Genomic DNA, 70,657 nt, shown 5'->3' on the forward strand with positions numbered 1-70,657 from the left:
ATGGAGGAATCAATTCCAAGTCCATCTCTCCTTCTGGTCCCAACTACTCTACAGATTGTAATCACCTCCTTCCTCTGACCCTAGGGTGCCCTGCAGACCCTCTCCTTCCCAGATGCTGATGGCCCCCTAAGATTTGCTAAGGCTACCATAACACATTATTTCAGACTGGGTGGCTTAAACAACAGAAGTGTATTTTCTCACAAATTTGGAGGCTAGATATGAGAGATCAGGGTGTCAGAAGCACTGAATTCTCCTGACACCTCTCCTTGGCTTGTGGGTGGGTATTTTCTTCTTGTCTTCACATGATCTTCCCTCCGTCTGTCTCCGTACCAATTTCCTCTCAATGACACTAGTCACAGTGGATTAGTGTCCACAGTATTGCCTTGATTTTACCTTTTTAAAAACCCTATTTCCAAACTCAGTGATATTCTGAGGTACTGGAGATTAGGACTTCAACATTTCATTTTGGGAACATACATTTCAGCCCATAACTAACACATCTTTTCAAAGGGAGCTATCAGTGAAGAGTTCTCATGAGAATGACCTCATTTAAACAGTCCCAAAATTGCAGCCCTGTAACTCAAGCATTTGCTCTGAGGTATTAACACAAGAGAAATGAAACATATCCATATAAAGAATCGTAAATTTAAGAATCAAATGTCTATAATAACTGTTTGATAAAGCCCCAAACCAGAAACAACTCAAATATCTGAAAAAGACAAGTAAATAAAAAAATAGTGGTTAATCCACAGAACATTACATTTCTTGACAATATCAAAAGAATGAACTAATTACACAGGTCCATTGACAACTCTCAAAATAAATAATATACCACATAAGGACACATGGGGGGAAAAAACACAAAACGTTTTATTTTCAATCACGTAAAATTGCAGAAAATACATATTAATCTATTGCAGAAGAAAGTGAATCAATGTTTGTCTGGAGGACAGAGAGAAAGACATAATAATTAAAGGGCATGAATGAATACAGGGTGATGTATACGCACACTGCTATGATTGTGATGATGGTTTCATGGGTTTATATGAATGTCAAAAATCATCAAATGGAACAGTGTAAACATGGACAATTTATTATTTATTAACTATTCTGAAAAGGCATTACAATATAAAAAAAGTTTTCAAAAATAGTTTGGCAAACCCCACCATATCCCTTGTAATGTCCTGGGATCGGCACCTTGCCTCAGTGGCAGCAAATACAGGAAAGCAACGAAAGCCATGTCCATCTGAGTCATTGGGCAAGCAAGCTGCGTAAAGCCTGCACTCCTGGACTGAGATCCTCCTTCCTTCTATCTTTGTTTTCCTTCCTTTGTTGCAATGACCTTTAGGTGCACATTGCAGAAAAGCTACAGGAATCCATAAAACTGTTAGACTTCTTTCTAGAGAGAGGGCGTGCAAGTGAGAGAATGTGGATATGTGGGGACGCACAGGGAGAAGGGAGAGGATCCCAAGCAGGCTCCGCACTAAGGCTTGATCTGTACGCAGGGCCTAATCTTACAACCCTGAGATCCTCACCTGAGTCAAAAACCAAAAATCGGACACTTAACCAACTGAGCCACCCAGGAGCCCCCCATTAGATGATTCTTCTAAGGCCCTCAGCTACACAAGATTTATAGTTCAGAAGGATCTGAGAATTTCTGTATTGGCTCATCCTTCACAGCCATACTGTCCGAACAATAGCAGGCAGCCTTTAAAAGAGGAACATTCTAACCAGTTTGTCGTGTTCTTTTGGCCTCTCTGTTAATCCACCATTTGTGTACAGTTATGATCCTCCTATCATCTTTCAGCCAGTGACACTACCACATAGAATTCTGGGCATCAGAGTACATCACTCCTTTGCAGGGCCTAGGAACATTCCCTGCACCAGTGCTGGGCACAATGCAATACCCCTGCAAACAAGAGAACAATTCTATGTTGTCACCAGAAGTATCAGAGGTTATTACAACTGCCCTCTTTTCAGGACAAGTGCCGACACCACAAAACATCCTGAATCCAGGCTATAATCTAACCACAAAACTTTATAGAATCTTATGAGAAGCCTTGGGCAATAATGCAAACAAGAGCCAAATTAGAGAGAAAACTACCATCCTTCTATCCCCTTGATGCACACAAAGATTGGGGCTCCCATAGCACCTGTTTCTCCTGTCATTCTGAAACCACCCCATGAAGTGAATCTAATCCTTAAGATAAAGGTGACTTACACAACAAGGCCTTTGTTATAACATAAACCAGAATACAGAGGAAGGCTGTTCCTTGGTTGGTGAGTTGGAGGCTGCAAATTTCATCACAAGAGTCATTAGACCAATAATATCCCTAAAAAAGCTGACTTTTCAGGCCACCAGCAGAACTAAGATGGAGTCCTCTGGAACACAATGGAGTCATCCATGCCCTAACTAATCAGAGAGAAAAGAATGAGTCCCCTGGCTTTTCACATTTACCCAGGGAATGGGAAAACACTAAGGCTTACTTTGCTGAACACGTCACTGTGGCTAAGTGACACAAATGCGGGCACCTGCAGGGGAGAGGTGAACGGCTGCTGCTACAGAATCAACGTAATAAAAACTCACATGGGCCTGAGCTGAAACATGCAACACGGTTCTACATACCTGGAATTTATTTTGATGTCTGGATGTATGAGGCTCAATTCAGGCAGATGGTACCCTCAAAAGAGAGCTCCTCGATGTTGTTATACTGAACAAGGAAATACATTTGCTACATATCTAAGTTGTACTTCCCATGTGAACTGTGTGGTAATCAATGAGGTAAGGGCTTCGGCTAATGGCTTTCTCACTCATATTTATAATGCCCAATCCACTATGAACTCTCTGGTGTCGAGTGAGGCCAGAGCTCTTACTGAAGGATTTCCCACATTGGTTACACTTATACGGCCTTTCTCCAGTGTGAACTCTCCGATGGTCACTGAAGTTGGAGCTTCGCCTAAAGGACTTCCCACACTCACTGCACTCATATGGCCTTTCTCCAGTGTGAACTCTCTGGTGCTTAAGGAGTGCAGAGCTTTGGCTAAAAGATTTTCCACATTTGCTGCACTCATAAGGCCTTTCTCCAGTGTGAACTCTCAGATGGAGAACAAGACTGCAATTCTGGCTAAAAGATTTCCTACATTCACTGCACTCATAAGGCTTTGATCCCGTGTGGACTTTCTGGTGTTTTAAAAGACTGGAATTGTAGGTAAAGGATTTCCCACATTCACTGCATTCATAGGGCCGTTCTCCAGTATGAACGGTATGGTGCTGCAGGAGCGCAGAGCTTTGATTAAAGGACTTCCCACATTCACTGCATTCATAGGGCTTTTCTCCAGTGTGAATTCTCTGATGTTGAATGAGGTTCGATCTTTGACTGAAGGATTTGCCACATTCTCCACACTCAAATGGCCTTTCTCCGGTGTGAACCTTCCGATGGTTATTGAGGCTGTAGCTTTGGCTGAAAGATTTCCCACATTCACTGCACTCATAAGGCCTTTCTCCAGTATGAACTCTCCGATGCTGAAAGAGGTTGGAGCTCTGGCTAAAGGATTTCCCACATTCCCCACACTCATAAGGTCTTTCTCCTGTGTGAACTCTCTGGTGTTTAATAAGGCTAGAGTTATGGCTAAAAGATTTCCCACATTCACTGCACATGTAACATCTTTCTCGAGGGTGAATCCTCTGGTGTTGAACGAATGTATGCTTGTGGCTGAAAGCTTCTGTGCTGTCTCCCCAGTGGTGTTGAGTTTTTCCCATGTGGAAGGCCACCCCACATTCAGTTCCATTGTTTGACTTCTCTCCAGTATGTGTGGCCTGTTGCTGGAGGGTTCCTGAGGTGGCCAAGAAGTCCTTCCCAATCTCCCCGCAGATAAAGGGCTTCCCTGACACCTGCAAGCTGCAGTTCTTGACCACTAAAGCTCTGCTTATGTGGTTTCCGAAGGGTTTTTCGCTCATGTGCTGCTTGAGCTGCTGCTGAAGGTTTTCACTGAAATAAAATCTTTTCCCATGTGTCCCACCAGTGTACAGTTTCTCACTGAATTGTGTTTCCTGGTGTTCAGCTGCGTGAAAATTGTCTTTCAAGACCAGACCACACACCTCACAGGGGTTGGCCTTCTGGGGAAAAAGACCTGTCTTGGGAGTCCTGACCTGTGACTCTCTTTCTACAGAAATGCTCTGCTCAGAACGTGCCTCCTCATCCTCTGCTCCATGCCAACAACCTGAAAGTAGGAAATGCTGGTGAAGTGCACGGTGACATTTGTGGGTAGGCAGCCACTACCCAGGTATGTCTAACAAACCCAGAAACAAGTCCATGAGATTGTTTATAGGATAGGAGGTTTGAATTCAGGCTGAGGCTGAGATGCTTAGCTGTACTGCCACTAATGATCACAAAATGCGGGCTCAGGGGCACTTCTGAGGTGAAATAAACACACTGAGGAGAGACGAGGTCTACACATAACTTTCAACCGGATATAGTCTGTCACATAGAAGGGTGTGTTCAGGCTCAGGAAAATTCGACAGTGAAAGAGAAACTGTGTGTGCAAGAATCTGTGTGCACCTCATGACACAACACACAGGAGCCAATGAGGAGAGTCCCCACATGAAGCAGTGATTAAAATGGTCAAGATGTGCAGATCAGAGAGGTGTGGATTAGCCCTGGGCGGGAAGTAAGAGTACAAGTGATGACCAGCAGTTGACCAGTCACCTGAGGGTGACGACTGGGGAAGGAAAGGCAGGTATGAAGTCTGGGGGCCACGGTCATTACCAACAAAAGACCAGTCACAAACAGGAAGTTTCTGGTATGATGTGCACACAGCCCTGACATCTTGCTCTCCCCTAGGTGTCACTGTTCGGAGCTGGGCTGTGAACCACAACAGACTCTCCACCACAACCCCGAGACGAGCAGCTGTGTTGCCCCTGGATGATCCAGGTGCTAATAAGGGGAAGACGGGAGAGATAAGGGGCCAGCACTGGCCAAGAACAGCTCAGCACATGCAGCGCACAGGAAAGAAAACTATTATAAAGACAACTTCCAAGGAGGATCTTGCAAGAACAGACAGTGGTCTACATAACCGTGATGGTCAGTGACGGCAATTTCTGGCCCAAGAAGGAATAAGGAAATGTCAGCTAGAGGAAGAAAGTGGAACCTGGGATACTCGGGTGCTTTGTAACTGTTAGTTACCTGCCAGAGAGAGGGCAGCAAAGTGGGATCCACTGGGCTGACTGGAACACTCCTGACCCTGGTTCCTTCCCTGGGAGGCTTGGGAGTCTCAGGTGGTGGGGCTACTCAAGGAGTAGGCAGTGCACATACCTCAGCCCAGCCAACAACACTGCCATTCAAGGAAGTGGAGAAGGAAGCAGAGACCACAATCCTGATGGGAGGACAGACCAGCCCTTGGGGAAAAAGGGAAATGGAAAGACTAGCTCAGGGGACAGAGGCAGGTGTGAGGACCTTACCCAGGGAGGTTATAAGTGCCAAGTTCTCCAGCATCACATCCTGGTACAGGTGTCTCTGAGCCTCATCAAGAAGATCCCATTCCTCCCAGGAGAAGGACACGGCAATGTCCTCAAAGGTCACAATACCCTGGCAAGATGGAGACAGATGAAACCATAAACAGCCTCTCCCTCAAAGATGACAATCCAACCCCTCCACATCTATCCCTCACCCATCCTTTCCTAAGCATCCAACACAGAAGAGAAACCAGGCCCTAGCACCAGTGGTGCCACTGTTTCCTCACAGGCCCACTGATCATGGGCACCACCCATCAGAAAGACGAGGCAGGTGGATAACAAGGTACCAAACAAGGGTCTGGCACAGAGGCATTCACCCATTTCTGCTACACAATTCACCTAGTATGGACAAGCCACCCAGCTCTCAAGCCCAGGGCCCTGGGGCATCAGGCACACTCCCTCCACAAGTACATGTCATTCCTTAGATGGCACATCCCCACATTGCAGACACTGTCACCTGCCCGTGGCTGCCACCAGCTTATTGCCCTGCATACCTTAGGCAACTCTCTGGCCTTACAGTTATAGATGACTTTATTTCAATCACCTCCTCTTCAACCCACGGTGAAGAAGGGACTGTGTGCTAGGGTGACAGAGATGGCCAAACACAGAACACCTAACACTGGCCACATGAGATCGAGAGCACTTTTCTAACCATATATACTCACAGCGTGGGAGAGAAGGACACCACATGCCACACTGGGCCACATGGGGTGGCAGTCTGGGAAAGAGTTAACAGCTGGTGGTTGTGAGATCCAAGCTTTGTAATATCGACACAAAGAGGTACCCGTTTCCCCTGGGAAGATGCCACTGACTTATCTGAGTAACTCCATAGGCAGGTAAGGAGCTGAAACCAACTAAAGAGGGATAGGCCCCTGAGCCCCTTGATAAAAACAGTATTTAGTTAGATCTTAGTTCTGAGGGAAGAGTGGGGAGCAAAGCAGCACTCTGGCCACCTGAGCCTCTCAGGGTTTTCAGACATCAGTGCCACACATAATATTGGGTCTTGGTTTTAGACCTTGCACCAAAACCTGACAACAGCATCCACAGGAGGCTCTGCAAATTCAAGTAGGATTGAATGTGACCATTGACTTCTCAAGACTCCCACAAGCCATCACAGCCCCAAATCCTCCTATGAAGCCTTCACTGCTCGGGTCTGTTCCTTGCTTCAGATATATGGATCTCAGACACCGACAGCCCTATTGCACGAGGTGCTGCACTGCCATCCCCAAAGCAGTCACAATCTTCCTCTGCCTACCTAACCCTCACTCAAAGCCCAGCTCCACTGATAGTTCACCCCAGGCCTTAATGACTCTCACAAATGACCACATTTGCCCTTGACCTTATCTTCCTGGCTGAACGAAACAGCCCAGGCCCCAACAAAGCCCTCACAAAATCCTGGTGAGTGCAAAGAGCGGTGCAGAGACCCACTCTGGTCTGCATGACATCTCGCCTTGGTTATCCCTTGCCTCTGTGTCTACCTCATTCACGTCCACTCTTGTGTTGTAAGCCTGGCCACCTGCCAGACTACCCTGTCCCTGACACACACTCCTTTTAGTGCCATATACCTGCTTCATTTGTGTTTGTGAAGCCTCTACCCATCAGCTGGGTACCCAGACAAGAAACCCAGTCCACAGTCCCCATCCTCCCCTGCCTGGTCCCCTATTAGCTTTATAATAATAACCTGAAGATTACCCCTCCTGATCGGGAACATCCTGAATCCTCCAACCTCAACCTTCCTCAGATTCCAACACTATGTATACAACTGCCCACATCATGCATCAATTCAGTCATCTCTGAAACACCTCAAACTCTCAATATACCTAAATCAAAGCTCCTAACACCCCCTCCCCATAGTGAATATTACTACCACATTCTTCACCTTAGATGATGGACCTTCCAGTCCTACAGCTGCTAAGACCTAAAACACTGGGGTCATTCCTGAGTCCTGTATTCACTCCTCCATCATCAGAGAATCTAGTTGTCCATTTACTTATCTTTTTTTTTTTTTTTAAAGATTTTATTTATTTGACAGAGAGAGACACAGCGAAGAGAGGAAACACAAGCAGGGTGAGTAGAAGAGGGAGAGGCAGGCTTCCCTCTCAGCAGGGAGCCGGACGCAGGGCTCCATCCCAGCACCCTGGGATCATGACCTGAGCCAAGACAGATGCCCCCTAGTTGCCCATTTAAAACAAACATCCAGAATACAACCACTTTTCCTAAGCCACACCTCTAGTCCATCAACTCTCACCAGGACTTTGGCAGCAGCCTGCAGCCTGATCCTCCTTCCTCCTCCCTCTGTCTCGCTGTCTGTTCTACACTTGATGTCTGTTCTACACTCAGCAGCCAGCCGAGTCTGCTAAGACCTTAGGATCACTTTCTCCCTCTGAGTCACACCTCCCATCACCTCCAGAACACACACCAACCTCTCAGTCATTCCAGTCTTGATTCCCGCCAACCTGTTCTTTGTTCCCACCTAAAATGACACCTGTGCTTTTCTGAACACTCAGTCAACTATAAACATATGCGTATCTTGGAACAAGTTCCTAGTGCATCCGGGGATCTTTTCTATATAAAGTCTGAGATGGACTTAGGCCCCTCTGTTTGGGATTTCCCTACGGCTCCCAGACCCAGGCCTGGGGGAACGGCCCTTAAGCGCCCCAGGACATAATAATCCAGAGAATATGCGGGTGGTGGCCAGGGCCACGAGCCTGGTGGGCGGCTGAGACCCCCCACCAGCCTGTGTAAGTTCCACAGCACCTCTGCCGCAATGGGAAACCGTGTAGAGAGGCTGGCAGTGGAGGGACGGGTCCACGGCAGGGTTCGCTGGGCTCACGTAACCCGTACCTTAGGTGACCTCACGTAACCCGTACCTTAGGTGACCTCACAGCTCTCAGTGCTGTGTCCCCTCTTGCCAACTGTGCCACCTGAACTAAGATCCAACCTCCTAGGGCCTCAATGTCCTCTACATTGCCCTCGGTCTGCTCTCCCTCTAAACCACCTTCGGGAAACTTTTAAATCGCAAATGGAGATCCGGTCCCTCTTTCGGCCAAAGTCCCCTTGGCGCCCAGAGTCCTCACGAAGGTCCCGCACCTCGGCCCGCCAGCGCAGGTGTGGCTCCGCCTCACGCTCTGTCCCCGGAGTGCAGAATCCCAGCGCCTCAAGCCCCCTGCAGCCCCCGCCCTGGCGGCCCATCAGCCCGGAGCCCGCGCCCGCACGCAGCCCGCCGGCGCTCACGCACGCGCCCCCGCCCACCGGTGCCTCCCTGTCCCGGACACTCCGGCCTGGGCCGCAGGGCCGCGAGCAGGCGCCCCGCTCTCGGGCCTTCGAAGTCTGGGAGGGGGGCGGTAGGGAGGGCCGGGGGGACAAGCACTTACCTCAGCCGGGTCGCTGGGCGAGGCCGCCGCCATCCGACTCGGTGGGCGGAGCGGACACCCGGGCCGACGGTCCCCGTCCCGGTCCCCGGCGCGGAGCAGCCCGGGCGGTGTCGCCTGCCGCGGACCCAACTGTGTGCGGCGAGAACAGCGCCTCCCCTCGCGCCTTCTCGATTAGTCACCCCGAACCTGAACCTACGCTTCAGAACATTAGCGGACGAACAGGCGTGAAAGAGGTAAAAAGACCGCCAGGGGGATGAGGACGGAAGTTCCGCCCCGACGTTAGGCGCACACGCACAACGACTTTTCCTACCTTCATTGGTCAGAGGTGCAGTCCATCGAAGCGCGCTCTTCTGGGTAATGTAGTTCACAGACTCACAGGACGAGGACAAGACATTTCCATTGACCTCTAGAAGGAAAGGGCACGTCCTCTTAAGCGCTCTGGAAATTGGGGTCTAACGTACCAGGCCAGGGGGGAAGTGGTGCCTGCAACTGATCACGCAGGTGTTTGTAGGCATTATTGCAGACCCCTTGATTCTCAGCGTGGTTCCAAAGCTAAAAATATTTCATATGATCCTAAAGACTACAGATCCAAATGCACATATCATTCTATAGAGTCATTTAGATCCAAAATATGTCCCTGGAAGCAGAACCTCGTAAGCGTCATCATCCCACAAGTCAAATATACCCAGGAGCATTAGAGACAGTTTTGTTGGTCTGGACAAGGCAGAAATACTTTGTATAGGGCCATGACAGAGAAGATACAGGATGAATGTGAGGCCACCCTGAAGCAAGAGTTTAAAAAAAAAAAAAAATGCACCCATAGAAAACATTTCTCTAATCTGATCATTACTTTTTGCATCCAATTCATTGAGCAATACTTTTTCCATTTAATATCTTTATGTCCTAGCATAAACCCAGTTCCTTGTAGAAATCTAACATCCACCAAAAAAAGATCAATGTAATAAATGTTGTTTTGGAAGGCGACAATGGCTGCAGTGTTCCAAGATGGAGCATGTATACAAAGGCTGCTTTCCTTTTCCAAGGAATTGGGGTACTTAAAACCAGGATATCTCATTGTCTGGAAGTGATTATCATTTCTCTTGCAGGGACTGTTTTCCACAGGGAACCGGTATTACCTCAGAACTACAGTTGCAAAATGCAAATTACAGAAAGCTATTACCAGTGACTATGTAGTGATTCAGAAGTGGTGGAAGACAGAGCTTTGATGAAACATCAGTGGATAGGGGAAGAGTTAAGACCTCAGAGAAGATTTAGCAGTGATGTCTGAGAACAGGAATATTTAGGTTGAACACATGACCAGAATGGTCACTCTGATGAAAACATTGTGCAGTATCAGTGGAGGAAAGAAACAATGTAGACAGAGTAGACAGAATTATACAAATACACAGAGAAGCTGAGGCTTACTGTATAGTGTTATCCTTTTAGAATTGTGTCTGCACACCTGTGTGTCATTCTGTCTGGGTCCTGAATTCAAATTGGCTTCTAGAAAAGTTGTTTGTGGTAAAAACGAAGACATGCTCTGTATACAGATCTGTACTATGCTTTTCTCACTTAACTACATATCTTGGACAGCCTAAAGCCACTTCCTCATTTTATATCCACACGTATTAGACCTAAACCTGACTCTTTTCAAAGATGCTGCACATTTCACTGTCCTGCTCCATAGTTGCCCAACTGATCCAGTTAATATCTCTCCTATTTTCCCCCAAGGTCCTTCCTCCAAGCCCATGCAAAACTCTGCGGAGACTTCTAGGTTAGTCCCTTGTTTACCTGGCCATTCCTAGAGGTCTCCTGTACTGAGAACTTGGCCAGGTATTGAAGGTATGAAGGCCTGGAGACTGGTGATACTAACACAAGCCTCAGGCTCCAGATCCCTATGGTTGGGGTGCTGTTCAGTCTTGCTGCACTCCTTTCAGTCCAGAAAGCAGAAGCAAGGTCCACATCATACTCACTGTATCCTGAGTGCTCTGCCTCAATGCTGTGTCCATAAGAGAGTATAGCTCAATCAAAGGATAGTTCACCTGCCAGATGCATACCAAGCCAATAAAGGACTGACCCCCAGCTTCCAAAGTGGGGAAAAATTGGCTACTTATTGGTTGGCACCACCAAGGAGAACAGGGAGCTAATGCTCAAACTCCTGAACTCCCTGATGGGAGGAGGGATCTCTGAAGGTAGATGCTATTGACTGGAAGCCCATGAAGTCATCTTAACAGATGCTATATACTTTGGGTGCTCTTTCATCTGGTCCCATGGAGGTTTGTTCTATCTCGTAAGACTTAAAATCTGGGGACGCCTGGGTGGCTCAGTTGGTTAAGCAGCTGCCTTCGGCTCAGGTCATGATCCCAGCGTCCTGGGATCGAGTCCCACATCGGGCTCCTTGCTCCACGGGGAGCCTGCTTCTCCCTCTGACTCTGCCTTCCACTCTGTCTGCCTGTGCTTGCTTTCGCTCGTGCTCTATCTCTGACAAATAAATAAATAAATAAAATCTTTAAAAAAAAAAAAAAGACTCAAAATCTGAAAAATAGGGTCACCTGGGTGGCTCAGGGGGTTAAGCCTCTGCCTTTGGCTCAGGTCATGATCTCAGGGTCCTGGGATTGAGCCCCGCATTGGGATCTCTGCTCAGTGGGGGGGCCTGCTTCTCCCTCCCTCTCTGTCTGCCTGCTTGTGATCTCTCTCTCTCTCTGTGCCAAATAAATAAATAAAATCTTTTAAAAAATCCCTACAATTTAGACAGAATGTCTTTTAATCACAAGAAATGCAGGTACACGTTTCTGCACAACACGGCAGAATGGTGGAAATTTCTTACATATGTATCAGAATCACATGGAAGCTTATTAAAACAGATACTTGGACCTGATCCACAAAGTGCGCGACCCAGTATATCTGGGTCTGGGATTCAGAATGTGCATTTCAAAAGTCCATAGGTGACACTGTGGTCAAAGGTCCAGGGATCAAACTGTGAAAATCAGAATTCTAGGAAAGGTGAGGTTGACTGGTCCCAGGCCCCACCCAGTCCACCGTGGTGATTTGCAGGTTCTGAGAAACAGAGCCAGGATTTCTCACACACATGCCCTGAGTGTTATCTGTACTGAGCCAAGAAAAGGAAAGGCCAACTGGCCTTGAGTCCCAGGCCATCCACTGCTGAGACCCGTTATGCCTGCACTGACGGAATAACCTAAACAACTGCTTTAAACTGCCCAGAGCTTACTGCAAACATATCCATGAGGCTCACCCCTTAATTTCAACTGTTTTTTCCTCTTACTAAAGAGGCCCCCTTATTGGGCTGAGTATTATTACGTTCTATACTTATCTCTCAGGAGACTCACCTTGTCTTCCCTTCCACTTCGTCTGCCACTTCCTGACATAGGACATATTTCTTCAGTTACTCTTTTCAATTCCTGGTCTTTCTTGAAAACAACACAAGTCCCAGAATGCAAGGGTCTTTGTCTCTCTTAGGACCCCAAGTCCTCCATGCACCTAGAATAAGCGCCTAAAACCAAATTTTTGTTCACTAATCATCAGGAAGACCAAAAATAAACACATTTCTATTTCCCTACAAATTGTATACTTCTGGGTACTCTAAATGTCCCCTTTAACTCTTTTTCCATGAGGTTATTGCTCAGACTTTACAAAAATGGAGATTTGCATTTTGGAGACAAAATTTCAGATTGATCATCCTGGTCATATCTGCAGCTTGTTGGGGCGTGTTCTCAGCCATCACTGCTAAAATGTCTCTGAGGTCTTAGATTTTCTCACCTTCTACAGATGTTTCACCAAAGTTATTATTATTAGATTTTATTTTTTTATTTGACAGAGAGATAGTGAGAAAGGGAATGCAAGCAGGGAGACTGGGAAAGGGGGACGTAGGTTTCCCACCTGGTAAGGAACCCGGATCCCAGGATCCTGGGATCATGACCTGAATGGAAGGCAGATTCTTAAACACTGAACCACCCAGGTGCCCCACCAAAGTTCTTTCTGCCACCAACTTAGAAGCACTACATAAATATAGTAATTTTACAACTGTTTTCCTGAGATTATATCAATTCTTCAAGTACAATAGTCCAGGGGCACGTGGGTTGCTCAGTGGGTTAAGCCTCTGCTTTCAGTTCAGGTCATGATCTCAGGGTCCTGGGATCGAGCCCCATAACTGGCTCCCTGCTCAGCAGGAAGCTTGATTCTCCCTCTCAATCTGCCTGCATGTCTGACTACTTGTGATCACTGTCAAACAAATAAAATCTTTAAAAAAACAAAACAGTCCATGGATCATCTCAAAATGACAATCAGTTTGCAGCAGTGGAACAATAAATTTAAGATATTCCCAGTATCTCCAGGTAGAAAGACTCTTGGTGTACATGCTTCAGTTTGAAACACTGCAGCCACGGTACCACACCAAAATAGCACTTTTCTCATTGATGTCTTTTTAAGAATAATGTTATATTCCTAAAAGGAACTGAATGTAATTGGGATATCAGTAAGGCATTAAATGGATAAAGTGTTTCTCAGTGAATGGGACAGAATAGTTGACTCTAAGGCAGATGTTCTCTTCAAAATACAAAGATCTGTTAAAGAAAAATTATTGGCTCTCCTAAGTGACTGAGTCAGTTAGGCGTCTGTCTTCAGCTCAGGTAATATCTTAGGGTCTTGGGATCCAGACTGTCTGGCTTGCATCTCAGGAGGGAGTAAGCCCACACACAGACTCTCTATCTCAAATAAATAAATAAAATCATCAAAAAAATTATTAAGACACTCATTGAAAGAGTAGTGAAGACTTTATTCAGGAGCATTTCCAGAGATGCAGGGACAAAGGGAACTTACAGTAGGGGGAAGGCACACTAAACTCCTTTAGCCATTGTTCTAGCCTCATTAAGCACAGAAAAGTACACACTGGAGAAAGGCTTTAGGAGGACAGTGACTTTGAAACATTCACTGGGTCTTTCATTTCAGTGACCATTCAAATATTCATACTGAAACGGCTCTGTGAGTATCTGAATGTGGGATATTCTTTACCTAGGAGTCCAAACTCCTAAAAACACTACTGGGTTCCCCTTGACGAAGGCCCGTGAGTGTGGAGAATGTGGAAAATGGCTAACCAAAGGCTAACCTCATCACACCCCAGAGAACTCGTGAAAGCCCTTACAAAAGCCTTGAAAATGAGAAAACCTTCTACTGAAGGACTTGACGTCATAGGAGTTCACAAATTTCAAATGGGACAACTACCTTAACTGCGCAGGTATTTATTTGATGAGAGTAACAGCACTGGAGGAAATCCCTCATGAAGGTGCCATTTGCCTGCATTGACATTCATACATTCAAACATCGACATAAATCCCAGGTATGTAGCAGCTGCACTGCAGTCTTTGAACCTGCCCAGGGCCGTATCCCGGTGTCAGGACAGTTGCTGGAGGACTGATGAGCAGCCTGAGCACTTACTCCTTCCCCATTTTTCTTCTCTGAGAGGGCATGGATCTCGCCCGGTTTTGTCCTAGAGGACTGTTGGTGATTTGAAAAGGAGGATGGCATATCAGGGATGTATCATCCTTGTGAAACTCTGAAGGCATTTCCCCAGCCTCCAAATCACCAACCCAGAAACAGTCTGCCTCCCATTGCTCTTGCTGTACGACAATAAAGGTCATATTTTTTAAGCCACCATTAATCTTGGGGATTCTGTTCACTCTGTGTGTGTTGAAATTAACTGTGTTTGTGGGCATGAAGGGGTGAAGAGAGTTGTGTGCCTCAGAGGGGACTGTATGATGGCAGAAGACAGCTCCGCAGCTTTGACCGAGTTTGCATGGCTGCTTCAAGCCTTTAAGGAAAGACTGCAGGGCTCTGTGGTCCTGAGTTATAGCTGGATGCCAGAATGTTTTGTGGGGTCACCCGGAGTGGGAGCTGTTTTAGCCTGAAGTGGGGGCTGCTGTTGGTTGTTGTTTCACAGCCTTTAGTGCTTTTGAGCAAATGGTCTTGTTTTCTTATTCACAGGGGCTATTGATGGTGAAGGAGGTCTATTCTCCAGGGCCAGCAGCAGCGCCAGGGGCCTTGATCCTCTGAATTCTGTAGCATAATGTCACTGATTTTAAGATTATAAAGTCTAGGGACACCTGGGTGGCTCAGTTGGTTAAGTGGCTGCTTTTGGCTCAGGTCCTGACCCCAGCGTCCTGGGATCGAGTCCCACATCGGGCTCCTTGCTTGGCGGGGAGCCTGCTTCTCCCTCAGCCTCTGCTTGCCATGCTGTTGCCTGTGCTCGCTCATTCTCTCTCTCTCTGACAAAAAAATAAATCAAATCTTTTTAAAAAAAAAAAGATTATAAGGACCAGGGGAATGACCGTTGGTCCAGAAACACTGGATTAATAGAGAGTGCAGGAGACCAATAAACAGGTTGCAGTGTACCTGTTTGGAAAGGGCATGCACAGTGTTTAGGTGGGAGGACTGTGAAGGATGAGCGGGTAGAGAAATTCTCAGGACCCCGATATGGATGTATCTTGTGTAGGGCCTGTCAGGAGAAAGTACGCTATAGGTTTTGTGGATTCCTTGGTCCGTCTGGGTTGTCCACCAAAGGCCATGGTTGTGCATGGCAGCGAAGCAAGGACAGAGATGGGAGAGATCTCTTGGTGCAGCCATGAGGTCTTTGTGACTCAGCCAGTATCCATGTTGAATGAACTGGGAATGCCTTCACTGCTCACCTGTTTGTACAGGTGTCTTCTGATGAGGAGAAAGGTGGTGGAGTCCGTATGGTGGCCAGACCTAATCTTCTAAAGCGTAGAGAACCCAACTTAATTTGAACCGTGTTGTTAAGTTTCAGTAAGGTACAAATGACATGAAATGCCCAACATTAAATTGTGCAGTTTGACACTGACTTTCACATAAGCCCATGAGGCCATCAGTCATGATAATAAAGTTTTCCATCACCCCCACATTTCCTTTGTGTTCTTTAATAATCTCTCCTCGAGGCGGCCATTGACTTTTCATTATAATCAATGAGTTTGCACTTTCTAGAATTTGTATGATTGAAGTTGTGAAGTGTTGTGTCCTCCTTTTCCTTGGGTCCCCTCGTGAGACACATTTATTTTACAGTTCATCAGTGGTGCTTACACGAACAGTTCACTGTATCTATGAGATATCCATATAGCACTATTTATTTACTTATTCATCTGTTCACAGATATTTTACGTGTTTCCACTTTTGTGGGCTGCAAGTCAGTCTGCTGCAGAAGGGGCGCCTGGGTGTCTCAGTTGGTTCCAAGTTCCAACTGCTGGTTTGGGCTCAGGTCACGATCTCGTGGTTGAGACTGAACCCAGCGAGCCTGGTGTTGGGCTCCGCCCTGAGCGTGGAGCCTGCTTAAGATTCTCTCTCTCACTCCCCTCTGCCCCAGCCTCCCTCACCCCCACTCCCCCCCACCCTGCTTTCCCATGTGCAGTGGTGCTTTCTTGCCCCTAAATAAACAACTATTTTAACATATGACAAATGTTATTAACGCTCCATTTTCTCAATTTGACTCACAAATGTTGCTTCTTAAGCCACGTGTATTGCAGTTAAGATCCAGACTGTTTCCCTACGCCCTACAGTAGCTGTCTCACATGTCTGTTAACCCACGGGTCCCACTTGCCTTGTTACTGTTGGCTGAGGCCCTTGTTCTTTAGAGCTTGCCGCGTCCTGGGCGCTGCTTATCGAGTCTCAAAGGCTGTCCAGCTGACCACCCACGCCCACAGTCCTGCACACTAGCTAGTGAGGAGACAGGTGATGAGGTTTGTCCCCGCAGGTGTGTGTGGTGGTGACTGTCGGGATGTGGAATGGAATCTTCCTCCCCCCGTGGGTCTTCTCCACACTCCACTATTTGAGACGTGTGCTCACCAGCACCACCATGCAGTTAATTCTGCCTCTGACCACCGGGAGACAGCATCCCATCACACGGGGTAAAGGCTCAGTCCCACAGGATGACTGTCCCCTTAACATGCCAGGCACAAATCCAGGTTGTCCCCTGTGCTTCAGACTGACTGGCTATAAACCAGAGGCTCCCGACCCTTGCTCTCCCTCCATTACCTTGCGGGGGTGGTTCACGGAACTCTCGGAAGTACGTTCACAGGCCGATGAAGAAGAAGAACATGGAGTGAGGTGCAGAAGGGCCTCCAGTGCGGGAGCTTCTGTCCTCAGGGAACCTCAGTGTGCCACCCTCAGCAGACCTGGGGGCTCCTCAGCTGTCCCTGTTCGGGAGTATTTACAGAGCTTTCATCTCCAGCTCCAGCCCCTTCCTGGAGGCCAGTGGGTGGGGCTGTGAGTTCCAAGCCTCTAATCCCTGCCCTTTCTGATGGCCACGCCCCACGCTGATTCTGCTTAGGGCCCCCACCCTAACACACCTCTTTAGCCTAAATTCAGGTGGACTCCAAAGGGGGCTCCTTAGGAATGACACAAGGTACTCCTATCACTCAGGAGATAACAAGGGTTGTAGGCGCTCTGTGCCAGCAACAGGGCACCAGGGACCAAGACCAGATAGATTTCTTACACCACATTATTGAATAGATATTAAGCCGGAATGTGATGTGTACCAGGAATCAGCTAAGAAGGATGTCTGGGTGGCTCATTCGGTTATTTATCCAACTCTTTTTTTTTTTTTTTTATAATAACTACAGCTTTTAAAAAAAGATTTATTTATTTTTAAGATTTTATTTATTTATTTGACAGTGAGAAATCACAAGTAAGCAGAGAGGCAGGTAGAGAGAGAGAGAGAGAGAGGAGGAAGCAGGCTCCGCACTGAGCAGAGAGCCCGATGTGGGGCTTGATCCCAGGACCCTGAGATCATAACCTTAGCCGAAGACAGAGTCTTTAACCCATTGAGCCACCCATGCACCCCTACATCCAACTCTTGATTTCAGCTCAGGTAATGATTTCAGGTTTGGAGATTGATCCCACATGGGACTCAGCACTCACTATGGATTCTGCTTGAGATGCTTCACTTTGCCCTTCCCCTACTGGAGCGCTTTTTCTCAAATAAATTAATTAATTAAAAAAAAAGAATCATGTAAGAATTTGCAAAGACCTGTGGTGAAAAATATCACTGTTTCCCAGATAAGCAGATAGAACCCACTACGTTCATGTTTTCAGATGAACTGGTCATTAGGTAAGGTCAGTTGACATCATCATTTGTCACATATAAATTATCCTAACTTTACCTTGTTTGGGGATATCATGCATGTTAGTTTATTGAGTTTATCCAGAGATAAACTTCTTTTTTTTTTTTAAAGATTTTATTTATTTATTTGACAGATCACAAGTAGGCAGAGAGGCAGACAGAGAGAGAGGGGGAAGCAGGCTCCTCACTGACAGAGAGCCTGATGCAGGGCTCTATCCCAGGACCCTGAGATCATGACCCGAGCCAAAGGCAAAGGCTTAACCCTCTGAGCCACCCAGGCGCCCCATAAACTTCTTTTTTTAAAAGCACACTTTATTTATTCATTTGTCAGAGAGAGCACACAAGCAGGGGAGCTGCAGTCAGAGGTAGAGGAAGAAGCAGGCTTCCCACTGAGCAAGGAGCCAGATGTGGGACTAGATCCCAAGACCTTGGCATCATGACCCGACCCTGAAGGCAGAGATTAGCTGACTGAGCCGCCCACGTGTCCTAAAACAAACTTCTTTTATCTGTATGACAAGAATTAGTGGCACTCACCGAAGTTAGGTTCCTGTCCTCCCACAGGAACTGAAAGACAGACTTGCTATCTCCCTTGATGTCTGCATTTCAAAATGATGGCTCTCAAGATATTTCCATTTCTTAAAGATTTTATTTATTTATTTGACACACAATGGGAGAGAGATCACGGGAGGCAGAAAGGCAGGGGGGGGTCGCGTCGGGTGGGGAGGAGAAGCAGGCTTCCCACTGAGCAGAGATTCCCGATGCGGGGCTCCATTCCAGGACTCTTAAGATTATGACCTTAACCCATTGAGCCACTCAGGCACCACAAGATCTTTCCATTTTTTTAAAAGTAGGCTCCACACCTAACGTTGGGCAAAACCTCATGATCTCCAGATCGAGTCGCATACTCTACCACTGAGCCCAAGTTCTTGCCCTCTTAAAGAAATTATCTCCCATTTGCTGATAAAAGACAATCCTGGAAGAAAAAAAAAGAAAGAAAGAAAAAGAAAGACAATCCTGGTCATGCATCTGGAGGAAAAAGAGGCCTGATTGACAAAAGCCCTGTCTAGTCTTTAAATAGATGCTTTAAAGAGATAAGGAAGTGTTTGCATGTTCTCTAACTAAATGCTGTGACAGAAAGGAGGGGTGCGTCTCCCCATTTTCAACAAAGAGAATTAAGCCTCTTTTTTAAAAATGGATTTTTTAAAAATAAACATATAATGTGTTATTAGCCCCAGGGATACAGGTCTGTGAATCTCCAGGTTTACACACTTCACAGCACTCACCATATCACACACCCTCCCCAATGTCCATAACCCCACCACCCTCTCCTTATCCCCCTCCCCCGCCCGCCACCCTCAGTTTGTTTTGTGACGTTAAGAGTCTCTTATGGTTTGTCTCCCTCCCGATCCCATCTTGCTTCATTTATTTCTTTCCTACCCCCCAAACACCGCATTTGCCTCTCAACTTCCTCATATCAGGGAGATCATATGATAATTGTCTTTCTCTGATTGACTTATTTCGCTCAGCATAATACCTTCTAGTTCCACCCATGTTGTCGCAAACAGCAGGATTCCATTTCTTTTTATGGCTGCACAGTATTCCATTGTATATATACCACATCTTCTTTATCCATTCATCTGTTGATGGACACCTAGGTTCTTTCCATAGTTCAAGCTTTTTAATTTGTATTTCACATACTTGAAAACACAGAGTATAGCTGACATTCTAGTGACTGATGGACCTAAATAATCTTTCAGGTGGGCCACTTGGAGTCTCAGTTGCATTAGGAAGCCTGTTCGTAACAAGTGTAGTAAGAGGTGCATTGGTTAATCAGAATTTTATTTCCTTTTTGTCCTGCGTGTAAACAGTATTGGAGTTCCACTTAGGAACTCTGTCATTAGGTAATTTATGATAAGCTTAGTATTTCCTCAATGAATCCTGCTAAATCCTGTCCCTCATTCTATTTGTAGCCTTTCTTTTCCTTCCTGTTATGGTATTCTGGGTGGGCTGAGATTCCTGTGTCCCTCAGTTTATAACTTTTTGTGGGGGAGACATATTCCTGAAAAATGGGCATTCAACCCAGTTGTGTTAAAAATCTGTGGCATTAGTTACTATTAGTCATGTCTATAACTCCCAAGGGAATAAGGAGTGTCCTTGGAAGGTGTTGTAATGTAGTTATTTTTATATAAGTAAAAATATTTATATTTTGGGTGTCTGTGAGTTAAGATGGTCCCAAAGTTCTTTACGGATGTGGACAACTTTCAGGTAATGGCCCAATGGTTTACGATATATTTCAGATAGCATCATTTGTTAATTAGGGTATCCGGTCCTAAGACAACTACTTGATATTTGGCCAAGTTTGTTTTTTGTCAGTCTTGCTCTTACTCAGGAACATCCTAGCTTAGGGGTGGAATGCAGCAACATTTCACCGAGCTCCACCATATCTGATGGCTGGCAGTGCCTTCCCTACATCTACAAACTCCCATTACTCTTTTCTCACTTAATCCTAACTAAGTAGCCAACGTGTCTGGGAGAGAGGAGACCTTCTCCAGCAGCATGGCATCAGGGAAGGGACTGAGGACAGAGAACATCTCCCCTCCTGTAGGTAGACACCAGAGGGCTCAGTTCAGCTTCATGCTCTCTCTCTCTCTTTTAAAGATTTTATTTATTCACTTGACAGAGATCTCAAGTAGGCAGAGAGGCAGGCTGAAAGAGAGAGAGGAAGAAGCAGTCTCCCTGCCGAGCAGAGAGCCTGATGTGGGACTCGATCCCAGGATCCTGGGATCATGACCTGAGCCGAAGGCAGCTGCTTAACCCACTGAGCCACCCAGGCACCCCAGCTTCATGCTCTCTTGAGGAGAACTTGGTAGCTGTACCAAGCTTGTGGGGTGCGTTTCCATGACCCAAAGCATAATGGGCTCCAGGTCAGGAGGGTTGCAGGTTTGGGGTCTGTGAGGGTCTCTTTTTTAATCAAGTCATTCTTTCCTCTTATTTCCCTGAATCATGTTGAGTTGATACTAGTTTTAGGTTGTTGTGATGAGTCTCGTAGAGACATTGCTGGACAGGCTGTCTTCCCCAGGTAGTTTTAGCAGAGGAAGGCTCGTCTCTTCAGACACCTGGTAAGAGAAATTCAGGTTAACTTAGAATCCATATTGTCAGTTTCTTTTCCAACTAGATGTCCATGTTCCAGCATTCAGAATTGCACTTCATCAACCAGTGCCCTTTCACATGAGAAACATTGTGAGACTGTGTATTCAATGGTCATTGTAACTTTGTGAGTTATCGATGTAATGCTTTCATTTTCAGCAGTGGGAATCCTACAGCTCTAGACGTCAGAGTTTCTTTTAGGGCTATCATAGAATCTCTCTTTCTTATACGGGGACTTCGGCTGGGAGATAATGTCCTTGAGCTTGCCATTTTCACTTTGTAAGCCATAATGTGAATTCAAATCCTTCCCAGCCCAAACTCCTTGTAGTCACCATGACTGCCTTAATACTCATGGCAGCACCCACTCAGTCCCAGGTGAGTGCTGCAGTTGCCACTTCATCATAGTCAACCCTAGCTAATAAATTCCTTACGATGTTACTGCGTGCCCTGGGTCATAAGCATCCCCTTTCCTATTGGCTAGGCGTTCAGCACTTGATTCAAGCCCAAGGACTTGGTCAACCAATTCCCAAATCCCATCTGTAGGAGTTTATTTCCTAGGACTACTGCCAGGACGAATCTGTTATTCGTTAGAATTCAGTCAGGATAAAGAACCTCAACATTAAATTGAATAGAGAAAACTGAAAAAAAGGACCATGAACTAAAACATTGGAATATTGAAAAATTACTAGTAAAAGTAAAGATGACCCTAAAAACATTGGATAGCTCAAAAAATGCTTATTAAAGATTGCAACATAGAATGGTATAAACACATTTGTGAACATCTAACTGAAATAATATATATAAAAGAAATCATAAGGTGCCTTCAGCTCAGGTCATGATCTCCAGGTCCTAGGATTGAGCCCCACATCTGACTCCCAGCTCAGCGGGGAGTCTGCTTCTCCCTCTCCATCTGCCTTTCCTCCTGCTTGTGTGCTCTCTCTTTCTCAAATGAATAAATGAAAAATCTTTTTTAAAAAAAAATCATAGAAAAGGGAAAAAATAAAATGGCAGAGTATTTGAGCAAAATCTTCATTAAGGGACATTTTTAATGGTCATTAGGCCTAGAAAATTATAGAACACTAGTCATTATGAAATTATAAGTTAAAACTACAGTGAGAAAGACTACAAATCCACTAGGATGAAACTGATTAAAAAGAATCACAATGCCAAGATTGGACTCAGCTTAACTCACTCTCTCTCTCTCTCTCTCTCTTTTTTTTTAGTAAGCTCACAACTCAAAATCAAGAGCCTCATGTTTTACTAGCTGAGTCACCCAGGCACTCCAGCTCAACTCTTGTTTCTTCTCAGACTTAAGCCTGTCCTGATAAAAATTATCTGATGTCTTACTTTTTTCACCCTGCACTGATATTTCCCCAGAGCTATTTCTGCCACTATCTTTGAGTAATTACATAACCATCATTAATATCTCTGCAGTTTTGCATTTCACAACTTTTTTTTTTAATGATATATCATCAATTCCTCATGCACAACAGTCCTGGTAATCACTTGAAGGAACAACAAGCCCTCCTCAACACAGAGAAGAGACAGTGGTGTTTAGATGACTCTTGTCCACGCATTCTGCCCCCAAATGCTGTAGCCACTATCACATAACAAACAGAATTTAATAAGTTGTTCTCCGTTTGAGATAGATGTCAGATTTCTAAAGGATTTGAATATATCTTAAGATATGAAGAAATAATGAATAAGTAGTGTTACTTTGTGATTTGGACATGATCACTGAATATACAGGCGGGAAAGAGTTTCTCTTCGGGAACCAGATGCAGAGGTAACTCCTCCTCCCCCATTTCAAGGCGGCCTGAACATCAGTGTTTCTTCCAAGTCATGGCTCTGACCAAAGATTTACAAAATCGACTAACTCCTCTGATCACATGCATTTGATGAGCAAGAAAATATATATTAATAATAGCTAAGAGTGGATGCATTTTGAGTCTGAAAGAGACTATGTCCATTTAAATTTGTAGTATTGAGAATAACTGAAATACTTTTGGCCTAAGGGTCAAATCTGAGCTTCATGGAGTCTGAAATGTCTCTAACAAGGATCAGTTGCAGACAACACTCTCCAGATGTCTGCGAACTGTCCCTTTAAGAAAGGACAGGGCGTCTAGGTGGCTCAGTCGTCCTTTGGGCTCGGGTTCTGTCCTGGGATCCAGGACCACATCGGGCTCCCTGTTCCGCAGGAACCCTGCTTTTCCCTCTCCCACTCCCTCTGCTTGTGTTCCCTCTCTCTGTGTCTCTGTCAAATAAATAAATAATCTTAAGGCGGGGGGGGGGAGGGAATAAACAGCTTCTTTTCCCCGAAGGCTAGATGACTCTTATTTCTCAGACACCCGTGGCGCCACGAAACCTTTGTTCGCAGAGGTTAAGGACTTGGACACTCTAACCACCTGTGCGGCTGAGGAAATTACATTACCCAGGAGGCAATGTGCCTAACTGTGGCGGAGTTGACCCAGTAAAGCCCAGGACAGGAGCATTTCCGTGCGGACGCACCAGGTCAGGGCGGGACTTCCGGCGTCCTGCTTAAGGCGGGCATTTGGCTTTTTCGCAGTCTGATCGCTCTGAGGCTTCGGAGCCCCCGGCCCTTGAGTAAGACATGAAGGCGTTGTCCCCGCTACAAAGAGGCCGCTCTAAGGCTTGGCGGGGGTGACCCGCAGCAGGCTGGCATCAAGATCTCCCTGCCCCACAGCCCTGCTCCACCCGCCGAGTCCGATGGCGGCTGCCGCGCACAAGGACCTGGATCAGGTAAAACGTTTGCTCGTTCCCCGGGCCCTCCCCGCCGTCCCCAACCCCAAAGGCCTGAGCGCCGGGCGCCCGCTCACGACCCTGCGGCCCAGGCCCCATTGCCCGGGACAGGGAGGCGCCGGTAGGCGGGGCCCCGGGGTTAGCGCTAGCGGGCTCCGCGCGGGAGCGGGCTCCGGGCTGAGGGGACAGGTTCGTGCACGGGCTTAGAGGTGCGACTGACCCGGGAGCATTGGGCTGACCCAGGCTCTTGTGTCTACAGGCAGCAGAGAGTGTACGGGTAAGTTGTGCCTCAGGAGTTTTCCTTCATTCTCAGAACGCTGGAGCCAGGGAGACCTGGGAGCAAAAGAGGGACAGCGTCTGAAGTCGGGCTCTCCCACGTTTCCGAAGCTGCTCACAGGATGAGCAGGCGGGAAGAGGGGTGATAACGGTTGGCACAGGAAAGATGCCTTCTGTAAAGATCACCGCACCAGCGAGAATGCGCTGAAGCATTCTGAGGCCTGAAGCCCAGAAGGAATGCAGTCCTCGAGGTCACCAGGTGGTAGGCTGGGCTAGGTGATCCCAGGCATTGCACATAGAAGAATGTGCAAAGGCTTGGAGGACTCAGGGACCTGCAGGTGTCCTTTCTTTTCCTTGGGAACTGGGAGGAGTGAGGCAGGAATCAGGTCTGGACACCCCGGTGTTGGATGTTCTGGGAGGTTTGGAGGAGTAAAGGCATGTGACTTGACCCAGGTCTCATCGGGCTCCCTGGGGCTGCAGCATGGAGAGGAGTAGAGGTGTGAAATTGGTGGTAGGAAGAGAAGGGAGGAGGCTACTGCAGTAGTTTGGGTAACTGTGATGGTGGCCGGAGCAGGGTGGTGGCCATGGAGAAATGGCTGGTTCAGCGTTAGTGTTCTAGGTGTGGCTTTCTGGGTTTTCTAATTTTGAGGTAGAGCGAGGTGGGGGATAACTTGAGGGCTTGGCTTTGACAGATGGAAGGATTGAAGCTCCATCAGTTGAGATGGGGAAGTTCATAGAGTAATTTTCATTGGGGATTTCTGGTCCGTTAAGAGTAGATGTTCAGAGAACAGTTTGTGCGCCTCTGGAACTCAGAGGAGGAGTTTGGGATGTAGACTTCTCCAAAAGGTGAAGAATATATGGACCAGGGAGAAGCTGTAGATATTGGGCATCTTGGTCAGGATAATGGTCATAGTAGCCCTGGAAGAAGAGGGTGGGTCTGAAAACTAGGTTTCCTGCTTGGCTCCCTGGCTGTGGGGGTGGGTGTCAGAACACGGATCAAGGAGAGAAGTGATCATAGAGAAGGAGGGGAGAGTGTATGGTTTGGTATGTGGCCAGGAGCTCCAGGGAACAAGTGGACAGGAGATGGGTGTGGAGGTGTAGGAGTAATTCAAACAACATGACGCTGAGATGGGGGCTGATGCTTGTTCTCTGTTCTGCAGATTTACCAGGATTTCACTGTGTCCCTTGGTGGGGCCCAAGTATTCAGGTGAGGCTGGTGCATTAGCTTGGGGTTCAAGTGGTCATTTATGAGACTGACTGGAGGTGCGGTGCGAGGCCAGTGGAGCTGAGTGTTGGATGAGGTTAGATGGAGAGAGGACAGTGTGACTGGAGAGAGCACATCAAGTGCGTGTGTCACACAGGTGGAGGAGAGCTGTGGGTATCTGAAATCTGGTATTATTCTTGGTAGTGAGGCTAAAGCAAGAACAGGGAGGGAGGCTTTCCTAGTAGCACTCAAGGCTTCCTCTGTCAGTGGGAACCATCAGTCTGGAGTAGTATTTGATCCTACTTGAAACTGCAAGGCTTTTTCTGGACCATATATGCTGAGTAACATGTAGAAAGGCCAAGAAGCTGACTCTGGTGTAGGGAAGGAGGGGGCTGTAGCTGTGGGAGTGCAGCTGTGAGAAGTGTGGCAGAAAGAGAGTGAGTGTAAACACATGACCACAGGACCCTAGAATTGGGGTCATAAGGATGAAGGATATTGCCACATTTTTTTGCATCTTGGAGGGATGATCCAGTTTTTGGTGGTATTGCCTGGTAATACAAGAGTCAGATTGTGCACACCCTCCCTATAGCCAGCTTCTCTCCCTAACCTGTGTTTGTGACACCAACTACACTGACAAGAGGTAGCATGACTGCCATGCCATGTCCAGTTCAGATGTCTATCTGTCCGTCTGCCTGTTGTGGGAAGACTCAGTATCAGTAGGAGTGTGTGGAGTAGGTGACTCCAAGGACACACCCAGGCCTGGTATCTCCTCTGAAGTGTGGAGTAGACTGAGCTGAGGGTAGATGTGGAGGATGGGGTTATAATGAATTTGGACTCCTAGGAGGGATGTTGATCATAGAATGAACTGTCCACATTACAACAGAATATGAACTTCGAGGATGTGGCCGTGTACTTCTCCGGAGAGGAGTGGGGACTCCTTGATGAACCTCAGAGGTGCCTCTACTGCAGTGTGATGCTGGAGAACTTGGCACTTGTGGCCTCACTGGGTAAGACTGTCACTTTGCTCCTCGTGTCCTGAAGTGATGTCCTGCTTTTCCTTTTTCCCCCAGAATTCTCTTTCCCACAGCTGGACCATGGGCTCTGCTCATTTCTGTGACTTCCTTGTTATGTGTGCTGTGGGTCCCTGTGCTGAGCTGTGTAGAGTGCCCAGAGCAATCGACTCCTCAAGCATCCCTCATACCTGTTACTTCAAAAAGTGCAGGGAAGGGTCTGGAAGTCAGGAGTCTTGAAGTTAACTTAATGGATCCCACCTTGTTTGCCTTCTCCCTGGCTGGGTGACTGTGTCCACATTCCTGGCTTCCAGCTGTGCCCCTTTCCTCTAGCTGACAGTTCTTTGCAACTGTTTGTGCCAGGTCATGATCATCATTCACATGAATCATGGGCCGTTCTTGTAGGACCCTCCTTCAATTGTATTTTTATTTTCTTTCCTGAATATTACTGCATGACAAGTTGCATGGGGCCAGTGGGGGCCACTTGGGGCCACTCATTGTGTGTCTTGCATCATTCAGGTTCTGAGGAGTTACACAGTGGAGAGTGCAGGGAAAACACTGGTTTTACAGGGTGGATGTGGCAAAGATGGTCTCAGAGGAGGTCTGGCCCTCAAGAGTGTCAGCTGGGGGAGGGCATGACATCAGGGCTGTGTTCAGATCATACTGGCGACTTGCCATGTGTTCAGTAGCGTTTTGGTGCAGGTACCACCAACCACGTGTTGTTTCTACCTTTTCTTCTGCATACTTAACACTTTGCTGACTTGTCATTTCACCAGAGACTTGCAGCTCCTTACACCCTTGTGGCCTTCCTGTGCTACCAGATCCTCTGCACTGCTCCCTTTACGATGTCCTCCAACAGTGACCTACATGTGGTGTCAGGAGGTGTGCACATGTCCTTACGTCATCCTTGAACCTGCTCTTCAGGTCCAGCTGAGTTTTATTGGGACAGGCCACAGCCAGCCTTCCTCCCACACAGTGTGCCCGTGTCACTGGCAGATAAGGTCCAACTGGAGGAGGAATGAGGAGGCAGGAGCCCCTCCTCTATGTGGTGCACCCTATGCTTGTGTCTTGTCTGTTGAGGTCTTCTCTTCTGGTCTCTTCAGAGGCTTAGTACTGCCAAGCAGCCCCTACCCCAACCTGCCCCCAGCTGCCTTGTTCTCAAAGCAATCACCTGGACACAACTTGTTGTGTCAGATACACCTTTGAAATGGGGCTTCCCCCCTTCCACCGAAGTCAATGTGCATTTCTTCAGCATTTCTGCTTTCATGTTGTAGGCATGGGATGAGGAGGCCCCTTCTGAGCAGGCTGTTTGTAGGAGAGTCCCAGATCAGGGCTTCTCAGGCAGGTCTGTCCACACAGAAGATCAGCCCTGTGAGATGTGTATCCCAGTGTCGAAAGATACTTCACACCATTGCTGAGTGCCAAACAGTATACCCTTGGCAGAAACCATACTTGGGTGCCACATGTGTGAGATGCTTCTCTTTCCATGCAGACCTTCACCAGCAACATAGGCATGGCAGTCAGGAGAAGCCCTGGAAAAGAGATGTGGACAGGGCCTTGTGTGTGACAAGCTGCAACTTCTGTGTGTCAGGGCAGCCTTTCACATGTAGGAAGGTTGGAGAGAGCTCCCCAGCCACCTTGAGACATCTACAGCTCCAGACTAGTTCCAACACTGAGGAGCCACATGGTGGCAGCCAGAGTGGGGAGGCCTATTGCAGCGGGAAAAGTAAGTACAATGGGGGTCAGTGTGGAAAAGCTAACAGCCATGACTGTGCACTTGATCAACATTGGAGTGTCTGCTCCGGAGAAGGGCTTTATGAGGGGGGCAAGTGTGGGAAAGCCTTCAGCTACAACTACAGACTTGTGCAGCACCAGCGAATTCACACTGAACAAAGGCCATATGAGTGTAGTGAATGTGGGAAATTCTTTAGCCAGCTCTCTGGCCTTAGTAAAGACTGGAGAATTCACAGTGATAAAGAGCCTTACAGATGCAGAGAATGTGGACAATTTCTTACCCGTAACTTCAGTTTCATAAAACACTGGAGAATTCACACTAGAGAAAGAACTTATGAATGCAATGAATGTGGAAAAGTCTTTATCTGGAGATCTAAAGTCATTCACCACCGGAGACTACACACTAGAGGAATGCATTATGGCTGTGGTGAATGTGGGAAATCTTTTAGCTACAAATCCAACCTTATCGAACACCATAGAGTTCACACTAGAGAAAGGCCTTCTGAGTGTATCGAATGTGGGAAGTCCTTTAGACAAAGCTCTAGCCTTTTCCGATACCAGAGAGTTCACCCTGGAGAAAGGCCATATAATTGCAGCGAACATGGGAAATCCTTTGGACAGATCTTTGACCTCATTCGACATGGGAGAGTTCACAGTGGAGAAATGCCTTATGAGTGCAGTGAATGTGGGAAGTCCTTTAGACAGTTCTCTAACCTCATTCAACACCAGAGTGTTCATACTGGAAAAAGGCCTTTTTGGTGCGGTGTTTGTGGGAAATCCTTTAGCCGCAGATTTATCCTTATTCAACATCAGAGAGTTCACACTGGAGAAAGACCTTATGAATGCAATGAATGTGGAAAATTCTTTACCCGAAAATCTGACCTCATTCAACACCAGTGGATTCATACTGGCACAAGACCTTATGAGTGCAGTGAATGTGAGAAATCTTTTAGGCAACGGTCTGTCCTCATTCAACACCAGAGAGTTCATTCTGGAGAAAAGCCATATGAGTGTGGGGAATGTGGGAAATCCTTTAGCCAAAATGCTAGCCTTATTCAACACCAGAGAGTTCACACTGGAGAAAGACCTTATGAATGCAGCAAATGTGGGAAATCTTTTAGCCGCAAATCTAACCTCCTCAGACACAGGAGAGTTCACATTGGAGAAAACCCTTGAATGTGAGGTACATTAGAATTCTTTGTATTATTGCCGAGTAGGATTCTCTTCTGTGGATAATGGCTTTATCCGTGCATCTGTTCTGGACATACAGGTTATTTCCAGGTTTGGGGTGTTTACAAATAAAGCTCCTGTGAATATTTACATTCATTTCTTTATGTGGATGTTTTATTTCTCTTGTTGTAATAACTGAAACTGCCAGAGAGATCAGTTTTCCCACTTCTAAGAAGTGGGAAAACTGATCTATAATGGTTATGCTCTTTGGCCTTCCCACCAGTAGCACATGTCAATTCAAGTTCTGTGACATCCTTGAAACAAGTATGTAGTGGTAAGTCACTTTGGTTTTAATTCCATATCCCAAAGTGTTCGTGATGTTGAGCATTTGTCATTTATTTGCTCTATGTTTGTCTTTGATAAAATGTGTGCTTGTAATCTTTTGCCTGTTTTCTTTTTATGTATTTCTGTATTTCTTACAGGGAACAATTGTTTTTGAGTACTAGAAAATTTTTCTCCCTCAACTTTTTGTCCTTCTCACAACCGAAAGCCCACATGCTCCAGACTTATGAATATGTTAGTCTGCATCAGCATATTCTCCTCTGCTTTCTTAACTTAGTAACACATTAAATCAGGCCTAGGTTTTAATCTTTGGCAACCCCTGGTTGCCATGGTAACCCTCATGGTAAATGTCAGATTGCCGAGGTGATGTCACTGAACACGGAGTTGGTAAAATACTCCAGTAGCAACTCATTGTGTTTCTGTTCCCAAAGTACTGAGAGCGTGACCATAGATAACTTTAAGAACATAGGTAATAAAACTGTAAAATGACCAGTAAGTGGCAAGTTTTAAATATTTGTGGATGTTCCTGTTTTTTTTTTAAATTTTTGTTTTGTTTTTTAAATATTTATTTCAGAGAGAGAGTGTGCATGAGTGGGGGGAGGGAGAGGGGTAAAGGGAGAGAGGAAGGAAAGCCGGCTCCCTGCTAAGGATAGAGCCCAATGGGCTCAATCCCAAGACCCTGAGATCACGACCTGAGCTGAAGCCAAGAATTGGATGCTTAATGGACTGAGCCATCTAGGCGCACTAAATATTTGTTTTGTAAAAAGAGTTTCTAAGTGTGCTTGACTTAAACCACACATACTTTATTTTACTTTTTTATTTTTATTTTTTCTTTCTTTCTTTGACAGAGATCACAAGTAGGCAGAGTTGGGGGAAGCACCGTGCAGAGAGCCTGATGTGGGGTCAATTCCAGGACCCTGAGATCATGACCTGAGCTGAAGGCAGAGGCTCAACCCACTGAGCCACCTAGGCACCCCTTTATTTTATTTTTTTTTAAAGATTTTATTTATTTATTTGACAGAGACAGAGCACAAGCAGGCAGAGCTGCAGGCAGAGGGTGAGGGAGAAGCAGGCTCCCCACTGAGCAGGGAGCATGGGCTCAATCCCAGGACCCCGGGATCATGAACTGAGCTGAAGGCAGCCATTTAACCCATTGGGGCCACCCAGGAGCCCCAAACTGCACATTTTAAATACACATTTTGATGTTTTCATAAATGTATTTCTGAAGCTAAGTTCCTCCTCCCTTTTTCAATTCATCTTTTTCAACATATAAAATTATTGATACAAGGAGATACTCTAACTTTTGTAATGGCTATTTACATATATATCTGTGAATAAGACTGCTAAGAAGTCCCATTAACCCTATCACACACAGTCTTCCATCATCATCATTTTCGTGGTGGTTCTTGTATCCCCATGCATACTGGTGGGTTATTTTACATGTAAACATAGATATGTCACTGCAAAACCTCTTAAGAATTTAAAAAATATCAGGACTTCCATAACTCTGATAACTTGAATACATACCAAAAAATTTAAATATAGTGTTATGCTAAATTTTATGGACTGGATTAGCTACTGAAGGCAGATTGAATGCAACCATACCAATCATATGGCTTTTTAATACATGTGTCTTTTGAGTATTCACCTTACCTCTTTTATTTTGTTCACTGAAAAATTAAGGTGTTAATAATTTTATATAGTTCAATATTTCTTCTGTAATTTCAAATTCCGAGTTGCCCTTGAAAAGTGCAGATGTCTGTCTACAGTACAAACATATGTATCAATTGTATCTCCTGGTACTTAACACAGTTAGACTTCTCTGCTTCCATTTGTCAAATAAAACATGAATGTTTCAAAGTTACTACTTTTTTTTTTGTTAAGATTTTTAAATTTATTTATTTGGCAGAGAGAGAGAGATCACAAGTAGAGGAGCAGGCAGAGAAAGAGGGGAAAGCAGGCTCCCCGCTGAGCAGGGAGCCCCATGTGGGGCTCGATCCCAGGACCCCAAGATCATGACCTGAGTCAAAGGCAGAGGCTCAACCCACTGATCCACCGAGGGGCCCCTTTTATTTATTTATTTTTTAAAGGTTTATTTATTTGACAGAGAGATCACAAGTAGGCAGAGCAGCAGGCAGAGAGAGAGAAAGATTTTATTTATTTATGTGAGAGAGAGAACATGAGAGGGGAGAAGGTCAGAGGGAGAAATAGACTCTCTGCTGAACAGGGAGCCTAGGCGGGACTCGATCCCGGGACTCCCAGGATCATGACCTGAGCCGAAGGCAGTCAGTCAACGAACTGAGCCACCCAGGTGCCCCTCTTTTTTTTTTTTTTAAGAGCTTATTTATTTATTTGACTGAGATCACAAGTAGGCAGAGAGAGAGGAGGAAGCAGGCTCCCCACGGAGCAAAGAGCCTGATGTGGGACTCTATCCCAGGACCCTGAGATCATGACCTGAGATGAAGACAGAGGCATTAACCCATTGAGCCACCCAGGTGCCCCTGAAAGTTACTTCTTCAGAAGTTTACAAATCCCAATTTCTCTGCATTTAAAAATTTTTTAAACTTTCTTAATACAAAGCTGAAGTCCCCAAATTAAAAGTCTTAATCTTCCCTTGTTAGTGTATACATATATGAAATCATCACTTTAATTGTATTACAGTTTCATTTGCCAATTATACTTCGATACAGGTAACGGAAAAATAAGATTGAAGTCATGCAAAAACCTTAATCTGAACACTGAGAAACAGCAACTGAAGAGGATCTTTCCTTTCATCTCAGAGCAAGAATACAGACTATGTTTATTAACTTACTTTCCTCTGAAGACAACACATTTCGTGTTTGGAGAAATAAAATGTTACTTGTTATGAGTTCCTTTGGAAGACTGATCAGTAAGTGCCTTATCAAGGCTCAGATACTGCTACCAGGGACCATCTGGCACACATTAATTGTACCAGTTCTTTTAACTATAGTCCATCTTTGATTTGCAGGATAGCCATTGTTTTTTCATAATTATTTTCAGGACCATCAGAGAAAGTAGACAGTCCATCTTGATGGATTGAAATATTGCCAGTGTTCTAATAAAGCCTTCTGGATTTCCTGCTAACTCAGCTTCACCAGTCAGTACAATTTACTAAAGTTACACCGGTTGCTTCTGGAATCCCACTCACAAAAATGTAGAATTTCATTACATTCAAAGAAACATGTATCCTGGAATCCAGAAGGTGTGATGATTACTAGCCTTTTTCCATGGTCTCCACTGTGTCACACAGGAGCTACAGCCTTCACCAAGCCACAGGTGGAGAGCACCTGAAGCCCACTGCAGTAAACTCGTAGTCACTGTGGGCAATAAGGAAGCCACTTCTTTATTATTTATTGGATAAAGTTATAAGCATTTTGTCCATTAAAATTTGCCACATCCTCTATTTGGCTGATTGAATCTCTTGATTCCATTTAATATGCTCACCTTCTAAAAATCTTCTTGGGGGGGGTCTTCCCTGCATGTCTTGTAGCTTTGGCAGAATTTTTTTAAAAAGATAAATTTGGGTGCGCCTGGGTGGCTCAGTCGTCAAGCATCTGCCTTCAGCTCAGGTCATGATCCTAGGGCCCTGAGATCGAGCCCCAAGCTGGGCTCCTTGCTCAACAGAAGCCTGCTTCTTCCTCTCCTGCTTCTCCCTATCCCGCTTCTCCCTCCCCCGCTCCCCCTGCCTGTGTTTCCTCCCTCTCTGTCAAATAAATAAATAATTTAAAAAAATAAAAAGCTAAATTTGTGTACTACTCAATACAGTCTATGAACCTACATCTATATAAATTATTACACAATTTAAGTTACTATGAATTCTGGAAGGTCAACTAGGTGTATGTGATAAAGTACAAGAAGAACTAGTCTGAGGATGAAGAAAACATTCACTAAGTGTAGAGTGTCAGGAAGAATACTGCAAAGAGGATAGTGCCTGAGAAGAGGTGGTGCTTATCTGATGATCTAGAAGTCAGGCAATGATTCAGAATCACAGCTTGACAATTTTTTCTGTAAAATAACTGTGAGACTGCTATCTCTGGCAGTGTAAAGAGCTCATCCCTTGTAAAGCATTAGAAACTTAGTAGCTAACTTTCTTTTTTTTTAAACCACTGCCATCTTTTTTTTTTTTTAATATTTTTATTTATTTATTTGACAGACAGAGATCACAAGTAGGCAGGGAGGCAGGCAGAGAGAGGTGGGGAGGCAGGCTCCCTGCTGAGCAGAGAGCCCAATGCGGGCTGAGCTGAAGGCAGAGGCCCCAGTAGTTAACTTTCTTTATGCTGTGTTAAGACACACCCTTTTTCATATATCAGTAAGGAGACTTGAAATGAGTTTTATTTTTTCATTTGATCTTAGGCCTTAAGTTTTCATTAACTTTCAAATATTTTCCATATCAGGTCTTTAGACTTGTTCCAATCATGGTTTTGCATCTCTTGGTGCAATCAAAGATGGAGAGGAATTCCTGTATGTGTATGCAGAAGACACGAATGAATGATTCAACAAGTTTTTCTTCACCATTGTGGAATTTGAGAAGTCTTTGACGGTGCCACAGACTTTAACAAAACCAAGTTGAGTGTCCATTCTCCAGATACGTGTCTCCTGCACAAAGATATATACTCAAGTGACACTTAAGAATTTTGGCCAGCTCAGAATTCTGCAGATTGAAGGAAACTAAGGACAGGAGGTCTACAAATAGGATAAAGAGAGACAGAGTTGAAAATGAAATACCAGGGAGGGCGATTTGAGCTTATAATAAAGTACTTAATGCCAGAGTTCCTAAGTGGACCCTGCAAATACTGTTTATACACAAGATGAAAAGGAAAAATTCTGGTTAACCAGTGGCCTTAATTTTATACTTCTTCCAAATAGGCTTCCTAATACAATTTAGACTCCCAAGTTGCTTACCTGAGAGATTATTTCGGTAGGGTATCTTCTTAGGTAGGTCCGTCATTTGGTAGAATGTCAGGTGTGCTCTGTGTTTTCAGCTATGTGAAATGCAGATTAAAAATAGGAGTCTCAATTCTCCCTGTTGATTAAGAGGAGAGACTCTCCGCCTCCCTTTTCTCACAACATTTTCTCCCGGTGGTCATAATTTAAAGAAATTATAAGCACCTCCTAATCCCTTTGAAGACTACACAGACCTTTGGCCACTAGGGCTCCCTTACTCCTGCGTTCATGACCTGTATTGCTTAATTCCAGAAAGTACGTGCTGTCATGCAAGTAAGTTTCTTTTTCCTTTGAATAAGGTGAATAAACTAACATACATGGTCACCCCAATTACAAACATGAAGTTAGGATTAACTTTGTGAGAAGATGATGCTCTCAAGTGACCTTACTTGAGAACACGGTCTATTTCTCTTCTAAATATGTATGTAATGGGTTCTATCTGCTTTTTGTATGACATGGTGAGCTTTTTTCCTGGAAGTCTTTGTAATTTCTTAGCTGATTTCTGGTGCACATCACATTCCGGATTAATATCTATTCAATAATGTGGTGTAAGAAATCTATCTGGTCTTGGTCCCTGGTGCCCTGTTGCTGGCACAGAGCGCCTACAACCCTTGTTATCTCCTGAGTGATAGGAGTACCTTGTGTCATTCCTAAGGAGCCCCCTTTGGAGTCCACCTGAATTTAGGCTAAAGAGGTGTGTTAGGGTGGGGGCCCTAAGCAGAATCAGCATGGGGCGTGGCCATCAGAAAGGGCAGGGATTAGAGGCTTGGAACTCACAGCCCCACCCACTGGCCTCCAGGAAGGGGCTGGAGCTGGAGATGAAAGCTCTGTAAATACTCCCGAACAGGGACAGCTGAGGAGCCCCCAGGTCTGCTGAGGGTGGCACACTGAGGTTCCCTGAGGACAGAAGCTCCCGCACTGGAGGCCCTTCTGCACCTCACTCCATGTTCTTCTTCATCGGCCTGTGAACGTACTTCCGAGAGTTCCGTGAACCACCCCCGCAAGGTAATGGAGGGAGAGCAAGGGTCGGGAGCCTCTGGTTTATAGCCAGTCAGTCTGAAGCACAGGGGACAACCTGGATTTGTGCCTGGCATGTTAAGGGGACAGTCATCCTGTGGGACTGAGCCTTTACCCCGTGTGATGGGATGCTGTCTCCCGGTGGTCAGAGGCAGAATTAACTGCATGGTGGTGCTGGTGAGCACACGTCTCAAATAGTGGAGTGTGGAGAAGACCCACGGGGGGAGGAAGATTCCATTCCACATCCCGACAGTCACCACCACACACACCTGCGGGGACAAACCTCATCACCTGTCTCCTCACTAGCTAGTGTGCAGGACTGTGGGCGTGGGTGGTCAGCTGGACAGCCTTTGAGACTCGATAAGCAGCGCCCAGGACGCGGCAAGCTCTAAAGAACAAGGGCCTCAGCCAACAGTAACAAGGCAAGTGGGACCCGTGGGTTAACAGACATGTGAGACAGCTACTGTAGGGCGTAGGGAAACAGTCTGGATCTTAACTGCAATACACGTGGCTTAAGAAGCAACATTTGTGAGTCAAATTGAGAAAATGGAGCGTTAATAACATTTGTCATATGTTAAAATAGTTGTTTATTTAGGGGCAAGAAAGCACCACTGCACATGGGAAAGCAGGGGTGGGGGGGAGTGGGGGTGAGGGAGGCGGGGGCAGAGGGGAGTGAGAGAGAGAATCTTAAGCAGGCTCCACGCTCAGGGCGGAGCCCAACACCAGGCTCGCTGGGTTCAGTCTCAACCACGAGATCGTGACCTGAGCCCAAACCAGCAGTTGGAACTTGGAACCAACTGAGACACCCAGGCGCCCCTTCTGCAGCAGACTGACTTGCAGCCCCACAAAAGTGGAAACACGTAAAATATCTGTGAACAGATGAATAAGTAAATAAATAGTGCTATATGGATATCTCATAGATACAGTGAACTGTTCGTGTAAGCACCACTGATGAACTGTAAAATAAATGTGTCTCACGAGGGGGACCCAAGGAAAAGGAGGACACAACACTTCACAACTTCAATCATACAAATTCTAGAAAGTGCAAACTCATTGATTATAATGAAAAGTCAATGGCCGCCTCGAGGAGAGATTATTAAAGAACACAAAGGAAATGTGGGGGTGATGGAAAACTTTATTATCATGACTGATGGCCTCATGGGCTTATGTGAAAGTCAGTGTCAAACTGCACAATTTAATGTTGGGCATTTCATGTCATTTGTACCTTACTGAAACTTAACAACACGGTTCAAATTAAGTTGGGTTCTCTACGCTTTAGAAGATTAGGTCTGGCCACCATACGGACTCCACCACCTTTCTCCTCATCAGAAGACACCTGTACAAACAGGTGAGCAGTGAAGGCATTCCCAGTTCATTCAACATGGATACTGGCTGAGTCACAAAGACCTCATGGCTGCACCAAGAGATCTCTCCCATCTCTGTCCTTGCTTCGCTGCCATGCACAACCATGGCCTTTGGTGGACAACCCAGACGGACCAAGGAATCCACAAAACCTATAGCGTACTTTCTCCTGACAGGCCCTACACAAGATACATCCATATCGGGGTCCTGAGAATTTCTCTACCCGCTCATCCTTCACAGTCCTCCCACCTAAACACTGTGCATGCCCTTTCCAAACAGGTACACTGCAACCTGTTTATTGGTCTCCTGCACTCTCTATTAATCCAGTGTTTCTGGACCAACGGTCATTCCCCTGGTCCTTATAATCTTTTTTTTTTTTTAAAAGATTTGATTTATTTTTTTGTCAGAGAGAGAGAGAATGAGCGAGCACAGGCAACAGCATGGCAAGCAGAGGCTGAGGGAGAAGCAGGCTCCCCGCCAAGCAAGGAGCCCGATGTGGGACTCGATCCCAGGACGCTGGGGTCAGGACCTGAGCCAAAAGCAGCCACTTAACCAACTGAGCCACCCAGGTGTCCCTAGACTTTATAATCTTAAAATCAGTGACATTATGCTACAGAATTCAGAGGATCAAGGCCCCTGGCGCTGCTGCTGGCCCTGGAGAATAGACCTCCTTCACCATCAATAGCCCCTGTGAATAAGAAAACAAGACCATTTGCTCAAAAGCACTAAAGGCTGTGAAACAACAACCAACAGCAGCCCCCACTTCAGTCTAAAACAGCTCCCACTCCGGGTGACCCCACAAAACATTCTGGCATCCAGCTATAACTCAGGACCACAGAGCCCTGCAGTCTTTCCTTAAAGGCTTGAAGCAGCCATGCAAACTCGGTCAAAGCTGCGGAGCTGTCTTCTGCCATCATACAGTCCCCTCTGAGGCACACAACTCTCTTCACCCCTTCATGCCCACAAACACAGTTAATTTCAACACACACAGAGTGAACAGAATCCCCAAGATTAATGGTGGCTTAAAAAATATGACCTTTATTGTCGTACAGCAAGAGCAATGGGAGGCAGACTGTTTCTGGGTTGGTGATTTGGAGGCTGGGGAAATGCCTTCAGAGTTTCACAAGGATGATACATCCCTGATATGCCATCCTCCTTTTCAAATCACCAACAGTCCTCTAGGACAAAACCGGGCGAGATCCATGCCCTCTCAGAGAAGAAAAATGGGGAAGGAGTAAGTGCTCAGGCTGCTCATCAGTCCTCCAGCAACTGTCCTGACACCGGGATACGGCCCTGGGCAGGTTCAAAGACTGCAGTGCAGCTGCTACATACCTGGGATTTATGTCGATGTTTGAATGTATGAATGTCAATGCAGGCAAATGGCACCTTCATGAGGGATTTCCTCCAGTGCTGTTACTCTCATCAAATAAATACCTGCGCAGTTAAGGTAGTTGTCCCATTTGAAATTTGTGAACTCCTATGACGTCAAGTCCTTCAGTAGAAGGTTTTCTCATTTTCAAGGCTTTTGTAAGGGCTTTCACGAGTTCTCTGGGGTGTGATGAGGTTAGCCTTTGGTTAGCCATTTTCCACATTCTCCACACTCACGGGCCTTCGTCAAGGGGAACCCAGTAGTGTTTTTAGGAGTTTGGACTCCTAGGTAAAGAATATCCCACATTCAGATACTCACAGAGCCGTTTCAGTATGAATATTTGAATGGTCACTGAAATGGAAGACCCAGTGAATGTTTCAAAGTCACTGTCCTCCTAAAGCCTTTCTCCAGTGTGTACTTTTCTGTGCTTAATGAGGCTAGAACTATGGCTAAAGGATTTCCCACACTCCATGCACTCGTAAGGTCTTTCTCCAGTGTGAATCCTCCTATGCTTAATGAGACTGGAGTTTTGAGTGAAGGATATCCCACACTCAGTGCACTCATAAGGCCTTGATCCAGTGTGTACTCTCTGGTGTCTGAGGAGACTAGAACTGTAAGTAAAGAATTTCCCACATTCACTGCATTCATAAGGCCTCTCTCCAGTGTGAACTCTCCGATGTTGAAGCAGTGCAGAGCTTTGGCTAAAAGATTTCTCACATTCGCTGCACTTATAAGGCCTTTCTCCACTATGAACTCTACGGTGTTCGATGAGGCTGGAGTTTTGAGTAAAGGATTTTCCACATTCACTGCACTCATAGGGCCTTGATCCTGAGTGAACTCTCTGGTGTTTTATGAGACTGGAGTGGTAGGAAAAGAATTTTCCACACTCGCTGCACTCATAAGGCCTTTCTCCCGTGTGAACACTGCGGTGTTGAAGGAGCGCAGAGCTTTCGCTGAAGGATTTCCCACATTCACTACATTCATACGGCCGTTCTCCAGTGTGAATTCTCCGATGTTTAATGAGGTTAGACTTGTTGCCAAATAATTTGCCACATTCGTCACACTCGTGAGGCCTTGTTCCAGTGTGAACTCTCCGGTGCCGAATGAGGCTAGAGCTCTGCCGAAACGACCTCCCACATTCCCCACACTTGTAAGGCTTTTCCCCAGTGTGCACTCTCCAGTGGTCCCTGAGGCTGTAGCTCTTGCTAAAAGATTTCCCACATTCACTGCACATGAAGCATCTTTCTCTAGTGAGGTCTCTCTGGTGATAAGCAAGTGTGTGTTTGCAACTGAAGTCCTTTGTGCCTTCTGCCCAGCTGCGTTGCAGTTTCCTTCCATGGGAGGACGCCCCATACTCAGTCCTCCTGTATGACGTCTCCCTGCTGGGTGGGCCTTGATGCTGGAGGAATCTCGAGGTGGCCAAGATGTCCCTCACAGGCCAAGATGTCACCTCCCCACAGGAAAAGGGTTTCCCTAACACAGAGAATTTGTAGTCCTTCACAAAAGAAGCTCTGCCCATGTTGCTTCTGAAGCATTTCTCTCCAGTGTGCTGCTCCTGGTGCGGAAGGTCTGCATCGAAATACAACTGTCCCTTGTGTGCCCCAATACTGTAGAGATTCTGTCCACAAAGTGTTGCCAGGTGCTCACTGGACAGCAAAAGGTCTCTCAAGTCCTGGCCACACACCTCACGAGGATGGGCTTTCTGGGGAGACACAACTGCCTGCAAAGTCCTGACCTGCGACGCTCTTTGTACAGAAATGCTCTGCTCAGGTGCCTCGTCATCCTCTGCTCCCTGCCTGCAGCCTGAAAGCAAGAAATGCTGGTGAAGTGCACGCTGCCTGTGGTGGGAGTGGGTAGCTACTATGCAAGCTCCAGATGTGTGTCTAGCAGACCCAGGAACCAGTGCTTGGGATGGTTTGCAGGACCAGGGAGATGGCTCAGGTGGAAGATGGGGCTGCTCAGCAGTAGCAGGCTCCAAAGAGCAGAGAATGGGAGAGGCCTCATGAGGTGAAGGAGGCAAACATGCACTGTGTGACCCAGAGACAGAAGTGGTCTGCAATTTATTCCTCTGCCAACAATTTTCCAAAGCAACCTATCTCCTGCTGACACACCTATTCCGTGCAGAAGGGTGTGTCAAGTCCCAAGGAAATAGGACTGTAACCTGGCAGGTGGTTTTCTGAACTGCTTACACGGGCACACCTCATGGTGCAACAGCAGCCAGTGTGCAAAGTGCTGCAGATGGCCTGGTGAGAAAATGAGTGGGCTAGGGATCCCAGAAATGCGAGGTTAACCCCACACCAGAAGAAAGAGTAGAAGCAAGTAACAGAGTTGACAAATCGGCAAAGTGCCAAGAAAAGGGAAGAAAAGACAGAAATGAAATGTGGCCCCTGGCATCAGAATACTAGTCAAACAAATAGGCTTCTGGTCTGATGTAAACACAGCACTGACATCATCTCCTCCAGGTACCATTCTGCAGCCTTTGTGTTTTGTGTGCGTCAATGTACCTACCATGAACCACCCTGGGGTCTCCAATCCAACCCCACTCCCACAATCAGAAAGCCCATGACAACTTCATGATACAAATTCTAAGGAAAAGACAGTTGAGTAGCCATCGGTATCCCAGAACAACTCAGCATACACCAGCCCGTGGCAAAGAGAACTAAATAGTCCCCAGACAAGTCTGGAGGAGAGTTTCATGAGAATAGCCCATGGTCCATAAACATAATAATTTTGTCAGAGACAGCAAGTCCTGGCACAGGGAGGCAAAAGGAAGCCTCAGCAGAGAAAGGAAATAGACGTGGAGCATGCATCGAGACAAAGTAACCCAGTCAGGGAAAGGGCAAATAAGGGGATATCCATTGGGTTCACTGCAAGACTCCTGACCCTGATTCCTTCCCTGAAATTCAGCAGGAAGGCTGCTGCTGGGGCTGTTCAAGTAAGAAGGGTGGTGCACTGACCTCAGCCTTACCAACCACAGCACCTACCCCTGGAACTGGGGAAGGAACCTGTGGCTCATGGTCCCTATGTCAAGATGGACTGTTCCTGGGGACCAAGGGAAGGTCAGAGACTAGCTCAGGCCACAGGGATGGGGTTGAGTGTCTTACCCAAGGAGGTTATAAGTGCCAAGTTCTCCAGCATCACATCCTGGTACAGACATCTCTGAGCCTCATCAAGGAGACCCCATTCCTCCCAGGAGAAGTACACAGCCACGTCTTCAAAGGTCACCCTGCCCTGGCAGGATGGGGACAGATGAAACCACAGAAAGATCCTCTCCCAAGAACCCATATCCCTTTTCCCACACACATCTACCCTATGCCCATCCTCCCCTGATCATCCCAACTGAGAAGAAAAACCACACCCCAGTGCCTGGATGCCGTGATGCCACTGTCTCCTTGTGGGCCCACTGATCAGAGAGTCCTGCTGAAACAAGATGCAGTTAGATGACTGAATATCTAAGTTGTGGACCTGGCACAGACGGATCCTCCTGGCCATCTGGGTTATTCTGCTGAAAACCAGGGCCCTGGCATCAATAAGGCATATTCCCTCCCCAAGTACACATTGTTCTCGAGCCTGAATTCCACAGCCACATGCCTACTGTCACCACATCTCACTGTCCCGCACCACAGCAATCTCCCTGGGCTCCCCTGCACGTCATTGTTATTTTTATCACCTCCTCTTCACCCCACTGCTAAGGGCAGGAGTCCTACCTTAGAGTTATGGGGATGGTCAACACATGACACCTGACCATGCACAGAGGAGACGGACAACATTTTAGTGATCACAGATATTCACAGCCTGGAAGAGGGACACCACACCCCACACAGGCCCACATGGGGTGGCACTCTGAAAAAGAGTGAATAACCAGAAGCTGTGGAATGCAAGCTTCATAGGATTGAGAGGGTGAGGTTCCTGTAAGAGGATGGGATTGGCTTGTCTGAGTAACTCCATGGGCTGGCAGGGCACTGAAACCCATCCAAAGGGATAAGCAGGAAACGCACCTTTGATGAAAAAGTTGTTTAATTAGTAGGAGGCCTTCCCAATAGCAGAAGAGTGTGGAGGAGAATTTACACCCAGGCCTTGAGTTACTGCATCTTGCACCAGACAAGGTCCTCCTCCACCTGTGCAGCACGTGACCACTCAGCAATCACCATCTTCCTCTGTCCATCCGACCCTCTTCCAAAGCAAGGCTCCTTGGTGGCCTACCCCAGGCTTAGTGACTCTCACAGATGATCACATCAGCACATACACGTGACCTTATTCCTCCAGGATGAGACACCCCAAGCCCTACCACAGTCCTCACAAAACCCTGATGGAGTTCAAATTGGAGAAGCACCAGCAGCACAGGTCTGAGTGTCATCATGTCCTCTGAGCTTCTGTGTCCTTCTCATGTCTACTCCTCCACTGAAAACCTTGGCCACCTCCCCAAGTATCCTATTCCTGACGCACTCTCCCTTCATAGCCACTCACATCCCTCATCTCGAAGTCATACCATCTTCTAAGTATCCAGTCCTAGTCCTCCTTCCTCCCCCAACTTCCTGGCACCGTAACACCTTTACCACCACAACCAGAAGACTCACAACTTCTCACAACTGGGACCCACAGCTCACTCACCTGGGCCTACAGAGTAGCCATGATGTTTTTAGATGTTTCCCTTTGAACCACTCTGCAGAGTTCCAGACTGGTGTATCTGGCTGCTCACTCAACGCATCCACTCAGAGCTCTCCAGAACATCTCCCACCAACATCATTCACAGTACCAACTCCCTCATCTCAGTCAATGGAGCTTCCATTCTTATAGCTGCAGATACAAAAACCCTTCAGATATCCCTGAAGCCTCCCTTTCACCCTGTCTTGGTCCACATTAGGAAATCAGTGGTCACTTTTTCAAAACACATATCCAGAATCCAATGACACCTAAGCCAGCACTCTGGGCCAGTAACCGTCACCTAAACTCTGACAGCAGCTTCCACCCTGATAATTCCTGCATCCTCTCGCAGCCCGCAGTCTATACTCCATGCCACAGCGGGCTGGATCCTATGAAGACCTTGGTAACATCAGATAGCTGCGCATACCCAAGCCTCGCATGACCACCAGAGGACACGCCCAACTTCTCAGGCAGTCACTCCAGGCCCGACTGCTGTCCCCTGCTCTTTGCTCTCACCCGCCAAAAAACGGAACGGTGCGTTCCGAACAGGTGCAGCTGAGTGTTAACTGGGGCGTGCGCACACTCCGCTACCAGTCCCCGCATAGCCTTGCACGCACATTGGTTGCCAGAAACGGAAACCCCTTCACAGAACTCCTGGCGCGGGCCTGGGATTTCCCCAGGGTCCCCAGACTCAAAACTTGGGGAATGGCACTTAAGATCCCGGGACACAACAGTGCAGAAGACAGGCGGGTGGGGGTCGGGTCAGGCCACCTCCCACTCGTTCGTGCAGCCTCTGTAAGCGCCTCTGATGCCGCGGGAACTGGGGAGAGCCCAGCCTTAGACCAACAAGACCCGGGGTCCACCGGCTCAAAGTTCCCTATACCCTTGCCCGGCCCTGAAGACCGGGAAGGCAGCAGCTCAAGCTCCACGCCTCAGGGCTCAACATCGCCCCTCACCACGTGCCCCTCACCGGAGCCCGCTCCCGCGCGCAGCCCGCCGGCGCTCACACACGCCGGGTCAGCCCCGACTCCCTGTCCCGAACACCGGGGCCTGGGCCGCCAGCAGGCGCCCTGCGCTCGGGCCTTCGGGGTCTGGGTGGGGGCGGCGGGGAGGGTCCGGGGGACGAGCGCTTACCGGAGCCGGGTCCCTGGGCGCGGCCGCCGCCATCGGACTCCGTGAGCGGAGAGCACCGGGCCGGTGGTCCCGGTCTCCGCCCCGGCGAGGGGCAGCCCAAGCCGCGTTGCCAAGCTGTGGATCCGCGAACGTGCAGCGCGGACAGAGTCTCCTCTCGCCGCTTCTCGGTCGCGTTAAGTCAGTATGGACGCAGAAAGCCTGCCCCTCTCACCCCGCGCGCAAAACCGACAGCAGCTATGATGGCCACCATGCGGAAACAGCCGGAAGTCTCACCCGCACGGCACGCGCACGCGCGGAAGAACCCGTCTGAAGTGCTCATTGGACAGCGACGCTGTCGCTCGGCTCCGGGCATTCTGGGCGGTGTAGTCCCCACGGCTCTGCGGCCGGGAGTCGGGGAGTCGGCCAAGTCCTGCGGCGAAGGTTGGGCGTCTGGTGGGAGTGGTGTTGGGAAAAGGCCGATGTGCGGCTTCGCTTTTTTTTTTTTTTTTGAGAGCACGTGATCGTGTTTCTTTGCAGTGCTCTCTGCAGCCGACCACCCAAGTGTGTGCAGACATTTCGGACCCAGGGAAGTCAGCATAATCCTAGAGGCTAAGGATGTCGCTCTGGATCCTCCCAAAAGCCACAAACCAAACAGACACATTATTCATAGTGTCCGTCAGACACTGATATGTCCACGCCTAGTGGAAGCTAATAAACATTATCTTTTTTCAATTAGTGTCTCATAATGGTACACTGACTGCTGTGTCACCCCTTAGCAACAGGCAGGTGGACAGACCGATGGCACTTAAGCTCCGGACCTTCTGCGTAATGCCACAACACGCCACCCCACCCCGCTTTCCAGGCAGTGTTCCTGGGGTTTCCCAGATCGCCTTTCCCAGACACCACCATACACGGGCTCACCCTCACTGTGATGGCACTGAGGGCCCTTGGACAGGAGTTCACACTCCCTCCCCACATGCACATCACTCTTCCTGCCACACCTGTCACAACTGCACTCCCACAGCCACAGCCCCTTGCTGTCCTACTTCATAATAATCTCTGCCTCTCTGATTGTTAATCAGCATATGCTGCCTAGGAAATGTGTGGCTGATTCAAACAGGACCAAGTACTATCCCAGACTCTGATGTCCTCACGACAGAGGCAGCCTTGTCCTAATATGGTCTCCCTCCCTGTAGAGGGCACTCTACAGACACATGCACACTTCCCCTTTTCTGAGGGCCCCCACTCTTTTCATGAGAACCTAATGCTGATGGGCTCTCTTGAGGATTATCTCATTCAACAGCCCCCAAAACAGTGTGGACCGACTATGATTCCAATTTTCAAAGGAGGAATCTATCTCTCAGAGAGGGTAAGGGACTACCATAAGGCTGCTCAGCGGTGTAACCGCTAGTTAGGTTCGGTTACACTGCCCTGGACCCACTCACCTTGCTCCCTTCTGTTCTTCTCCAGCAGAAATCTCCCAGGACTTGGGCTAGGATTCCCAAACACCTCACCTGCCAGATTGTCTATGGAGCCTGGGACCACCAAGTAACCCCACCCCAACATCTCCACCTGAGGCTCTCCACATCATCAATGTCACCTTAGACCATCTGTTCCCTCACTGCTATTGGCAATAGTTCCTCCCCATGGAGGGAGGAAACCTAAATATGGCTCCTGGGTGGCCCCTCCACTCTGTGCCCCCATGCTAAGCTGTCACCCAGTTATCACTGTCACTACTACAGTGTGAGGCCCTGAAGGACTGAGAGTAGCCACTGAGACCTTCACATATCCCTGCCGGCAGCTATTGCAGGAGACCGTAGTGCTTACAGCTCTTCCTCACCGTTCTTGGCAAATTGCAAATTGTTCTAACAATGGCTGCTAACCTGCAAGAAATTTTCCATTGCTCCCATAAAGCCCGTAAGCCTCCCACCTTCCTCTCCCAATCAGACAGGCTTCTCGGCCCTGGAGACAAACATTTCTGTGTAAAGACTTCTAGGCTCCAACTTGCCCCCCACCCCCACCTGTCAATCTTTAAACCTGTCTGAGCCTCCAGGCTGTACTTAAGGTATGCACCCAACTTTCTGCTCTGACTCCCACCAGCCCATCACCAAATATGCAGAGATGGGATAGGTTGTTTTCTCCAGGCCAGACTATCTCCACACCCATTCCCCTCATCACACTTGGTCCTTGGAGACTGTACAATTCTGTGTGTTGTTTGGGCATCCATATTGCATGCCTGTCTCACAAGTCTCTGTATTTGTGCATTTGTGTTGCCAAGCTGTGGTGAGGTCTGAAAGGGTCCCCAGTGCAGGAGCTTCTGTCCCCATGGAGTTGGGGGTGTGTCACTATCCTGGCACGTGGTTGTTCACCAAGTTCTCCAAACTGTGTGGTATGACTGATCACTAACCCAATCTCTAGCTCCTCTCCACTTCATGGAGGGTGGGGCTGAAAGTTCTAAGCTCATGATTTGGTCTTCCTGGGACCAGTCCCCATCCTGAGGCTATCCAGGAACTGCCTCACTGAAACGGAAGACATTCCTATCACCCAGGAAATTCCAGATGACTTAGGGGTTCTGTATCAGGAACCAGTTAGAAGACCAAGTATTAAAACAAAAGATGTTTTGGGGCACCTGGGTGGCTCAGTGGGTTAAGCCGCTGCCTTCAGCTCAGGTCATGATCTCAGGGTCCTGGGATCGAGTCCCGCATCGGGCTCCCTGCTCAAGCAGCAGGGAGCCTGCTTCCTCCTCTCTCTCTCTCTGCCTGCCTGTCTGCCTACATGTGATCTCTCTCCTTCAAATAAATAAATAAAATCTTTAAAAAAAAAAGATGTTTCTATTGCTCTCATCACTTAAGAAATTACAAGGGCTTTAGGAGCTCTGTGCCTGGAACTAGGGACAGAGACCGACATATATATTTTCTGTTATTTCACAACCTGCCTCACAGAGGTCTTTCCAAACAAAATCTTTCCCTTGTACCAAGAGGTATGTGCAAGAATTTTCACAGTAGCAAACCCCTGGAGACAAACCAGGAAAGAGAACAAATAAATGTTCCTCTCCACACAATGGAGCATTATTTGCAGCCCCATAGTCCTCTTAATGGAAGCAGTGAGAGAAATGTCACAATTTACCCCATAGAATACCCCCTTCTGTGATTCAAGCCATTTTCATATGGTACCTTCCAGTTTGTCAGTGTAATTGAGCCCAGTTTCCTAGCAGAAACCAACTCACAAATACATTCCAAGTAACCAGCACAAGTGCTGTTGCCCCAGCTGTGCACAGAATCTTTCCATTTCCTCCAAACTTCCCTTTCAAAGTAGCTCTGCAAATAAGCTCCCCATTCCCCCATACCTTCCATTTCTGGAAGAAATGAGCAGAAATCATTTGAACTTTCATGGTGTTTGTCAATAAAATAGCATTCTGAGACTTGCGGTCATAAATCATATCAGGTCCAGTTTAGCTGTTAATGTTTCCAGTGTATTGCAGAGATGTAACATTTAAATATAAAGGTTCCCTTTTACAGGATAAGACCTATGTCTGGGTTTCTGCCTCTGCTTTCTATCTTTTCATGCTCATGTGGCCCAGTAAAGACAAAGGGTGAGGACAGAAGACAGGGGAGCAGGAGGGAAAGCATCCCTTGACCACTGGGAGCTGCTCTTGGTGTCCTATGGAAGAACATTGCTGGGTTTTAGGAATAAGTACCAACATTACACATTCGTGCATTCATGCAGCAGACTCTTTGTTGGCTACCTGAAATCTGTAAGCCACCTTTCTAGGCACATGAGATACTCTAGTGAGCGAACTGAGAAATTCCTCCCTCACCTCACATTTTAGTGAAGACACGGACAATATAATGAGGAAATGACACGTTCTAAACAGGGAAGTGCCATGGAAATACACGCATCTGCATTTGTATTTCTACGTCATTCCACTGGGGCTGCACCTGAGGAAGCTCCTGGTGTGGAAGGAAGCCCTCTGGAGGCCCTCTTTTGGTGAGTCTTCAGGTGGCGGTGGTAGGTCGATGACTGGCGGTAGCTTCTGTGGCAGAGGGAGCACTCATAGGGCTTCTCTCCTGTGTGGATTCTCTCATGGGCCAGAAGGTTGGTTTTGTGGCTGAAGGATTTTTCACACATGCTGCACGTGAAAGGCTTCTCTCCTGCATGAATCTTCTGATGCACGTGTAGGTCTGACGCTTGGAAGAAGCCTTTGTCACACTCAGCACAAGTAAATGTCCTCTCGTTCTTATGTCTTCTCTGATGGGCTTGTAGCTGAGAGAGATACCTGAAGAACCTAGGACACTTTTCACATCTGTATGACTTTTGTGTTTCACGGCATCCTCCTTGCTGTCCCCTACATGGGGATTTCCCCTCAGTTCTCTGGTGGGTAGGAACAGGCTCAGGGGTGACCTGGACCAGCTGAGAGAGAAACCCTGGTCCCCCATCTGTAAGGACATCTTGACAGAAGGGTCCTTCCAGGGCCCCTTCCTGGGACCCGGATGTGCCTAGAGCTGCTCTTCTGGAGCTAAGCGGATTCTTCAAAGAAACACTGTCCTCTTCTCGGATAATGAGAAGGGAAGGTATTTGACTGCTTTGACTGGTAATACTGTCATTTATGGGATAAATGTTGTCGCCATTTTCTTTAGCTTTCTCTCCTGTGGGGGATAAAGTGACTCGGTGAAGTCGTGCCCAAGAAGGAGCTGCATGAATCCCTCTGGTACCTCGGCTTACCCCACTCACCTTGTCCTGTTTCCAGGGAAGTATCTTGGGGAGTCCAGGAGGGTGTCCCCATGTTCTCTTCTGTTGAGGTCCCTGCTGACAACTGTTTCGTGAAATAAACAATGACTTCTCTTAAGGGTATATTCTCAGAAAAGAGGGCTTCTTGTCCCTGCATGTGGATGTGGACCTGTAAAAAAAAAAAACAACAAAACAACACCTCATCACTATGGTATATAGATCTGTTGAGTGACAGAGTTGACCTTCCCTCATGTGGCTTTCCCAAGATCCCACTACCGCATGCTGCCACATCCACTATTCTGCCCTTATCCCTGCTGGCCTTAAAGTTCATGGTAATTTCTAACTAGTGTGTCATTTTCAATGAGAAAAGATGAATACTCAAGATTTCTTAGGGAAGAATGAGCTTGTGTTAAGGCATTTCTCCCCATTCTTGAGGTTTCTGCTCTACTGTCAGTTTCTTAGTGAGTCCTCCTACCATCTCATTGGTTAAAATTAATTAATATGTTGGCTCTTCTATGTCCTACTGAACAGATGCCTATAAAACATCTGCTCTCATTTTGCTTACTTAGCATGGCAAAGGGTCTCTTTGGTGAGAACTAGTAAGTGGGTCTACAATAACTCTTCCTTCTCTATTCCCGGGAAATTACAACAGGCTGTACTTAATCCTTACACACCTCTGACCCTCAGGCCAGGAGCTGAAACCCTCTACTCACTAATCCAGGTGGCTTCATGCCATCGTCAGTCAGATCTTCCATGAATTTCTCCAGGTTTCTGCCACTGGCATTCCATTTCTCTTTCAACATGGCCCTGTCACTGCAGTGGCCATTGATCATAAACTGTTCCAGGACCAAATGAGAAATAATTTCATCCTTGCTGTGTTTTTCTGGCTGAAGCCATGAGTGAAATAACTTATAGAGATTTTGCAGTTCCTGCCTTGCACATAAGTTATTATTGTTTTGTAATAAACTGAGCTGAGTCCTCGGGAACTCCCAGATCTCCTTTTCCTCCTGAATGGCTTGTCCTTGACAGGGTTTATGCTCTAGGTTTTCTGACCCAGAATCATTCCTAGATGGTTCTCCCTGAAATGAGATTCTGAGGTCTAAAGCCATCCTTAATAGGAATTCTCAGAGAGATTCAATTTCAGATATTCAGTTCCTCCTGATTTGTTTCTCTGGAAGTCTGTTGCACCAGCTCATCAGTACCTAAAGAGTGCAAGCTAGAAATAGAAGAGATACAGAACTAATTACAGCACAGGCATAATTTTAAAAATTCAGTTTCAGATAAGTTCATGCATAAATTCTACTAGACATGTAAGAAAGAATGCTAATCTTACACAAACGCTCCCAGAGCATAAAAAATGGGAACACTCTCCTTTTAATGAGTGTAGCAACTCCCTAATAATAAAAGTTTATAAGTACATTAAAGAAAGGTACACTACAGGTCAAGATCTTCACAAATGGTAGGTGTAGAAATGGAAAGCAAAACATTTGCAAATCAAATCCAATGACATATATAGAAAATAATAAATCACAAAACAAGTGGGGTTTACCTTCTTTTTTAAAGTTTTTTAAACAATTTATTTATTAGAGAGAGAGCACATGTGTGGGGAGAGGAAAGGCTCCCGCTGAGCAGGGAGCCCAATGCGGGGCTTGATCTGGGATCATGACTTGAGTGGAGGGCAAACATTTAGCCTACTGAGCCACTCAGGTGCCCCAACTGGGGTTTACTTTCAAAATGAAAAGTTGGGTTAAAATTAAAAAGTCAATTACCACATGAATAGTGTTTAGAAAAACACAATATAATCATCTACTTGGATATATTAAAGGTGTTTAATGAAAGTTGGTATTCATTACCAAAAGATATTAGTAAACTGGGGATAATGAGAACTTTTTTGATGTCATAAAGTATACGAAATATACCCAAACTCATCCTTAAATGTTTTCCCTTTAAAACTGAGAGATGGATGGCCACTGCCAATTTTATGCAACATTGGACTACTCTTTAGTCAGTAAAAAAGGCAAGAAAATATATTAAATATCATTATTTTATACATGTCCTGATTTTGTTTCCAAGAAAGTATCAAACATTCTACAAATATTAGGCAAGGTGAATTTTTGCAAGATGTCTGATACAAGACCAATTTGCCAAAATCATTTGGATTATATTATGACACTAGCAGCTGAAAATTAAGTTAAAAAAATACTCAACTCTATATATCTCCATTAAACATAAAACATCTAAGAAAAATTCAATGAAAATGTGCAAGCCCTTTAAAGAAATACACAATATTACAGATATTATATGTATAAGGAGTAGCTATGTTTGTGGATTGCAAGACTCAATTCCAACTGGAAAACATCAATTATCCCCAAGTTGCTGTATAAATTCAATGCTATGTCATTGGAAATCCAACAAGTGGTTTTTCTGTGTGTGTGAACACTGACAGCTGATTCTAAAATTAGGTAGACATAAATAGGCTAAGAACAGTCAAGACTAACTGAACATAATAAAAAATAAATTATAAACAAATAATAAATTAGAAAAAATACCCAAGATAATTCTGAGGAATAATAATGTTTGAGGATTTACATAATCACAAAACAAAACTGATTATGAGACTATATTCATTAACACTGTGACCATGGCACAAGGATAGACAAATAAGGCAACAGAACAGAATGTTAGCCTGATGTAGATTGTTATCTATATGGTCACCTGCTTTCTATAAAACATGACACTGAAGTGCATGTGCTGACAGGAAAGCTTATTTTTTGTCTTCAATAAATGGTGCTATGTCAACTGAATATTCATAAAGGGGGAAATTCATCCTGACCCCCATCCTACCCCATTTACAAAAATTAGTTCTAGATGGGTTTTAAAAATCTGAGAAATGTAAAATAGAGCTTCTAGAAGACCACCTGGAAGAATATATTTAAGAACTTATAGTAGAAAAAGCTGTCTTTTAGACAATACAGAAAGAACTCAGCAGGAAGTTCTTTTCCCAAGGAAAAGATTGACATACTGGACTACATTAAAATGAGAGATAGTGTTCATCAAGTGAAGTCATTTATTCATTTAAAAATGCAGCACAGTAGGGAAGATGTTTTCAATATATAGGGAAAACACAGAATGAGTTTGCAAAAACTTTTTCAAATAAATGAAACAGAAGATTGATTTCTACGAAAATGGTCAAAATACTTGTCAAAGGCAGATATCTTATAACAAAACTACCATGGCATGCTATAAAGTACTGCCAGAAAGACAAAAATCAAATAGACTGAGTGTTGACATGGACTGGAATACCTAGAACTCTTGGTCACTACTGGTGAGTACTCACTGTGGAAATGCTGTGACTGGTATCGACTAAGTCTGTGTTTATGTATTCAGGATGTGACCGTCAGTGTTACTCTAGGGCATTTGTTCAACAGAAAAATGTACTCACCTACATCATAGACATATCTGAATGTTTATAACATTATAATTCATAACATTCTCAAATCGTAAACAATCTAAGTGTCCAACATTAAATGAAATAGGTTATCATTAACTCATAGAGTCATATGATTATTCATAAGACTAGCATTGATCATTGAATGATCATTCATTGATAGCACTGAAAGTGAATGAACTGTTTCCTACAACATGAAATAGCCATAAATCAAAATGTTGAATGAAATAATGCAGAAACCAATATATACATTTTGTTTATTCCCACTTATGCCACTTCAAAAGCATATAGATATTATCAGTATTATTATTATTATTATTATTATTTTAAAAGATTTTATTTATTTATTTGACAGAGAGATTACAAGTAGGCAGAGAGGCAGGCAGAGAGAGAGAGGAGGAAGCAAGCTCCCTGCTGAGCAGAGAGCCTGATGCGGGACTCGATCCCAGGACCCTGAGATCATGACCTGAGCCGAAGGCAGCGGCTTAACCCACTGAGCCACCCAGGCGCCCCGATATTATCAGTATTATTTAGGATGTTGGTTACTTTTGGGAAAAATAGTAGATCCTGGCGTAGGTACATATATGGAGGGCTCCATAGAAGGACCCCAACCCAGAACTAAATACGATTCCTGGGATGCCAGACTTCCAGTTTCAGCTGGCAACATCCACCTCTTGATCTTAGAGGTGGTTATTCAGAAGTGTTTCTCTATAAAAATCCACCAGCTACGGGACGCCTGGGTGGCTCAGTTGGTTAAGCGGCTGCCTTCGGCTCAGGTCATGATCCCAGCGTCCTGGGATCGAGTCCCACATCGGGCTCCTTGCTTGGCGGGAAGCCTGCTTCTCCCTCTGCCTCTGCCTGCCACTCTGTCTGCCTGTGCTTGCTCTCGCTTCTCTCTCTATGACAAATAAATAAATAAAATCTTAAAAAAAAAAAAAAAAAAAAAAAAAAAAAATCCACCAGCTATCTTCTTTCACTTTTTCATTTTATGTATGAGCATTCCACTGCAGTAAATGGTCAATTTTAAACAGCAAATGGAGTCTAAAATTATAATTGGACATACAATTGAATAAAGGCAATGATCTGGTACAAATACGTTCTGCCAGTTATTGTAAGAAAAGAAACTCTTGGAAAAAAGTTGAGAATAAAGTGAATGAAACAGAAGAGACAGATGGGAATCCATACAAATGACCTCATCCTGTGTCAAAATCCCTCCTACCTCAGACACAAACATTTGTACGATGCACCCACCCCCCCCACGGCCCCCCAGCTATGCTCACTGTGTCAGTTCAGTGATACATTTCCTTTTTCTTTTTATTTTTTTAAAGATTTTATTTACTTGACAGCGAGATCACAAGTAGGCAGAGAGGCAGGGGAAGCAGGTTCCCCGCCCAGCAGAGAGCCTGATGCCAGGCTCAATCCCAGGATCCCTGGATTCAACCACCCCCCCCCCCACCCAGTGAGCCACCCAGGCGCCCCTCCAGCAACACATTTTTTTTTCAAAGTTTTTTTTTTTTTTTATTTGAAAGAGAGAGAATGAGAGAGAGGGAACAAGAGTATGAGAAGGGGGGGTTGGAAGGAGAAGCAGACTACTCACAGAGCAGGGAGCCCAATGTTGGAACTCCAGGAGCATGACCCGAGCAGAAGGCAGTTGCCTAACCAACTGAGCCACCCAGGCATCCCCTTTTTTTTTTTTTAAAGATTTTACTTATTTATTTGACAGAGAGAGACCAAAAGTAGGCAGAGAGGCAGGCAGAGAGAGAGAGAGAGAGGGAAGCAGGCTCCCCGATGAGCAGAGAGCCCGATATGAGACTCAATCTCAGGACCCTGAGATCATGACCTGAGCTGAAGGCATCGGCTTAACCCACTGAGCTACCCTGGTGCCCAGTGATACATTTCCTAGGAAACTTTCTCTTTGCTGTTTTTTCCCTATTAACAACTATCCTTCCTTGTGAAAAACATTTGTCCCTGCTTCACTGCTTTTTTCAAAGTTACCGTGTTACGTTGATTCATTTCTAATCCCTTTCACTCAAGTGTAGGATCCAGTAGAGATCAAATTGAGTTTGCATTGCTCAATATTGACTTCTGTCTGCACATCACTGTTACCAGGAAAACTTCAGGCACACCACTGGGATGTCAAATGAATAACAGATTTAATTCTACTTCTATATTATTGCTCTATTTTAGTGTCTCTCGCCCATTTTGTATGTAGTTAACATTCCAAAGTTTTTTTTTAAACAAATTTCATGGGCATCTGGGTTTTTCAGTTGGTTAAGCGTCTCCCTTTGGCTTGGGTCACGATCCGAGTGTCTGGGATTGAACCCAGCTCAGAAGGGAGTGTGCTCCTCCCTCTGCCTCTGCCCCTTCCCACTACTCCTGTCCTGGATGCTCTCACTTGCACTCTCTCAAACAAATAAATAAAATCTTTATCACAAAAAGCAAATTTCATGCCACAAAAATCAGAAAAATATGAGTGGCAGGATTAAAATGTGCGAACACAAAGACCTAATTAATTTGTTAGTCGATGTCATTTCATGATTTGTGTCAAGCTCTGATCAGACTAGCCAGCCACCCTGATCCCATCAGTTAATGAGGCAGCAGATTTTGGAAAAATCCAATAGGAGAAAGTTGAACACATTCTTGGCTTTTCCTAATTCATTTATCACAAGGCTTCAAATCAACTATCTAAAATCCTCAACTGATCAGGGAAATACAAATCAAAACCACAATGAGATATCACCTCACACCAGTCAGAATGGCTAAAATCAACAAGTCAGGAAATGACAGATGCTGGCGAGGATGCGGAGAAAGGGGAACCCTCCTACACTGTTGGTGGGAATGCAAGCTGGTGCAGCCACTCTGGAAAACAGCATGGAGGTTCCTCAAAATGTTGAAAATAGAACTGCCCTATGACCCAGCAATTGCACTATTGGGTATTTACCCTAAAGATACAAATGTAGTGGTCCAAAGGGACACATGCACCCGAATGTTTATAGCAGCAATGTCCACAATAGCCAAACTATGGAAAGAACCTAGATGTCCATCAACAGATGAATGGATCAAGAAGATGTGGTATATATACACAATGGAATACTATGCAGCCATCAAAAGAAATGAAATCTTGCCATTTGCAACAACATGGATGGAACTAGAGCGTATCATGCTTAGCGAAATAAGTCAAGCAGAGAAAGACAACTATCATATGATCTCCCTGATATGAGGAAGTGGTGATGCAACATGGGGGCTTAAGTGGGTAGAAGAAGAATAAATGAAACAAGATGGGATTGGAAGGGAGACAAACCATAAGTGACTCTTGATCTCACAAAACAAACTGAGGTTGCCGGGGGGAGGGGGTTTGGGAGAAGGGGGTGGGATTATGGACATTGGGGAGGGTATGTGATTTGGTGAGTGCTGTGAAGTGTGTAAGCCTGGTGATTCACAGACCTGTACCCCAGGGGATAAAAATATATGTTTATAAAAAATAAAAAATTAAAAAAAAAATCCTCAACTGGTCAGGTCACACTCCATTTTATTCCCTCTATTCCTCCTTCTTGCCCTCAAGAAAAATACCAAGACCTTCTTGGTCTTACCAGGGCCATCTCACCCCTCCAGCCCCACCTTAGGTGTTGTGGCTGGTTCTTTATATCCACATACATCAGCCTCCCTCCCTTTCTCTCCTTTCTTCTGTAGAATCCACGTCCTCTTCTTCATCTGCCCTTTCCCCCAGGTTCTCTTTCTGGATTACCTTACATTTGTAGACATCACTTAATCCTACACAGACATAGGTGTAGAGCATTATTAGAGCTAAGACCATGGAATTAAAACCTGACTGTCATGATAAAGTTCTCATCAGGGGTGCCTGCGTGGCTCAGTCAGTTAAGTGTCTTTGCCTCAGGTCATGATCCCAGGGTCCTGGGATCAAGCCCCAAATCAAGCTCCCTACTCATCAGGGAGTCTGCTTCTCCCTCTCCCTGCTCCTCTGCCTACTTGTGCTCTTTCTCTGTCAAATAAAATCTTTTAAAAAAGTCTCATGACAGGGGCGCCTGGGTGGCTCAGTGGGTTAAAGCCTCTGCCTTCCGCTCAGGTCCTGATCCTGGGATGTCCCGCATCAGGCTCTCTGCTCAGCAGGGAGCCTGCTTCCCCCCCCCCTCCGCTCTCTGCCTGCCTCTCTGCCTACTTGTGATCTCTGCCTGTCAAATAAAACAAAATCTTAAAAAAAAAAAAAAAAAGTCTCATGACAGGGACCCTGGATGGCTCAGTCCCTTAAGCGTCTGCTTTCAGCTCAGGTTGTAAACCCAGGGTCCTGGGTGATCACAGGACTCCCTGCTCAGTGGGAAGTCTACTTCTCCTTCTGTCCCTCCCCCATTAATCCTCTCTCTCTTTCTCACACTCTTTCTCTCACATAAATAAAATCTTTAAAAAAGGAAGTTCTCATCACAAGAAAAAAAAAATTGAAACTATGTAAGATGACAGACATTAACCAGACTTACTGTGGTGATCATTTTGCAATATATACAAATATTGAATAAAATGTTGTACTCCTCTAACTAACATAATGTTATACATCAAAATTTATCTCAAAACAAAGCCCAGGCTGGGAGGGTTCTTAATCTGGAGTCTGGCATTCACGAGCTTTGTGACTATAGGTACATTACCCATCAGTCCTTGTCTATGTCATGGGGGCTCTGATCTCTGATGACACCCAGCACCCAGAGTTGGGATGGGATGGGATGGGAGAGTTGGGATGGGAGAGAAAAGAGTTAATACATATGAAGCCCTATTGGAGTATTTGCTGGTGCATGATAAGCACTCAGTAAAGTCTGCTGACACCTCACTTTTAAATTTTAGCTCCTACCCACTTGTCCCAATCTGCTGTTGGCCAACATGTCCACAAGTTGTAATAAAAATTAATTACTAGAGGGGCACACGGGTGGCTCAATGGGTTAAGCCTCTTCCTTTGGCTCAGTTCATGATCTTGGGGTCCTGGGATCAAGTCCCGCATTGGGCTCTCTGCTCAGCAGGGAGCCTGCTTTCCCCTCTCTCTCTGCCTGCCTCTCTGCCTACTTGTGATCTCTCTCTCAGTGTCAAATAAATAAATAAAATATTAAAAAAAAAGAAAAGAAAGAGCTTCATTTAAAAAAAATGAATTTACTAGAGGGGCACCTCGGTGGCTCAGTGGGTTAAAGCCTCTGCCTTCCGCTCAGGTCCTGATCCTGAGATCTCCCGCATCAGGGGTCTCTGCTCAGCAGGGAGCCTGCTTCCTCCTCTCTCTCTGCCTGCCTCTCTGCCTACTTGTGATCTCTGTCTGTCAAATAAGTAAATAAAATCTTTTAAAAAATGAATTACTAGAAACATAAAATCCACACGATAACAGAGTCATACAAGAAGACTTTCACAAGGAGAGGTCCCCTGCAGTCAGGACAGGTTTTATAGAGAAGTTGACACAATAGATCGTCCTCCACACGTGAGGGAACCCTATAACTTTGCACCTAGGAATTTTCCTCCCAGAGCTGTGCCTACATACACATGCATGGATACTCACACACACAAAATCAGAAATCTTCCTTTCATCCTGCAAACTCACCTCAAGAAGACTGAACTTCAAACTGGGCAATCCTGGGCTGAAAGCGAGCAGCTTCGTGACTCACTCTCCGTGCTGGATTCATCGGACCGGTCTTCCTAAGGCTCCTCCCTTTTATAGGGTGTGGGCTCAAGGATGCACTCACAGATGTGATTGGATAAAAAGGCTCACTGATGAAATCCCTGATGGGATCTTCATCTGACTCCAGCTCCACCTCTCCAATACGTTCGTTATCACAGAACAACCTGGAAGGGCCCCTGGGGGGCTCAGTTGGTTAAGTGTGTAGCTTTGGCTCTGGTCATGATCTCAGGGTCCTGGGATGGAGCCCCTGCCTGCCTCTAGCCTGGGCCCCGCCCTAGCCAGAGCTCAGATCCCCATGCTCAGTGGGGAGTCTGCTTGTCCCACTGCTCCTCCCTCTGCTACTGCTTTCTCTCTCATATAAATACATAAATAAATAATCTTTAAAACCCCCAAAATATCCCTCCTGCAGGGACAACTGACCACAAACACACTCTCTTTTTTAAGATTTTTAATTTTTAATTTAAATTCAATAATTAACATATAATGTATTATTATTTTCAGAGATAGAGGTCAGTGATTCATCAATCTTATATAATACCCATAGCTCATTACATCACGTGCCCTCCCCCACCCCACCCCCAACATCCCTCAGTATGTTTCCTATGACTGAGAGTCTCTTATGGGGGTTCCTGGGTGGCTCAGTCGGTTAAGCATCTGCCTTCAGCTTGGGTCAGGATCCCAGGGTCCTGGAATTAAGTCCTACATCAGGCTCCCTGCTCAGTGGGGAGCCTACTTTTCCCTCTAACTGCTCTGCCTGCTGTTCTCCCTGATTGTGCTCTCTCCATGACAAATAAATAAATAAAATCTTTTAAAAAATAAAATTTATTTGAGAGAGAGAGCAAGAGAGAGAGAGAGAAGGAAAGCACAAGCCAGGGGGAGAAGTAGAGAGAGAAGCAGACTCCCTGAAGAGCAAGGAGCATGATGTGTGACTTGATCCCAGGATCCTGGGGTAATGACTGGATGTGAAGGCAAACACTTAACTGACTGAGCCACCCAGGTACCTCGGAACACACTATTTCTGCAGTGAAATGCAACAACACCGCCACAGAATGGAAATAGAAAGATTAACACTAGTCTCACATAAATTGTGGCCAAGTTTTGTCTTAGGTGAGTCTCACACAAACTTGCTAATACTTTCTAATTTTCCGAGATTTGTGGATGACAAGTTTGGCAGAGAACAAGGCCACTGTTCTTTCTTCCTGTGTCGATCCCAGGCTGGTGAGAAGGGGACTTGCACCTCCAGGAGGTGCTCCTAGTCCAGAAAAAAGACCACAAGGGCTGAGACTAAGGTCATTTCAATGGAAAGGGAGAGACAGATTCTTATTTTATGTTGAGAAAGTGCACGATGTCTGAGACTCATTTGTCAGAGATGGAGGAGTTACAACGGGGAGAGATCCCTGGTTTGAAACGAGGCTGGGTGGGTGGCAGGAATAGATTTTTGGAAAGCCAGCATTTCTGTTTCCTGACTCTTTGTAGTGGGAATGACCACCAGTACAAGATGAGGGAGAGTTGGGGAAGCAGAAGGCACAGTAAGGGAAGGGAGCTATGGGGCAATCCAAATATCACGTCTGTCCTTTACTTTCAAGCCATATCCACATATCCACAGTGAAACCACCCCACCTCATACTGTGCAGCCCCCACCACACCTCATTGGTGGGGTCTGCTCTTGTCCTCCTGCCAGTTTTCTGTCCTCAAAGTAGCTATCACAAGGACCCTGTATAAACCATCTGACCACGTCCTTCCCCTGCAGAACACCCTGATGGCTTCCAGAGTCACTCTGCCACAGTGCAAACCACCCTTGGCAAAGGACCTCCCCACACCCTAAAATGTTGCAGACTCATGGTTTCACAAAAATGCAATAAAAATGAGTTAGCAGAAATGCAAAGCCAAAGAGAAAACAAAGGCATACAAATTGTAAGGGCTTTTATGTCACCAGATTCAACAGACATAAAACGTCTGTAACTTGTCCTGAGTTTATATACTTGCTCTCTGCTTAGGTACTTTGCTCACCAAAGACAGGAGCAAGTGTGCAGAATGGCAGGGCCCCTGGACCGCTCTAAGAGTCACAGACACAGTGCGAAACCAACTTCCTGACAGCAGCCCAGAGATCCTGTTGATCTGGCTTCAGTGGCCTGTCTCCCTTAGCGGCCCCCCACCTGCCACAGCCTCACAGGCTCCCACACTTCTCGCTGGCAGCCTCACTCTCGCCTTCAGTCTTTATTTCCCCCTCCCTTTGCTCCTCAACTTCTGTCCAGGTCTGCAACGGACATGTTTCCTCCCATCTTGGGACCCCACTCCCATCAGGCAGTCTTTGGTCACCCTCTTTGCTTTATTTTTCTCCACAGCAATGACCTTCATCAGACAAACTATATTCTTCTTACTTGTCTTGTTTATCATCTGTCACTCCCCATAGAATTTAACCAACTCACAGACAGAAGATTTTTTTCTATACTCTATCTGGAGTGGTTTATATAGAGCTGGGCACTTGTAAGTTCTCATTACTTATGTGTCTGTTTGAAATAAGTAATACAGATATGAGAGTCTGTGCCCTAAACAGCCATGGTGGCCATAGAGAGGTCAGTGTCAGATGAACCACAAAAGGAAGTATAGAGCGGAGATGTTGAGATGGCTCCGGGATCCAGGAGAGGTAGTGCTCTTTCAAGGGCTGCTGCCTACATCCCAAAATCAAGATAGAGAAATTAGAAGTTAGAGGAAATCACCGATGAGAGCAAATTCCGGAGTCCTGTTCCAAAATATAGGGAAATGCAGGCCATCGCGGACCTGTCTGGATGAGAGCCCAGAGCTGAGGACAAGCTGAAGAAAGCCATTTCATTTACCACCTACAGGGCCGGACAGCCAATACCTTCATGTACCACCTCCTGTCTGTGGTGCTGGAATAAGCAGCAATATCATGTCAAGAGGATTGGAAGAGTGGTCAGTCAGGCTATCAGCTGCCCCTGGGCTGTTGTGCCGTTCTCTCTCCTCCCACAGACCTTTTAGGTGACAGTTCAGGTGATACCTGTACCCTGGCCAAGTTAAGCTGAAAACCGATGACCTGGTTGCCTAGTATAGAGGGAGCGGGACTCCCTTCCCTGACCCCCTGCCCTTGTTCCACATTCACTGCATCTGCCAGAGCACATAGCCTGATTTTGGTCTTTCCTCCGTACGCACGTGAGACAGAGCATCTCATACATCCAGTGAAAGTAATTAGATATGGAAAAATCACAAAAAATCATAATAAACAATATATGACATCTGGAAAACAGTGATGGAAGAGAACAAATAAATGCAAATAAGCAAATAGAGTATCCAGGAGGGCCGCCTGGGCGGCTCAGTTGTTAGCAACTCTTGGTTTTTGCTTGAGTCATGACCTCAGGGTTGTGAGATGGAGCCCTGCGTCGTGCTCTACGCTCAAAAGGGAGTCTGCTTCGGGATTCTCTCTCTCCTTCTGCCCCTTTCCCCGCTTGCTCTCTCTCTCTAAAATAAATTGATAAATCTTTTAAAAAATAATCAAGGAGATGAAGAAAGACAGAAGCCATAGGAAGAAGATATGCCAAAAAGAATTAGGAAAATATTGGTCATGGAAAACGTTTATAAAGATAGGACTGGGAGGTGCCTGGGTGGCTCAGTGGATTAAGCTGCTGCCTTTGGCTTGGGTCATCTCAGGGTCTTGGGATTGAGCCCCACATCAGACTCTCTGTTCAGCAGGGAGCCTGCTTCCCCCACTCTCTCTGCCTGCCTCTCTGCCTGCTGGTGATCTCTCTCTCTGTCAAATAAATAAATAAAATCTTTAAAAAAAAAAAGACAGGACTGTGTAGAATAAATAGAATGAGATATTTACAGAATTAATTAGTGAGTCAGACAATCAGAATGAAGATGAGATCTGAAAGGCAAAGGATGAAACAGAAAGCATAAAAGAGCTAAGGTCGTGATCTGGCCTGTGGGAATGGGTATTCTTCTGGTTTATGCTTGTGAAAGTGACTAACACACAATGGTACTAAACATCACTGTGGAATACGTAAAGAAAATGAAAGTACAGTTACCAAGATCTGGATGTAAGTATTACCAAAATGAGGGGGAAAGTATGTGATGACCCAGCAGAAGACACATGGTAGGAGATTCAGTGGCTTGAATTGGGCATGGACACGAGATCCGGAAGTTGCTGGACTCTGAGGCATGTGAGACGCGGCAGCAGTAGTTCAGGGATGAGGCAGGAGATGCACACTATGGGTGACTCGGGCGAAGAAGGATACGCATGTGATCCTTGTTGTGGGCACTACGACAACGTAACCTAAGTGCATATGTATAATGGTTGGTAAAAGTGGTAAAGAGAGGCCAGAATTTCCTCACTGGGAAATGGTGTAGCTCATTTAAAGGGAAGCAGATGGGGCAGGGTCTGGGACAGGACAGTGAAAAGGAGATTGATATTTCGGTGAAGGAGACCACGGTGTGAATTGAAAAGCTCTCTTCCTTCTCCCAGTGGCCCTCAATCTTTCCCCAATTAGTAAAGCTCAGAGGAAAGGAACAAATTTCTGATTCCTTCACCTCAGGCTGACCCATCAGAACTGGGCACCCAGGGTCACATTCCAGGCTTCATATTGTTTTCTTGTTAGTCATTAACAGCTCAGTGGGAGAGCTTTAGATCTCTGTCAGGCAGTTGTTGATAAAGATGATGCACACATCCATACAAATTATAATGCTTTTGATATTGATGGGTTTTGAAATCAGATCTTTAAGTTCCAAATCTGTTCTATTTTAAAGAAAATGTTTTGACTCTTATAGGTCTTTTGCATTTCCATTTATATTTTATTTCATTATTTTTTTAAGTAAACATAACTTCAAGATGTTATTATCTTCATAACATAACTGAAGGCGAAGCTTAGAACTGGATTGCTTGGCTCTTTATCTTCTTCTTTTTTTTTCTTTTTCTTTTTCTTTTTTTTTTTAGATTTTATTTATTTGAGAGAGAAAGAGTGAGCATGAGAGGGAGAAGTTCAGAGAGAGAAGCAGACTCTCCACAGAGCTGGGAGCCCGATGTGGGACTTGATCCCGGGACTCCAGGATCCTGACCTGAGCTGAAGGCAGTTGCTTAACCAACTGAGCCACCCAGGTGCCCGGCTCTTTATCTTCTTATCTAATTCCAGTTCATGTGTGAAAAGGGGCAGGAGGGGGCGAGGAGCTAAGTGTTTGACTGTGGGGACAGACGGATTCTAAATCATCTAAATTGTGACCATTACCAACTGGCTGACCTTGGTCACGTCTACTCTTCCCAGGCTTCAGGGTTCATGTCTGTAAAAGTGGGAAAATGGACATAAAACTGTACAGCACAGAAAGTGAGGCAGACATTAAATAACAGATGATATTATACAGCTCAGTGAAGACCCTATCCCAGTGCAAAGGTGAGGAAAGATTCTCAGCAAAGAGAAAAGCAGGCACCAAGACTCCGAAGCTAGTGAGAACTTGGCATGTTTGGAATCAAGTGAAGGCCAGTAGGCTGGAAGAGGAGAGTGATGGTTGGAGGATAAAGGGAAGGGGCTGACGAATATGTTTTCATAGGCTATGATGAGAAACTTGGATTTAGTCTGACCATTCTAGGAAGCTGTGGGAAAGATTTAGCAAGACAGACACATCATATTTTTAAAAATGTCTTATTTCAGAATAATTATAGATTCACAGGGAGTTGCAAATATAGTGCAGAATACCTTTCACTTAGTTTCCCCTATGGTAACATCTGACATAATCTTCATATCAAAACTGGGAATTTAACATTGGTCCAGTCTTCAGACCTTTTTCACAGTTACCATTTTACACGTGCTTATGTGTGTGTGTGTGTGTAGTTCTGTGCACTTTCATCATAGGTGTCGATTCATTAACTACCTCCACAATCAAGATACAGAACTTTTTTTGGCAGAAGGTCAAAGTTTGTATTTAGCCCCCAAATGGAGATGGTGCAAATCAAATGAAGAGAAGTCTGAGGTGGAGCAAAATATGCCTGCGGAAATGAGGGGTCTTCATAAAAATAGTCCTTGGGGGCTCAAATCTTGGTCTTAGCATTTGACATGAGCAACCAAAAATTTCTATGTGTCAGTAAGCATTTTGGTCATGACATTACAGTGACCATCCTGACTAGCTGGGAGTTGTTTTTTGAAGGGAAGGCCAGGAGAACAATCAAAGTTTAGAAATGTATCCATCCAAATAGATCAATTGGGTGTAGGTTTGCTATGAGCAAAGTTTAAGATCATCTGAGTAGGCTTCAACATGGTCGGGCAGTTTAAGGGAAACTTATGGCATGTCCAACTGTACAAAATTTTGCCAGTGAGATAGGAACAAAATTATGGCACTAACCAGTGGTTGGCTGTGGCAATGGGGTTTACAAGGGCATTGGTGTCAGTGTGCCAAAATACAGCTAGATGGCTGTTGCATTGCCAGATGGGGTCTGCTCAAGGCCTGCAGTGTTCCAGGCCCATGTTATTATCTACACAAAGTAAGTATAGCCAAGCTATGAGAAGCAGGAAGGCTGGGCGACATATTTGTCTTGTGGGAGTGCTATAACCAGAGGCACCGAGGACGCACTGACCACATGGACTTTGTGTGGACTGGGTAATACTCCCACTTCAGGTCTATGTAGTTGGAGGGAACCTGCATTCCTTAGTGGAGTATCTTACTAGATAAGTCTGGTTTTAGTCTTTCTTGGCTTCTCTGGTATTCACACTGCTGTGGGTATGAGTTCTGGACACATGATCTCTACTTCCTAAGTGAGATTAAAAAAAAAAAGATTTATTTGTTTGACAGACAGAGATCACAAGTAGGCAGAGAGGCAGAGAGAGAGGAAGGAAGCAGGCTCCCTGCTGAGCAGAGAGCCCAATGCAGGGCTCGATCCCACGACCCTGGAATCATGACCTGAGCCAAAGGCAGAGGCTTTAACCCACTGAGCCACTCAGGCGCCCCCTAAGTGAGATTTTTATAGGCATTTGAAATTAAGTATGTTTTATAGCCAGGAATATTTGGCAAAGCGTGTGGTATAGGCTACGCAAATCAACACCTATCAGGGTGCCAAATAACTCTGGCAGATAGCCAAAGGGACACTCGGTAGAGAGATGATCATATCCCACAGTAACTCAAGCCTTGACCTGGCTTCCATCCTGCTCAGGACTGGGGGAAGTCCAAAAAAGACAGATAAAAGAGGAAGAGGAAGAGGGAGGAATGCCTAATCAATGTGATCCTTATAGATGCTGATATGTGAGGTGTCACTGGAGAAAGGAGGTGAAGGCAACTGATTTCAGTGCATTTTGATATTGAGTAGAGGGACCCAAGGCCTGGGGATTTACTATAATGAGGTCCAGTGGTAGGAGGCAGACCCATTTATAAGATCACTTGTTGTCTATAATTTCCAAGAGTTAAGTGTTGAGGCATTCTATAAGACCAGCAGCCTGGGACAGATAGGGAAGGTGAAACATCTGTTGAATGCCTTGTTCTACAGTGAGAGCTTCTTCATTCAATGTTGGTAATGTCTGGAACTCTAAAGGGCATGAGTGTTTTTGTAAAGCTTTGTATGGTAGCTCCATCAGTGGCATGTGTAGTGGGGTGGATGAATAAGGTGTATGAGTAGGTATTCAGTACTGTCAAGTCATAATAATAAGTGGCATTGGCAGAGGCAGGCAGATGCCTGATAAAATTGATTTGCTGGTGACTATAGGAGATCCCTCTGGGATGGCACCCCTCCATTGTATTGCCAATGACAGTGTTCCCAGATAGAGTGCATTGACGTGTCACATGTAGGCCATGACAGGAGAGTGGGGGAAGCCCTCTGAGTTTAGCCCAAATTTCAAGGTTTGAAGTTCCTCTATGACTGATATTTCATGGTCTAATGGGCTTTGCAAAGAAAGATTTATGGGGTCGTCTGACAGTTTTCAACCAAGGATTTGAAAGTTGTCCCAATCTATCAGCTTTGGAATTAAATGAGGCCCTAACAGCATGAAATTTGGCATGGGCAAAGACACAGGTGATCTTAATTAGTACCTTTGGGGTAAAGTTCTTTACCCCAGAGGAGTAAGTTTTGAATGAGGGTTTATTATTGCCGTTGGTTGCACCAAAGAGCTAGAAGTGGCAATGACACAGGAGCCTGTAAAGTGTCCTTGGGGTCATCTGTTGGCCAGGGCATTCCCCAGTGCTAAGTGACTGCCTGGAGTTAGGCCACTTGTATTGACTCTTGGGTCCATTTTTGGGGATGTCCTGTTTAAAGGAAGAAAAGCAGCAGTTCTTCAGAAAATTCCATCACATGTACTGGTGGCATTATCAGCAATAAAGCATGTGATTCCCTTTGTTGTTCAATTAGTTATCCTAAAGCTATCCCTGGGTAATCAAAGGTCCAGGAGAAGGGTGCCCTCCTTCATTACTGTGGGATCTGGCTAGAGACTGAGGACAGGTAAAGCCCTCTTCTTTCAGGTGGGATCCACCAGCAGGTCCTGGTTTGTCTCCATCCCCTATCAAAGCCTTGATGGTCATGCTGAGTTTATCGGATGTTGCCTTCATGACCAAGGAAATAATGGGTAACATTGAGTGCAGAGTGTCACAGGGTTCAGGTCCTGGGACAGCTTCCATTTCCAAAAGGGCTCAGCATGCAACCAGCAGTTGTTTCTCAAAGGGCATGTAATGTGGTCAAAACAGGCAGCTTTCTGCACCGGAAAGGCTTACAGGTAAACAACTGTCAGCATGAGTGGTCCAAACACTCTAAGAAACACAGGTGAGCACAGAACTTCTACCACGTTGCCAGTAGGCAACTAAAAGATGGGCCTGTTGTAGGGCCATCTGAACTGAATATAGGGCTTTCTGTTGTAAAGATCCCACTAGTAGGCTAATTTTTGGGTGAATGTATAATAAACCTTAGTAGTATTTGTAAATGGAGAATATGTTGCCTTCAGAGCCAGAAAGACTCACTAGGTTTGGTCGCTCAAGACTGACTAAAGCTGGGGAGCCTGGGTGGATCAGTGGGTTAAAGCCTCTGCCTTTGGCTCAGGTCATGATCCCAGGGTCCTGGGATCGAGCCCCACATCAGGTGCCCTGCTCAGCAGGGAGCCTGCTTCCCCCCATCTCTCTGCATGCCTCTCTGCCTACTTGTGATTTCTGTCAAATAAATAAAATCTTAGGGGTGCCTGGGTGGCTCAGTGGGTTAAGCCGCTGCCTTCTGCTCAGGTCATGATCTCAGAGTCCTGGGATCGAGTCCCGCATCGGGCTCTCTGCTCAGCAGGGAGCCTGCTTCCCTCTCTCTCTCTCTGCCAGCCTGTCTACCTACCTGTGATCTCTCTCTGTCAAATAAATAAATAAATAAATCTTAAAAAAAAAAATCTTAAAAAAAAAAAAGACTGAAGCTGACAAAATTAGAAGTTGCCTTTTTTTTTTTTAAAGATTTTTATTTATTTGACAGACAGAGATCACAAGCAGGCAGAGAGGCAGGCAGAGAGAGAGAGGAGGAAGCAGGCTCCCTGTCGGCAGAGAGCCCAATGCGGGGCTCGATCCAAAGGACCCTGAGATCATGACTTGAGCTGAAGGCAGAGGCTTTAACCCACTGAGCCACCCAGGCGCCCCTAGAAGTTGCCTTTTAACAACATGAGTACAGTGGCCCTTAGGCACACTAGATGAACCTAGGACTCACTGAGGTGGCATGACCTTGAACTTTGGGGGGGGGGCAGAGTCCATTCGCTCTCTGTAAGTGCAACAATGATTGTTCGCATATACTGTGTGTCTAGCAAGTTCCCTCAGAGGAGGATGTCATCAGTGTAGTGGAATACATGGATGCCTGGGGACAGCTAAAACCAATCAGGGTTTTGCCAGTAGAGGTTGTATGTGGTGGTTGAACTTCTGAGGTATCCCATGGGAAACTGAGTAAAGTGATAAACTGTTGAATTCACCTTTGAGACTGAATGTGATTGAAAGGGTGTTGAAATAAGCACTGAATAGAACATACAGAACAGCAAAATATTTGCCAGCAGACGACTGGATGGCTTCACTCATTTCAGTTATGTGAGTATAGCAATTTTAACAGACGGGACTAAGGTGGTAGTAACTTACGGTGAAATGACATTCCACTGAGGATTCTTAAATATCTACTGTGGTGGGATGCCTGGGTGGCTCAGTTGGTTAAGCAGCTGCCTTCGGCTCAGGTCATGATCCCAGCGTCCTGGGATGGAGTCCCACATCAGGCTCCTTGCTTGGCAGGGAGCCTGCTTCTCCCTCTGCCTCTGCCTGCCATTCTGTCTGCCTGTGCTCACTCTCTCGCTCTGACAAATAAATAAAATCTTTAAAAAAAAAAAACATCTACTGGGGCACCTGGGTGGCTCAGTGGGTTAAAGCCTCTGCCTTCTGCTCAGGTCATGATCTCAGGGTCATGATCTCTAGGATCGAGCCCCACATCGGGCTCTCTGCTCAGCAGGGAGCCTGCTTCCCTTCCTCTCCCTCTGTCTGTCTCTCTGCCTGCTTGTGATCTGTCTTTCAAATAAATAAATAAAATCTTAAAAAAAAAAAAACATCTACTGTGGTTTCTCAGATATAAACAAAACTGGTTACATCCTATATGTCAATGAACCTTACCTAATTTATATGTTAATGTATTCTTGGGGACGCCCGGGTGGTTCAGTCAGTTAAGTGCCCTGCAGCTTGGGTCATGATCCCAGGCTACATGGGATCAAGTCTCCCATCAGGCTCCTTGCTCAGTGGGTAGCCTGTTCCACCTGCCTGCTGCTCCCCCTGCTTGTGCTCTCTCCCCCTCTGAAAAATGAATAAATAAAATCTTAAAAATATATATACATATATATTCTTGATATATCTTCAAAATGATTCCTGGCCCTTTTCCAGTTTTTTTTTTTTTTAAGATTTTATTTATTTATTTGACAGACTGAGATCACAAGCAGGCAGAGAGGGGGAAGCAGACTCCCCACTGAGCAGAGAGCCCTATTCGGGGCTCGATCCGAGGACCTTGGGATCATGACCAGAGCTGAAGGCAGAGGCTTTAACCCACTGAGCCACCCAGGCACCCCAAATTTCTTTTTTCTTATTCAATTGATTCAATTGTTGTTTTGCTTACTGACTTTTGCCTACTACTTCCTTTCCTTATTTCATCTTTGTGCTTACTTTAAATTTTTCATTTAAATACATGAGGACAAATTTACACAAATGATTTTAGTCCCTGCCAGATGCCTGTAGACAACTGTGATTACAGCTAGTGAGATGTGTTCTCTGAGATCCAGCCCTGGATCTGAGGCAGGGAGACAACAGACAGCTATTATCTTCCCCAAACATGAGTGCTACTAACATTCTTGTTATTAAAAAAATACCAAATACAGGCAACTGAAATGTGACAGATTTCAATAAACCTTAATTTATATGCACTGGAAATCTTTAGAAATTAGACGCTAAGACTCATTCTTCAGTAAAATATGGGTGATAATATCAAGAATGTAGAGAGCATAACAACACTTTAAATGTTCCCTCTGAATGTTTTCAAATTTATTGAAACTTGCCAATCATTTTTATGGAACCCCAAGCTGAGAATTATGATGGATTACTTACGTTTTTTTTGTCAACAAAACAAAGATATAAGTTTCATATAAAATTCATAATAAATTCAGATAAAGTTCATAATAAAAACGTGAAAAAAATTTCATATGAAGTTCACAATAAAAACATGCTTTAACCCCAAAATAAAGTGTTGGGAAATTGCATCTCAACTGTTAGTTTGCATTCCTGCTGATACCTTGCAAGAAAAGCAATTTCAAAGTTTGGCTTTTTTCCAAGAATTTCTGTATTTCAAATACCTTGCCTGCTTTTTTTTTCCTTCAACAATTTAAGTATTTAACTGAATTGTCAGCAGTATTATAGATCTTCTTTTGTGCTTTCAATAAAATTTTTGGTTTCAGGGGTGTTAAGGATATTCGAAAACATTAACATGTATATCTTAACTATGGTGCAGTTTATAGCTCCTAATTATAGCTCTAGTAAATCTCAACTTGTCATGTCTTAATCAGTTTAGTATGTTTTATTATTGCCTATGTTCTACAAATTATTTGCAGCTACTGGATTAGAAGTGTGGTAACAGAATCCTATGTCTCTGGCGATTCTTCCCAACTGTGCTCAGTGACATCACACTGGCAGCTTGAGATCGGCCATAGTGGGAGTATTTATACCAGTGAACTTGAAAGACTCTACAAACCAGGACTTAGATGTATTACTGAAAGTCTGGACTTAAGAACATGATGGAAAATATGTAAATAATGCAGATTAAACTTGAAAGTGTGTGGTGCATGTAGTCTTACCTTCTACTTACCACAGAAACACCTGAGGGATAAACGTAAGCTATTCCTTTGTTAACAAAAAAGGAAATAGCCACAATTCATAAAAAAGAAAATAGGCTAAAGATATGAACAGACATTAAGATACATGGATGACAAATAAACACAAGAAAAAAATGTTCAACATCATAAATCCCTAGGGAAACGTAATTAAAATTACTGCTTGCTTGTTAAAAAGGTAAATTCCAAAGACTGAATCAAAAGACTGATGCCGGGGGATGCCTGGGTGGCTCAGTTGGTTGGACGACTGCCTTCGGCTCAGGTCATGATCCCGGAATCGCAGGATCAAATCCCACATCAGGCTCCCAGCGCCATGGGGAGTCTGCTTCTCCCT

The 70,657-nt window shown here is 45.7% G+C and overlaps 4 protein-coding genes across 4 annotated transcripts; 1 reads left to right on the forward strand and 3 right to left on the reverse strand.

Moving 5' to 3' along the window:
* Positions 1 to 852: 852 nt before the first annotated feature.
* LOC101687694 (zinc finger protein 211-like) lies at positions 853 to 44,243 on the reverse strand. The gene is made up of 4 exons (XM_004776882.3): positions 44,163 to 44,243; positions 8,887 to 9,292; positions 5,459 to 5,585; positions 853 to 4,221 (listed from the first exon to the last, which is right to left on the reverse strand). The coding sequence occupies exons 2-4, from the start codon at positions 8,917 to 8,919 to the stop codon at positions 2,741 to 2,743; spliced, it is 1,641 nt and encodes a 546-aa protein (XP_004776939.1). The 5' UTR covers positions 8,920 to 9,292; positions 44,163 to 44,243; the 3' UTR covers positions 853 to 2,740.
* LOC101687421 (zinc finger protein 154) lies at positions 23,716 to 30,193 on the forward strand. The gene is made up of 3 exons (XM_045077257.1): positions 23,716 to 23,935; positions 26,299 to 26,445; positions 27,641 to 30,193. Exons 1-3 carry the CDS (start codon positions 23,903 to 23,905, stop codon positions 29,333 to 29,335), a joined length of 1,875 nt encoding a protein of 624 aa, XP_044933192.1. The 5' UTR covers positions 23,716 to 23,902; the 3' UTR covers positions 29,336 to 30,193.
* LOC101687131 (zinc finger protein 154) lies at positions 38,033 to 44,035 on the reverse strand. The gene is made up of 3 exons (XM_045077315.1): positions 41,743 to 44,035; positions 41,489 to 41,610; positions 38,033 to 40,187 (listed from the first exon to the last, which is right to left on the reverse strand). The coding sequence occupies exons 1-3, from the start codon at positions 41,874 to 41,876 to the stop codon at positions 38,779 to 38,781; spliced, it is 1,665 nt and encodes a 554-aa protein (XP_044933250.1). The 5' UTR covers positions 41,877 to 44,035; the 3' UTR covers positions 38,033 to 38,778.
* A 3,816-nt stretch (positions 44,244 to 48,059) lies between the features above and the next one.
* ZSCAN4 (zinc finger and SCAN domain containing 4) lies at positions 48,060 to 49,978 on the reverse strand. Its single transcript, XM_004777063.3, has 3 exons — positions 49,583 to 49,978; positions 48,873 to 49,038; positions 48,060 to 48,787 (listed from the first exon to the last, which is right to left on the reverse strand). Exons 1-3 carry the CDS (start codon positions 49,976 to 49,978, stop codon positions 48,060 to 48,062), a joined length of 1,290 nt encoding a protein of 429 aa, XP_004777120.3.
* Positions 49,979 to 70,657: the final 20,679 nt, after the last annotated feature.

This window comes from Mustela putorius, unplaced genomic scaffold (genome assembly GCF_011764305.1).
Source record: "Mustela putorius furo isolate JIRA1106 unplaced genomic scaffold, ASM1176430v1.1 tig00000196_pilon_pilon_pilon, whole genome shotgun sequence".
NCBI lineage: Eukaryota > Metazoa > Chordata > Mammalia > Carnivora > Mustelidae > Mustela > Mustela putorius.

Excerpts from the sequence above, each read along its gene's own strand:
- LOC101687131 (XM_045077315.1), bottom strand. The coding sequence starts at position 41,876 with ATGGCCAGGAGGATCCGTCTGTGCCAGGTCCACAACTTAGATATTCAG. Across the intron at positions 41,611-41,742 it reads CACGGCATCCAGGCACTGGG|GGTGACCTTTGAAGACGTGG; the intron begins GTGTGGTTTTTC and ends CTGCCAGGGCAG. Across the intron at positions 40,188-41,488 it reads GGCACTTATAACCTCCTTGG|GCTGCAGGCAGGGAGCAGAG; the intron begins GTAAGACACTCA and ends TCTTGCTTTCAG.
- LOC101687694 (XM_004776882.3), bottom strand. The coding sequence starts at position 8,919 with ATGGCGGCGGCCTCGCCCAGCGACCCGGCTGAG. Across the intron at positions 5,586-8,886 it reads CGCCCAGCGACCCGGCTGAG|GGTATTGTGACCTTTGAGGA; the intron begins GTAAGTGCTTGT and ends CCATCTTGCCAG. Across the intron at positions 4,222-5,458 it reads GGCACTTATAACCTCCCTGG|GTTGTTGGCATGGAGCAGAG; the intron begins GTAAGGTCCTCA and ends TCCTACTTTCAG.
- ZSCAN4 (XM_004777063.3), bottom strand. The coding sequence starts at position 49,978 with ATGGCTTTAGACCTCAGAATCTCATTTCAGGGAGAACCATCTAGGAAT. Across the intron at positions 49,039-49,582 it reads GCATGAAGCCACCTGGATTA|GTCCACATCCACATGCAGGG; the intron begins GTGAGTAGAGGG and ends TTTTTTTTACAG. Across the intron at positions 48,788-48,872 it reads TTCCCTGGAAACAGGACAAG|GAGAGAAAGCTAAAGAAAAT; the intron begins GTGAGTGGGGTA and ends TATCCCCCACAG.
- LOC101687421 (XM_045077257.1), top strand. The coding sequence starts at position 23,903 with ATGGCGGCTGCCGCGCACAAGGACCTGGATCAG. Across the intron at positions 23,936-26,298 it reads CGCACAAGGACCTGGATCAG|AATATGAACTTCGAGGATGT; the intron begins GTAAAACGTTTG and ends ACATTACAACAG. Across the intron at positions 26,446-27,640 it reads AGACTGTCACTTTGCTCCTC|TCCCCCCTTCCACCGAAGTC; the intron begins GTGTCCTGAAGT and ends TGAAATGGGGCT.